Source organism: Ranitomeya imitator, chromosome 2, assembly GCF_032444005.1.
Source record: "Ranitomeya imitator isolate aRanImi1 chromosome 2, aRanImi1.pri, whole genome shotgun sequence".
Classification (NCBI taxonomy): Eukaryota; Metazoa; Chordata; class Amphibia; order Anura; family Dendrobatidae; genus Ranitomeya; species Ranitomeya imitator.
The window spans coordinates 721,924,844-721,996,932 of record NC_091283.1 but is presented as its reverse complement, the minus strand read 5'-3'; the positions used below and the strand labels follow the sequence as shown (position 1 = coordinate 721,996,932).

General features: G+C 43.4%; 1 protein-coding gene across 1 annotated transcript; it reads left to right on the top strand.

Annotated features, from left to right (window-relative positions):
• The first annotated feature begins 40,627 nt into the window (after nt 1-40,627).
• On the top strand, nt 40,628-70,067 carry SNCG (synuclein gamma). Its single transcript, XM_069753180.1, has 5 exons — nt 40,628-41,369; nt 48,435-48,476; nt 50,796-50,923; nt 56,746-56,820; nt 68,470-70,067. Exons 1-5 carry the CDS (start codon nt 41,249-41,251, stop codon nt 68,488-68,490), a joined length of 387 nt encoding a protein of 128 aa, XP_069609281.1. The 5' UTR covers nt 40,628-41,248; the 3' UTR covers nt 68,491-70,067.
• Nucleotides 70,068-72,089: the final 2,022 nt, after the last annotated feature.

Genomic DNA, 72,089 nt, shown 5'->3' with positions numbered 1-72,089 from the left:
ACTTACCTTTTTTAATATACTGTATATATATATATATATATATATATATATATATATATATACTCTATATATATTTTTTAACTTTTCACTTCTTTATTTTGGTCCCCGAATATACACCGCAATATTGAAGGGTTTAAAAATCAGAATTGAATTATGGCAGCAATATGTAGTATGTTGTCTCTAAAAATATACACTGCTCAAAAAACAACACTTAAACAACAAACTATAACTCCAAGTAAATCAAACTTCTGTGAAATCAAACTGTCCACTTAGGAAGCAACACTGTTTGACAATCAATTTCACATGCTGCTTTGCAAATGGAATAGACAACAGATGGAGATTATTGGCAATTATCAAGACACACTCATGAAGAAGTGGTTCTGCAGGTGGGGACCACAGACCACATCTCAGTACCAATGCTTTCTGGCTGATGTTTTAGTCAATTTTGAATATTGGTTGTGCTTTCATTCACGTGGTAGCATGAGATGGACTCTACAACCCACACAAGTGGCTCAGGTAGTGTAGCTCATCCAGGAAGGCACATCAATGTGAGCTGTGGTAAGAAGGTTTGCTGTGTCTGTCAGCGTAGTGTACAGAGGCTGGAGGCGCTACCAGGAGACAGATCAGTAAACCATGAGATGTGGAGGGGGCCATAGGAGGGCAACAACCCAGTAGCAGGACCGCTACCTCAGCCATTGTGCAAAGAGGAACAGGAGGAGCACTGCCAGAGCCCTGCAAAAAGACCTCCAGCAGGCCTCAAATATGCATATGTCTGCACAAACGGTTAGAAACCGACTCCATGAGGATGGTCTGAGTGCCCGATGTCCACAGATGGGGGTTGTTCTCACAGCCCAACACCGTGCAGGGCGCTTGGCATTTGCCACAGAACACCAAGATTGGCAAATTTGCCACTTGCGCCTTGCGCTCTTCACAGATGAAAGCAGGTTCACACTGAGCACATGTGACAGGCATGACAGAATCTGGAGGTGCTGTGGAGAGCAATCTGTTGCCTGCAACATCCTTCAGCATGACCGGCTTGGCAGTGGGTCAGTAATGGTGTTGGGAGGCATTTCTTTGGAGGGCCGCACAGCCCTCCATGGGCTCGCCAGAGGTAGCCTGACTGCCATTAGGTACCGAGATGAGATCCTCAGACCCCTTGTGAGACCATATGCTGGTGCAGCAGGCCCTGAGTTCCTCCTAATGCAGGACAATGCCAGTCCTCATGTGGCTTGCAGTTCCTGCAAGATGAAGGCTTTGAAGCTATGGATTGGCCTGCCAGTTCCCCAGACCTTAATCCGATTGAACACATCAGGGACATCATGTCTCGCACCATTCACCAATGTCACGTTGCACTGCAGACTGTCCAGGAGTTGGCAGATGCTTTAGTCCAGGTCTGGGAGGAGATCCCTCAGGAGACCATCCACCGCCTCATCAGGAGCATGCCCAGGCATTGTAGGGAGAACATGCAGGCATGTGGAGGCCACACTCACTACTGAGCATCATTTCCTTGTCTTGAGGCATTTCCACTGAAGTTGGATCAGCCTGTAACTTCATTTTCCACTTTGATTTTGAGCATCATTCCAACTCCAGACCTCCGTGGGATATTAGTTGTGATTTATGTTGATAATTTTTAGGTTTTATTGTTAATAACACATTCCACTATGTAATGAATACAACTGGAATATTTCATTCAGTGATATCTAGGATGTAGGATTTTAGTGTTCCCTTTATTTTCTTGAGCAGTGTATATAGGCCCCATGTGGCCTTCAGGAGAGTAAAAGAAATTAAAATGTCATGCAAAGCAAACCCTGTGGGTGCTGTAACTATAGTTGTTCAATAGTTTGTTGAAATCAGTATCTGGTTGGGTAATTAATGCGATTATAGAAGTCAAATTTACTTTACAGTTACCATTTGTTGTTTATGTAAATCTAGTAATAATGCTTTTATATTTTCCATGGTGAAGTTTGTATACATTTTTTGGTCAAGCTTGTCGTAAAATTGATAATCTCCTATGATGCCAGCCACAGGCTGGACATGACAGGAGAAATAACATTACATTAGCAGCATAGCAACCCTTTCGGCCAAAGATAGTTTGCAGTTCTAAAAGGGAACCTGTCAGCAGGATTGAGCTCAGTAACCTACAGACACTGTCAGGTTGGTGCCGTTATACTGATTAAAATGAGATTACTGATTAAAATGATACCTGGGCTGATGAAATCCATCTTGTGGTTGTTGTTTAATCTTTATTTTCAGATTTGAGTTAATTATATGCTCGTGCTTCGGTGCAGGCCGGTGGGGAGGGGGTCTTTGTGTGGTGCTCTGATTAGGTATTCATCTGTATGGCTTCTGACAGATCACCGATCCCTCAATGACATGTCTTTTATATTACATGCTGATTATACTGTATGTATTGAAAATAAAAACATTCAGCAGGCAGGCGCCGGCGCCTAAGTTGTAGCATGACCGCATCTATAATGTGCATTAAATTGTTTAATTTAGTCTGGTTTCACATTTGCGTCTGTGGGCGCAACTTTTCATCTGCATAGATCCGCATGCGTCATGTGTACATATATTTAACATAGTGTACACAAGGACATGCGTTTGCATGCGTTCGCATGCCTTTGCGTATTCATGCATCGTTTCGCAGGGTGCGGGGAACGCAACATGTTGCATTTTTGGAGGCGTCAAATATTGCACAATCGTCCGCATGAGGATGATTGCTTAAAAAAAACGCATTACTGTCTATGCGAATGCATTGGTACGCAAGGACATGAGTATGCATGCGTTCGGGACACAATGCGTACTTCACAATAATCATGTCCAGGAAACTATGTTACCACATGCAAAATCACCGATGTATAAAAGGGGGAGACAGGTAGTCCTTTACTCTTAAGACTCTGGATGGAAGCAGAAGACTCTGGACGGAAGCAAAAGACCCTCAACGGAAGCACAAGACTCTGCATGGAAGCACAAGTTGTCTCCTGGTGCTGCCATCTTTCCTGGTGCTGGCGTCTCTCCTGGTGCTGCCATCTGTCCTGTTGATGCTGTCTCTGTTGCTGGCATCTCTCCTGGTGCTGCTCTCTCTGGTGCTGGCATCTGTCCTGGTACTGCTGTCCGGATGAAGACAACACTGGCTACATAAGTATAGAACCTTTGAAAATGTTTGTCTCTGTTAATTTTTCTTTCTGTTCCTTTAGACTGGTTGTGTCCTGGTGCTGCCATCTCTCCTGGTGCTGGAGTCTCTCCTGGTGCTACCATCTGTCCTAGTGCTGGAGTCTCTCCTGATGCTGCCATCTGTCCTGGTGCTGCTGTCTCTGGTGCTGGCGTCTCTCCTGGTGCTGCCATCTCTCCTGGTGCTGCTGTCTCTGGTGCTGGCGTCTGTCCTGGTGCTGCTGCCCTGGTGAGGACAACACTGGCTATGTAAGTATAGAACCTTTAAAAATGTCAGTCTCTCATAATTTTTTTTTCTATTCCTTTAGTCTGGTTGTTTCCTGGTGCTGCCATCTCTCCTGGTGCTGGCGTCTCTCCTGGTGCTGCCATCTGTTCTGGTGCTGCTGTCTCAGGTGCTGCCATCGGTCCTGGTGCTGCCATCTGTGCTGGTGCTGCCGTGTGTCCCTGTCCTGTGCTGACTGCTTTGCTGTTGGACTACTGCCTGTAATGTAAGTATTGGTGTCCATTTTTGGGGGGCTACGTTGTGTTTGGCTCTTAACAAGTTTAAATTGTGTTGTATTTTTTTGTATAGTGTTTCACTTGACTGCTGCCTGCTCTTCAACCATGTCCTCAAGAGAAAAAGTGACTGCCTCCCAGGGTGGACATGACACCGATTATGTAATCACATTTGCTATACTGATTGGTATGTATTGACTGGCAATACTATACCTGTGTTAAAGGGAACCTGTCACCCCCAAAATCGAAGGTGAGCTAAGTACTGGCACCGGGAAAAGTCAAAGAGGCCCGGAGCCTGTGCACTGCAGTACTTTGCTCTGCCCTCAACAGGGCAGACAAAGTGCGCCTGCGCCAGAGCCGCAGCGTGAAGACAAGAAGAGGACATCATCGTAAGAAGATGGGAGGCCTCGGACCGGACCGCAACACCCATCGGATCAGACCGCCCGCCCAGGTGAGTATAATCTAACCTCTTTTTCTCATCTTTCAGGTTAGATCGGGGCTTATCTACAGCATTCCAGAATGCTGTAGCTAAGTCCCTGATGCCGGTGGGCTTAGCTCACCTTCGATTTTGGGGGTGACATGTTCCCTTTAAATCATGTAATTTCTTAACAGGTACCTTCCACTGATGTAGAGCAGGAGCAGTCGAGTGGAAATGAATCTTCCTAGGGTCGTCATGCTCATGTGTCTCAGGTGGAAAGACGTGGTGTAAGTATTCTTTTCATCAGAGTTTTAATCGACTTTTGTTTCATTTTTACTTAAAATTTTGTTTTATTTGATCTATAGGTTCCACAATGGGAAGAAGCCCAACAGGACATTGAAAACGAACAACTAATTCACCTTGTGCAAGAGCGAGTACCATTGTGGGACACCCGTGATCGCCAGCACTTCGACGTTGGTGTCATTCGACGACTCTCGGAAGAAGTGGCAATAACGCTGCTGCATGATTGGGACCTTGCCACGCCACGTACCAGAAAGTATTTTGGTAAGCATTGCAATGTGGTGTGACGCGCCAATGAAAATGTAGGTGCATTGTTTTACAATTATTTTTTTCCTTTTTTTCCCCCTTCACAGTGAAGAGAATAAGAGTACGCTGGCGCTCGATGAAGGATCGCCTCAACAAGGACATGAGACAAGAGAACCAGGTTAAAGTGGTGCAGCTCAAAGGATACTAGAAAATACAAATACCACCGTAACCTTGCTTTTCTGAGGCCTGCACTTGCTTCGCAAACGTGAGTATATTTTGTGCTGTCTTACTATTATTTAACCTTTTTTTGTGTTTTTCTAATATTTTTCTTTTCTTTTAACCACAAAACCTGGTGCAGCACGACACCACCTGGATTGTCCTCTGTTGAAGCGGACCCTCCTCAACCAGCCAACGAACAGACTCAGTCCCAATCATCCACCGACAAAGGTGCCATCTGGCAGACCTCACAGGCTGAGGAACAGGCAACTGCCGGTCCATCAGGTTTTCCCCTCTCCCAGCCCTCTGTCGCTACTTTTGTTGGGTCTTCTCATCAGCAGCAGAGGGCCTTGGAGAGGTCACTGATGACCGAGCTAATGCACTTAAGCTTGGTCTTCCAGGATGGAATTAAGGTGCTTGGTGATAGACTGAAGAGTGGGTTCACCCATGTGAACACACTTCTACAGGATGTCAACAAACACCTTGACCACCTGGAAGCTGACCTTGAGAGTCCAGTGTGAGATTTTTTTCTTCAATAGAGCAGGAAGTGTCGGAATACTTTACGCCTCAATTCCAGATCAACATCCTGCAGGCCTGCCAGGCTGCTTACAGCCACGCATTGCAGCAGCAGCCCAAAAGCTACAATCCACAGCCGGAGGATATTGCTAGCAGCCGAACATCTACTTTCAAGCTCCCACAGCACCGAACTATCCACCACCACCCCCGCCTCCAGTTCACAGATCCACCACGCTGGCAACTTCATCTTCCCTGCAGCCAGCAGCATCCCCGACTCTACCCAGTCCAGCACCATGCCAGAAGACTGCTACAGAGGCAACCACTAGTGATGAGCGAATATACTCATTACTCAAGATTTCTCGAGCATGCTTGGGGGTCCTCCGAGTATTTTTTAGTGCTTGGAGATTTAGTTTTTCTTGCCGCAGCTGAATGATTTACATCTGTTAGCCAGCATAAGTCCATGTGGGGGTTGCCTGGCTGCTAGTTTTACTACAGGTATTTTATTATTTAATTCAGCAAACATTGCAGGTACATTTAACCCCTTCCCGACCTCCGCCCTACTAGTACTGCGCTGCGGGAGGTGCATTATTTCTGACCAGCGCAATACTAGTATGGCCGAACGATCACCGCTGCCTCACGCTGAGCGCTGCGGTGATCGCATGCGGATGTCAGCTGTATGTGATAGCTGACACCCCGCCGCAATGCCCACGATTGGTGCTAGCACCGATCACGGGCATTTAACCCCTCTGATGCTGCTGTCAGTACTGACAGCGGCAGAGAGGACAATCACGCAGGGACGGGGGATCCCTGCGCTCTCCCACCAGAACAAAGCATTGTTCCTGTGGTCTCCATGGAGACCCCCCAGCTCCAAGATGGCCGCGGGGGTCCTGGAGTGAGGTGGCTTGTGAGCGCCTGCTAAGAGCAGGCGCCGGCAAGCCTGCTACACTGCCTGTCAGATCGCTGATCTGACACAGTGCTATGCAAAGTGTCAGATCAGTGATCTGACCTTATATAGTGATGTCCCAACCTCGGACAATGTAATAAAGTTAAAAAAATATATATGATGTGTAAAAATATTTAAAAGAAATCCCCAAATAAATAAATAAATAAATAAAATAAATATTTTACCAATAAATCCATTTATTTATGTAAATAATAATAAAAAAACAATAAAAGTACACATATTTGGTATCACCACGTCTGTAACGACCCGACCTATAAAACTGTCCCACTAGTTAACCACTTTAATGAACACCATTAAAAAAAATAAAGAAAACGGCAAAAAAAATGATTTATCATCATACCACCGAACAAAAGGTGGAATAACACACGATCAAAATGACAAGCATAAATAAACATAGTACTACTGAAATCGTAATCTTGTCCCACAAAAATCGAGCCATCACACAGCATCATCAGCAAAAAAATTAAAAAGTTATAGCTCTCAGAATAAAGCGATACAAAAATAATTATTTTTTCTACAAAATAGTTTTTATTGTATAAAAGCACCAAAACATAATAAAATGATATAAATGAGGTACCGCTGTAATCGTACTGACCCGAACAATAAAACTGCTTTATCAATTTTACCAAATGCGCAATGGTATAAATGTCCCCCCAAAAAGAATTCATGAATTGCTGTGTTTTGTTCATTCTGCCTCACAAAAATTCGGGCACATGATATTTTTTGATCGCTATTATTATTATTATTATTATTATAAAAGCGATCAAAAAATATCATGTGCCCGAAAATGATATCAATAAAAAGATCAACTCGTCCCGCAAAAAACAAGACCTCACATAACTCTGTGGACCAAAACATGGAAAAATTATAGCTCTCAAAATGTGATGATGCAAAAACTATTTTTTGAAATAAAAAGTCTTTTAGTGAGTGACAGCTGCCAAACATAAAAACCCGCTACAAAACCCTGCTATAAATAGTAAATCAAACCCACTTTATCAACCCCCTAGTTAGGGAAAAATAATAAAATTAAAAACAATGTATTTATTTCAATTTTCCCATTAGGGTTAGTACTAGGGTTAGGGTTAGGGCTAGGGTTAGGGTTGGGGCTAGGGTTAGAGTTAGGGCTAAAGTTAGGGCTAGGGTTGGGACTAAAGTAAGGGTTAGGGTTGGGGCTAAAGTTAGGGTTAGGGTTGGGGCTAGAGTTGGGGTTAGGATTTTGATTTCATTTACAGTTGGGATTAGGGTTAGGGTTGGGATTAGGGTTAGGGTTGGGACTAGGTTAGGGGTGTGTCAGGGCTAGGGATGTGGTTAGGGTTATGGTTAGGGTTGGGATTAGGGTTAGGGGTGTGTTGGGGTTAGGGGTGTATTGTGGTTAGGGTTGTGGTTACGGTTGGGATTAGGGTTACGGGAGTGTTCGGGTTAGATGTATGGTTAGGGTTATGGTTAGGGTTGGGACTAGTGTTAGGGGTGTGTTGGGGTTAGGGTTAGAGTTAGAATTGGGGGCTTTCCACTGTTTAGGCACATCAGGGGGTCTCCAAATGCGACATGGTGTCTGATCCCATTTCCAGCCAATTCTGCAAAAAGTACAACGGTACTCCTTCCCTTCCAAGCTTTGCCATGCGCCCAAACGGTGGTTTACCCCCACATATGGGGTATCATCATTCTCAGGACTAATTGGACAACAAGTTTTGCAGTCCAATTTCCCCTGTTACCCTTGAGAAAATAAAAATTTGGGGGCTAAAAATCATTTTTGGGTTTAGGTACATCAGAGGCTCTGCAAATGCAATGTGACGCCCGCAGACCAGTCCATCAAAGTCTGCATTCCAAAACGGTGCTCTTTCCCTTCCGAGCTCTACCATGAGCCCAAACTGTGGTGCCTTCCCCAGATATGGGGTATCAGCGTACTCAGGACAACATGTACAACATCTTTTGGGGTCCAATTTCTCCTGTTACCCTTGTGAAAATAAAATATTGGGGGCAAAAAATCATTTTTGTCAAAAAACAATTAGATTTTTTATTTTTATGGCTCTACATTCTAAACTTCTGTGAAGCACTTAGGGAATCAAACTGCTCACCACACATCTAGCTAAGTTCCTTAGGGGTCTACTTTACAAAATGGTGTCACTTATGGGGGGTTTCCACTGTGTAGGCACACCAGGAGCTCTCCAAACACGACATGATGTCTGATATCAATTCCAGCCAATTTTGCATTGAAAAAGTCAAACGGGGTTCCTTCCCTTCCGAGCTCTGCCGTACACCCAAACAGTGGTTTACCCCCACATGTGGGGTATCAGCGTACCCAGGACAAATTGTGCAACAACTTTTGGGGTCCAATTTCTCCTGTTACCCTTAGTAAAAGTAAAGAAATTGGATCAGAAATAATTTTTTGTGAAAAAAAGTTAAATGTTAATTTTTTTAAAAACATTCCAAAAATTCCTGTGAAGCACCTGAAGGGTTAATAAACCTCTTGAATGTGGTTTTGTGCACCTTGAGGGGTGCAGTTTTTAGAATGTTGTCACTTTTGGGTATTTTCTATCATATAGACCCCTCAAAGTGACTTCAAATGTGATGTGGTCCCTAAAAAAATGGTTTTGTAAAATTTGTTGAAAAAATAAGAAACCGCTGGTCAACTTTTAACCCTTATAACTTCCTAACAAAAAAAATTTGGTTCCAGAATTGTGCTGATGTAAAGTAGACATGTGGCAAATGTTATTTATTAACTATTTTGTGAGATTTAACTCTCTGATTTAAGGGCATAAAAATTAAAAGTTGAAAAATTGTGAAATTTTTCAAAATTTTTGCCAAATTTCCATTTTTTTCACACAAGTCATATAGAGGAAATTTTTACTGCTATCATAAAGTACAATATGTCATGAGAAAACATTCTCAGAATTAGTGGGATCCGTTGAAGCGTTCCAGAGTTATTACCTCATAAAGGGACAGTGGTAAGAATTATAAAAAATTGGCTGGGTCAGAAAGGTGAAAACAGGCTGGGTCTTGAAGGGGTTAAACATTACAGGTACTTTTTAACATTACAGATACATTTTTACATTACAGGTACATTTTATCATTACAGGTACAATTTTACATTACAGGTACATACTTAGCGGCTTAAACCATTTCGTCTTGCCATGCCACAAGTCCATTATCAGAAATAAAGTACGCAGCAACTTATCCCTCATCTGGGCAACTTCCACTGTAATTCTCAGAGGGTGATCTTGGTAATCATGCAATGCAACAGGTTCCTCAGGTTCTAAGTTGGGTCGCTCTTTCGCCAGGATATAATTTTGCATAACAATACATGCTTTCGCAACCTCATCAATTGTCTCAATTTTTAGATTGATTGGTGTTCCCAAAATGCGCCATTTAGATACCAGCAAGCCAAAGGCACACTCCTCAGTTCTTCGTGCCCTTGTCAGTCGGTAGTTGAAAATCCATTTGATGTGATTCAAGTCCCTACATGAGTAAGGTTTTAGAAGGTTGGCAAACATTTGAAAGGCCTCATCCCCCACCACAACAAATGGTATTGGCGAGCCTTCAGTGGAAGAGGTTGTGGCTGTGGAAAATTGAAATTATTATTATGATACAAAAGTTGGCCCTTGTCAGAGTTTTGAAAGTCTGAGAGTCATTTCCTGGTCCAAAGGAGCCAACATCCACGGCGTCCAATCGACATTCAGCATCTGCAATCGCCATGAGAACAATAGAAAAGTATTTTTTGTAATTAAAATACTCAGTTCCACTTCCAGAAGGTTTCATAATCCGAATGTGTTTGCCATCTGCAGCCCCCACACAGTTAGGAAAATTACAAATGTCCTGGAATTTATCAGCATTTTCGAGCCAGAGTTCAGTTGTGGCTTGGGGGAGGAATTCTTGACCCAGAACATCACATAAAGCCTGCAGGTGTCTCCAACAATCCCAGAAAGGGTGGACACTCCAATCTGGAACTGGAAATGGAGACATGATAAGGTCTTTCCGGTAGCCAGGAATCTGTCAAACAGAAAATGGAAATAAAAAAATTAATGCATGGGTTTTTGAACAATAATACTATGAACATGTGTTTGTTTTTCACAATTATGTACCTCAGGGTCACCAACAGACGTTCCTCAGCAGCAATTGCTCTACGGAGTTGCATGTCATGCCTAATGGATCCTCGGACGCGTTGCAGCAAGTCATCGAAACTCCGTTCAGACATCCTCGTGTAGCCAAAAAACTTTTGAGGGTTTGCACGCAGCTCTATGTATAACAAGTGGTTGACTCCACGGCTCTCTCAGAGTTCAAGGATGGGGTGTTGCCAGTAGCGATGACGACGTCTTCTCAGTCTTTGTCTTCTTCTTTCTTCTTGACAAGCAAAAGCAAAGGCAACAGCCAAATTCTGCAGGATGCAGCAGTAAAAGATGAGGATTTCCTCAGTGCCGTGTGTCTCTATATATAGAAATGAGACTTGCCCATTGGGTGTCTGATGTAAAGGAAAAGCTACCTGAAAACATTGAAAATATTGAACGCATGCACAAAAACAAAGCAAATGTATGCAAAAACACATGCAAATGCATGCACATGCAGCATTTTTTACCGTCATGCGTAAGATGATGCGGGTAAAAAACACTGCATAAGCACACGTTTGCATGCGTTTTTCCATGCGTTTGTGGATGATACACTGTGGACTCAAATACTAATGTGAACCTAGCCTTAGTCATATACATGTATTCTGAAAAAAAATCTTTCTCAAAATGGCACCGGCCGAGCCTGCACAGTAGCATATATCGGTGATCCGATAGATGCTACTATGCAGGCGCCGGCAGCGCCATTTTGCTAGAGGAAAAAAAAATTGTCTCCACCAAGATAGTGCCGCTTGGTGCCTGCACGGTAGAATTTATCGGTGATTTGATAGACCACCACATAGTGACCGAATACTACAATACTGATCATTAATGAAAAAGCACAATACTAATATTACCTTAAGTGCCGCTACACACAATAGTTCTGTACATAGTATATAGTGTATAGTGTAAGTATACAGGTAATACAGGGACTCATCAGTGAAATTATAAACAGGAGCTCTGTATATAGTGTACAGGTAATACAGTGATCACCAGTGACATTACACGCAGGAGCTCTGTATATGGTTTATAGTGTACAGGTAATACAATGATCGCCAGTGACAATATAGACAGGAGCTCTGTATGTAGTGTACAGGTAATACAGTGATCACCAGTGACATTATACACAGCAACTCTTTATTTACTATATAGTCTATAATGTATGTGTACAGGTAACACACTGACTCACCAGTGACGTGTGTAGATGAAGTCCTTCATCTTCACCTTTCTTCATTCAGCACAGACTGCCATCACTTCTTCCAGCCAGAACTCGTCTCTTCAGAAAACCCACCACTCTCAATTGATCGTCATTTACTCTCCTCCATTCCACAGCCTCAAGTCATCATCATTTGTTCTCCTGCATCCACCAGTTTCAATTCATCATCATTTGCTGTTCCCCACCCCCAAGTCTCAATTCATCATTAGCTGTACTCCATCACCAAGTCTCAATTCATCATTATTTACCCCACTTTTAATACATAATCTTTTACGCTTTCCCTTTCCTCAATTCATCATCATTTACTCTCCCCACCGCCCACTTTCCCCACATTAAATTCATCATTTGCTGTCCCCAACCCCCAATTCATCATTACTTGTGCTTCCCCATTGTACTCTCAATACAGCATAATTTACTGCACCTCGTACCGAACCCTCAATACAGCATAATTTGCTGTCCCCTGTCCACCATGCTCCATACATCATCATTTACTGTCCCCCATCCCCCGTCCCCCACCCTTAATACAGCATTTAATTTATTTAATAAAAAAAGAAAAAAATGTCTTGCATACTTACCTTTTATAGGATCCCCTTCAGCTCCATTTCCAGTCACCTGACCTCAGCACGTCACAGTAGCGGAAGGAGGTTGGAGCTGCTGTGAAGGCCGTGCAGCTCCAGGAAAGATCTTAGTGCTGGCACGATGTGCACACTTCTGCCCCTAGGGCCCAGTTTGGTCCTTTCTTTTGCTTCTGCTCAGCAGGCCCCATACACCAGAAAGAGCAGTAATGCCCTCATGACGGCACCTGCTGTTACCAACTGTAGCAGAGCAGCTGGAGTAAGGCAGGCTACTTTTGGAGGTTGCAACCATGCAAGGAAAGTCAGCTGGCATAATGTCACCACTGCATCGTGTTGCCTTATGCCCACTGCGAGACAAGTTAAAACAGAAGATGAAGGCAGAGGTAGATGGGGAACTTAAATTAGGTATGTTTGTTTTTTATTATGCAACCCGAGTTGTGATGGGGGTCAGCAAGAATCTAAGTTGTAATCATATTGTGTATTTGGGGCTTTTCGGGCATTATATTGTGTATATGGGACCATAGTACCATCATATCAACTTTAGGTGGCTATGAGGTATTATACTTTTCATAGGGGGCATCATACTTTGTATAGGGAGCTATGAATGCATTATACTATGTATAGGGATGCATTATACTATGTATGAGTGGCTATAGATATCATACTGTATATAGGGGATTTGGGGACATCATACTGTATATGAGGGACTATGTGCACATTATACAGTGTATCTGGGGGCTATAAAGGAATTATACTGTGTGGGGGCTAAGGGACATTGTAATGTGTATAGGAGCGATGGCGCATTATACTGTTTATAGAGGTTACGATAATGTACATAGGGGTTATGGGTTCATGATACTGTGTAAAGAGAAATATAGGGGCACTATATTGAGTATAGGGGAGCTATGAGCATCATAGTGTGCAAAGGGGGTTATTGAGGACTTATACTATGTATGTGCGCTATGGAGGCATTATAATGTGTATGGGGCTATGGAGGAATTACACTGTGTAGGGGGATATAGGGACTTAATACTCTGTATGGGAAGCTGTTTTGGCCCTATATTGTGAATAGTGTATTTGGCGGGCATCATTGTGTATAGGGCAAGTATGAGAGTATCAAAGCTGACATCAACTCCAACATATTACCCCACTTGCCAACGCACCAGGGCCTAGCAAAGTGCCAGAATTGGCAGATCTAATGGATGCACCTTTTCTGGGGAGGCTGTGTTCTGCTATTTTTAGGCTGGGGAGGGCAAAATATCCAAGGGCCTTCCCAGCCTGAGAATACCAGCCCCCAGCTGTCTGATTTAGCTTGGCTGGTTGGTGGGACCTCATTCTGTTTTTAAATTATTTATTTAAATAATAACAAAGGTATGGGGGCCCTCTATTTTTGTTATTCAGACAAGATAAACCAGACAGCTGAGGGCTACAGCCCACAATTGTCTGTTTTAACTGCACTTCTTATCAAAAATAGAGGCCCCAAGTATTTTTTGTTTTTTACATAGTTCACAGGCCAAAGGCCAATCACAGCCATGCCGAAAATTGACATGGCTGTGATGGGGCTAGAAGTGCCCACACAGGAAAAACTGGCTGCAGCCTTTCAAAAAACTTTGTTTGGGCTGCTGAACCTGAACAGTAACATGGACTTCAGAGAGAAGTCCGTGTTTGGGGTCCGGACTTTGAACTCTACCATTCATATTCGCCCATTTCTAGAAATTACAAAACAAAATGCAATTTTTTTTAGATTTTGTTATCTTGCATTCATTGTTTAGTAAAAGTGACCTGGCAACATGATTCTTAAGGTCAAAACAATTATAGTGATACCAAACTTGTCCAGTTTTTTTGTTATTCAAAAATGTATAAATGAAAACAATTTTGCTTCTATCTCCATCTTCTGAGACTTCTTTATTTTGCCATCTACAGGGCAGTATTTTTTTTTATAATTTCTACATTTTTAATTTGAGGAAAGGGTGGTGATTTCTGTATTTTATATTTCCAGATTTTGTTAATTTTTATTTTCCAAAAATGAAAACTTTTTTTTGAGTCACTTGAGGGGATTTCAACCTTTGTTCATTCAATCACGTATTCTACATACTGCAATACCAAAGTGTTGCAGTACATTGGGAAACTGCAGTTCTTTTATGAAGCTCAGCCTGTAGCTCAGCTTTTTTGGAGGCTTAAGGCTAAGTTCACACGTTCCACTTTTGATGCGTTTTTCCGCAGGCAAAACCTGCCCTCTTGGCAGTAAAGAAGCAACGTTAAGTGTACCTGTATTTTTTGCAGTGGTTTTGCAATGGGAGAAAGAAGGCTGTAAAAACGCTGAAAAAAATGCTAAATGAAGTGACTTACTGCATTTTGCAAAAAGGCAGGTCTTTGACAAAACAGGTCAAAAAAACAAGGTGTGTGGATGAGATTTCTGAAATCTCATAGACTTAGCTGGTACTGTAAAATGCAGCGGAAAATTAGCAAAAATGTAACGTGAACATAGCCTAGGGTGAAAGTGATGAGGTCCACATAATTTATGTGGCAGGAAAAGCACCATTAACATTTAGAAAGTGCATTGAAGCACAAAGCACCCTCTCTCATCATATAAGAAGAGCAAATGCGCAAACCCCCATAGAATAGAGATAAAAACATGCTGCATACTATGTAAAGTGCCAGTGCAAAATAATCTGCACAATTACTACTTAGCTTACTGCCTGCCTGTCACATATTAACTCACTTCTATTTTCTCAACTCTTTTTATAGCCTGTCATACAGAAGAGACCTTATTAGTAGCAGGTAGAGATGAGCAAATCGCTTTCTACAACTTCGGTCCATGGTCCTAGACAATGCTTTTTGTTGTGGAGAGGGGCTATACAAATTAACCGATGTGGTGTTTGATTCGGTGGCCTTGCAGATCGTCATCTGTGCGGTGTGTGGTGGACATACCAGCCCAGATAATAGTGATGGGCAAACCCATGGATGCTCAGGATTGGCTGGACGTTTAACCAAAAACAGGAACCGAACTTTACACTGGTCACAGATCGTCAATGGGGAACCAAACTTTAGTGCTGTAAATTGGTCAGCGTAAGGGCTAGTGGGCTACAAAAGGAAGAAAAATGAGGAAAAGAGCAGGACAATTGCCCTGCAAACAAATAGGAAAATGACTTAAAGGTGTTATTTCACCATAGCAATCATGGTAAATTAGGAAGTAAATGAATAACATAAAAATTTTAACTGTATTCCCTTAGAGACTGAGGCTTGCTACCGCCCGTCCAGTAAAAAATTTCACCTACAGAGCATGGGGGGGAGAGACTCCCCACAGAAGCAGCTTACAAACTTTACTCCCAAGACATGAGGCACAGTACCCCCACACAAGCTGATTCAAATTTTCGCTACAGAGCATGGTGTATAATACTCACACAGAAGAAGTTTAAAAATTTCAGCTTCAGAATATGAGGAACAATACCCTCACATAAGATTACACTACATTTCAGCCACAGACCATGAGGCACGATACCCCACATTTTCAAAAATGTATGCTACTGTACTGTGTGTTCTACAAAAGAATCTGAGGAAAAAACAGTAGCTCCCAAATCCCGAAGAGTTTACCTTGAGAAAATTACTGAGGAAATGCAGGAAACCACACCTGAATTAGGGCCTTTAGCATCCGTCTGAATTAGAAGATTATGCAACCTTTTTGTGGGGGCCCTTAAAATTTCAGATACAGAGCATAATACCCACATAGAATAAGATTAAAAATTTCAGCCTCAGAGCATTGGAAACAATACCCCCACATAAGATTGCAGTAAAGTTCACTCATAGAGCATGCTAGCGATGATTTAATGAAGGTTACCGCGGTTCATCGGCAGGCTCACACTGGCTCACACAGATCTGAGCATGGGAACAGCTGCCCGTGGCTGTCAGTAACCTCTGTGACATTATTGATCCTCACTGAAGCTGCGCTCTGACACTCAGCTCAATGTCTCCTGGATTTCAGGTTAAACGGTCGCATCATGCCAGATGAAGCAAAGATTGATAATGGAGTGGGACAAATGGATTATTGTCGAACATTTGAGGAATATGTTTTTTCTATTTTTATTTTAACAGTAATGAATGGGAAAATGAGGCTGTGGTGTGTTTAATTCAGTTAAAGGTCTTTATTTTTGCTTTGTCTTTTTTACAATATGACTATGGATTTAGTAATGGAAGCGTCTTACAGACACCTCTCCATTACTAACCCCTGAACTTGATGTCAGTTACATACAAAGCTGACATCAACCTCAACCCCATTAGCCCACTTGCCAATGCCACAGGGCAAGGGGGAAAAGAAAGGCAAAACACCAGATTTGGTGCATCTTATGAAGGAACTATTTCTGGGGCGGCTGAAGGCTGATGTTGGTAGCCTGGGAGGGGGGGGGGGGAAATATCCATAACCCCTTCCTTGACTAGTAAGATCAATCTACAGCCGTCTGTTTAGCCTTTGCTGGTTAGAATTTATAGGGGAACCCTTGGTCATTATTTTCTGGGGTCACCTATAAACTAAACACTAAAGGCTGGGAGATTAGTAACCTTAGACCCCAGGAGTTGGCTTTCTCTCTGCTGGTTATCAAGATTACACAGGAGCCCAAGGCAATCTTTGAAATTATTTTTTTATTTTACACACAATGTACACAGCGTGTGCTGAATACAACTCCCAGCATTGTCACCTAGTTGTGCTGATCTCCGAGAGACCAGGTGGCAATGATGAGACCTGTCTTCAGCACCTGGCGACTAGGAAGAGCGCAAACTGTACATTATTTCAGGCGCCGGTACATGTCATGCTGATGACACACAGATGTCAACCATGTGTCATTAGTGTGCACGTGTGCGGCACTCATTTTGTCCATGGTTCGCGTAGAGAATGACAAGTCTGTGGTTTTTTAAATGGACACACGTTCCAGGTGAAAAATCTATCATGTGCGCACCACCATTGAATACAATGAGTGTGCTCGTGCACGTATTTGCAGTCCTTAAAAAACAGCATACAGACATAAAAGCTGGACATGTGAAGGGGACTATACAGAGAGGGAAATTAGATTGTGAGCCCCAATGGGGACAGTGCTGATAATGTCAGTAAAGTGCTGTTGAGTTAAAGGTGCTATATTGCTGAGTACAATTAATAAAGTAATGTTTTTTGGCTTTTTTTTTTTTTTTTCTATTTTTCTTCCTTTTTTCTTCGTACCCGAACTCCATTAAATTGAATGGGAGACAAAAGCAAATGTATTCACAACACATTAAAGGGTGACAAAAAGCTTTCCAAACAGCTATAATTAGGGGCAGACACCAGGAAAAGTGGCATCAATTGAATCACAGTAGAAATTTGCTAATGGTACAACAGCAGTCAGCCGTGGTCCATGCATTTAAAGCTTTGAATTGATGTTTCAATTAGGACCTGGTGGTTAAGGGAGCGGTGTAAGACACCTTCGCTGGGAGCTCTGATACCTCATGCAACAGTTCAATTTTTTTTTCCCCAGCCACACTATGGTGGCACAAACATTAGTTTCATAGAGTACAATTGGTATAAAAATGCAAGGAAAGTAACACAGGTAGTTGACTGATCAACTGACAAACAGCAGAACATTTTATAATGGCACAGAAGTAGTCAGCCATGAGTCATGCAGAGGTATCAGGGTCTGGGCCAACATTTAGAGCTTTGAATTGAAGATTCAATTAAGATCTGGTGGGTAAGGGAGTAGTGTAAGCCTTCTTTGCTGGGATCTCTGACACCTCATGCAATAGCTCAAACTTTTTTTCACGAGGTGTCAGGGACTGGGCCAGCATTTACAGCTTTGAATTAAAGTTTCAATTAAGACCTGGTAAGTAAGGAGCAGTGTAAACCTTCTTTGTTGGGTACCTGGTCATTGTTGGGACAGTAACCCACCCTCTGAGCCATGTGAGGACGACAGGTCTAACATTAGGATGGATTGGGTCTGCTCCTCAAACTTCTGTGCCAACGCCTCATCCGTCATTGCCTGAATTGTTTTTTCAGTTATGGTGTCATCAGCGCTGGGCATATTGCTGGAATATTTGAAGTAGCGCAACACAGCACACAGTCCAACATGGAGGTCCATGGTGGTGAAGTGGTGTTCTGCAGAGCTACCCAAGCGTGTTTGTTTGTTGCAGCTGAACCTCCACTATTGCCTGCTGCTTGTACAATCTTTCCAGCTTATGCAAGGTGGATTTCCAACATGTTGGTACATCACATGTCAGCTGGCAAGCTGGAAAGCAGAAGTGATGCTGCAGCGCAAATAGGCGAGCAGCAGCAGCATGAGAATGCCAAAATTGTACAAACACTGCTGGCACTTTCAGCAGCAGTTTTGACGTGTGAGTAATTTTTAAGGAAGTGCAATATTGAATGAAGGTGGGTACCACTAATAATACCTTATATAATTAAATGGTGGTGCAACCAAATGCGCTGAAAGGCATGCAATATGAGAAGAGACAGTAGCGCAATAAACGGTGCACACACCCAAAATAGAAACATGAAAAAAACCTTTATTGAAGTACCAAGTACACAAACAAACTGTAAAAACAATTAAAAACACAGAGTGTACGTGTGCATCTAGAATGAAGGTGCACAAAGAACAGGCTGAAATGAGGTTCAATAAACTACAAATAGATTACACAGTGCCATCCAAAGTGGGGTTCAAATAAATATAAAAAGCCAAATATCATTTATACAGAGTACCAATAAAAGTCCACTGTAGTGATACATCCATAAAATTGCAACAGGGTATGTTGAAAAAATGCAAGGATTTGAAGTATAAAATATATACAGTATATATATATATATATATATGAGGTAGAATATTTATATTAGATTGTGTCCAGTAATCATTGGAGCGCACACTAGGACCGTGGGGTAATCGGGCCGGGTCCGGTGGTCCTTAAAGGGGTGGTCAGAAAAGCGGGGACCCGGGACCCAGTCCGTGGCCCTGGGCGTCCAACAAAAATGAAGAAGGGAAGTGGAAAAAGGGGAATAAATGTAAATGTTCGTGACGCCACCTGTGGTACTAGGCCACCCCGTCAGCGCCTCATTCCAGGACCACGAGACCACATGTAGGAAAACCAGGATACTTTTTCGCCATTCAGAGACAGTGCTTCACTTTCCTCCAGGACCAGTTCAGAGACTTCTCGCATCACCTATGGCGCTATCGTGGGATTTTCCAGCCTCCACCGTCCAGGAACCAGAGACTGATAAGTTAACTCCATCCAGGAACCAGGGACTGATAAGTTAACTCGTTATCTAACCCTTTGTTTTTACTTTATTACCGTTTACACGCTGTGTGCCTATTTACCTTCACCCCCTTACTTCCTGCATGGAGTAACTTCTGCTGTGATAGCTACAGTACAGACCAAAAGTTTTGACACACCGTCTGGACCGCACAGTGAAGGCAAAAGGGCCAACAAGTGCTAAGCATCTCTGGGAACTCCTTCAAGATTGTTGGAAGACCATTTCCGGTGACTACCTCTTGTAGCTCATCAAGAGAATACCAAGAGTGTGCAAAGCAGTCATCAAAGCAAAAGGTGGCTACTTTGAAGAACCTATAATATAAGACATATTTTCAGTTGTTTCACACATTTTTGTTAAGTATATAATTCCACATGTGTTAATTCATAGTTTTGATGCCTTCAGTGTGAATGTACAATTTTCATAGTCATGAAAATACAGAAAAATCTTTAAATGAGAAGGTATGTCCAAACTTTTGATCAGTACTGTATATATAAAAAACCCGTTAACTCTTGCTCTTCCTCCTGCTCGTCACTGCATCCCACATTCCTGCTAGTATCTTACACTTGGTGTAGTCGGCAGGATGCAGTCCGACAGCACGGAGGCGGTAGACCAAGCAGTTGGGGGTGGCCCTAAGTCCATTATCTCGCATTGTTTAACAATTTGCTAAAGTTTACGGGAAGTAACACCATGTTGTGGAGCTGGACTGAGCGCATAAGGGTTATGATGAGAATGCACTCCATGACCCCTGCATAGGAAGCTGAGGTGGCTATCATGGCATTAGATGGAGAAGCCAGAAACTGAGTTATGTTGTGGACCCCCAGGGAGCGAGACACTTTTAATAATGTGCTGCAAATTTTAGAAGAGACCAATAGAGATCCCACAGATTTGGGGGAACTCAGGACATGTGTCTTTAGTTGCATGCAGAGGGATTGGGAGACTGTGAATCAGTACATGAACGCACTGCAGGAATTACATACTGCGATTGTTAGGAAAGATGGCATTGGTATAGGCCCTATGGACATAATCTTGTGAGACCTTTTAGTGACTGGCTTGCGGGACACGCTGATAAAACAGACCCTGCGGGAGCATGTGCAGGTAAACCCTCATGTGACTTTTTCTGAGATAGGAAGTGAAGCGTGCACGTGTGAACAGGAGCAGGGGGTGACATTCCCGGTGAGAAAGGTCCGGAGCAGGGAGGTGTCTGTAAATGCCATCACCGAAACCCAATGGGTGGAAGAATTGAGGAGATAACTTCTGAATATTAAAAGAGAATTTGCTGATGTTAAAAAGAAGTCAGAGGCTGCTGCAAATTCACCAGGGGACAGGAAAGGCCCGGAGTCTCGCCATTAAACTAGAATGCTTTGTCGATTGAGACCCCTCACTTGCTTTAATTGTGGCGAGAATGGACATATAGCGTGGGAGTGTACACATCGTGGAAGAGTTCCACCCAGTCATCCGTTAAACTAACAGGCTCCGAGCCGGGGGAACGCCACCCAGAGCCATAACAGACTCGGAGGAGTAGTGGATGTTCCAGAAGTCTAGGGTCATCGTGCCCTCTAGTTTGGGTCAAATTTGATGGTCGTGCAATGGTGCCAGGTGGACACAGGCGACAACGATGCCAGAAGCTTACTTCCGGCAGCATTTTCCTGAAGCAAGGCGGCCTGAGTGGGGTCCAGTGATAAAGTTGATGGCTGCCAACCAACTGCCCATTCCGCTTGCAGGGGTGGTGTGGATGCAGATCTCCATTTGTGGAAAGGAACTGGGAAGAAAGGGTGTGGTGCTTACCAAGGGAGAAGTGAGTAGCGGACACACAGTCACCATAGGAATGAACGTTTTGAAGGAATTTGGGAGTCTCCTTATCAATGAACCCTCTAACGATACTCTGAAGCAGTGGAGTCCACATACCCCTCAGAGAAGAGTATTCCAACAGTTAGTTTGTGTAGCTCAAGCTCAAGAGTCTTGCCGTGAAGGCAGAGCAGGGCCAGACTGGCCATTGGGCAATTCTGGCAAATGCCAGAAGGGCCTGTCTGGTCATGGGCTGCCTTGTCTGCTATACTATTTGCAGAATCAGTGTTCTCAAGACTCCAGTACTGTTAACAGTTGTGATGGAGCACAAAGTCGCTGACTCCGTCACTTACCCCAGCAGGCCACGGGTATCATTAGAAATATTGGTCTTGTATTAAATCTTGCTTTCCTCCATCCACGATAATGTTAGTAATATATCCCATCTGGTGCTTGGAAACAGGACAACATGGGCCTGTGTGATTGCAAATGCCAGGGCTGAATTTTAGTCCCAGTCCGTACCTGAGGCAGAGTGTTAGGAAAAGTGATTTTTCCCACTTCTTCCACACTCATTCTACCACCCGGACAAACAATACTCAATATGTCCAAGCTCGCATACCTTTGGAAGGAGTTGAGATTCAAATTGAGCCTTCTTTTTCAGTGCAACTTTCCTCGGGATTCTTGGTGACACATACGTTAGCCCTTGTGCGTAATGTAACTGTTCATGTACGCTGCATCAATTTAGAGGATCAGGACATCACAGTTTTTCCCAAAAGTGAAGTAGCCCGGTTTGTGGGTATGCCTGAAGAGATAGTACCACCTCGGGCTGTGCAGCTGAAAGTACAGCAAGGAGACCCCTGGACTGTGATGGTGAACTCCTCTTCAAAGCCAGAGCTCCAACATATTCAAGATGGATGACTTATCCTGGAGCAAATGCTGGCCGAGTTGGCCGAACTCACTCAGACACAGGTGCAGCAGCTGGAAGTTCTGATAGGGTGACATAGGGACGTGTTCACTCGTTATGAAGACGATTTAGGCTGTACCATGGCCATCACACACGAGATACATGCTGAAAATACCGCTCTCATTAGAGAGCGCTATCGGCAAATCCCACTACAGCTGTACCAAGAGGTAAAGAATATGTTAGGTCAGATGTTGCAGAAAGGTATCATCAGAGAGAGTCAGAGTTCATGGGCTGCTCCTATATTGCTGGTGCTTAAGATAGATGGGACTCGGCATTTTTGTGTGCATTATCGGAAACTCAATGCCTGTACCGTGAGAGTGATATCTATTACCCAGGGTTGAGGAAAAGCCAATTTTTATCAACGTTGGACCTCACCAGCGGCTATTGGCAAGTGCCGATGTCTGAACAGGATTGAGCAAAGACTGCCTTTATTCTACCCATGGGCCTGTTTGAATTCACCCGAATGCCGTATGGCTTGGCCAACGCTCCTGGAACTTTTCAACATCTCATGGAAAGGTGTCTGGGTGAAGATCACTGTGATATAGGATTGGCCCACTTCAGAGACGGTGAAAGATGTTCGAGCATTCCCGGGACTGACTGGGTATTACCACCGCTTTGTGAAGAATTTTACCCACTGACCAAGACTGTTGCTGGAGCTGCTGAAAGGTGTGCTCTTGGGCGCAAAGAACAGGAACATTTGTTGAAACGAACAACAGGAGGAAGCTTTTCAATATCTGAAGAAGACATTGAAGGACGCTCCTGTGTTGGCCTATGCGGACTTTTCTCAACTGTTTTTTCTCCACACCAACAGGAGTTTGCATGGACTAGGGGCTGTGTTGTCACAGATACAGGATGGAAGAGAGAAGGTGATCGCTTACGCAAGTCGGTCTCATCACGATTCCGAACGTAATCCGGACAATTACAGTTCCTTTAAGTTGGAGCTGCTGGCATTGGTGTGCGCTATCACAGAGAGGTTCGCGGAGTATTTGGCCAGTTCTGAAGTGCTGCTACGCACTGATAACAACCAATTTGGCTCATCTGGAAAATGTGAGGCTGGGAGCTCCGGAACAACGATAAGTTTCAGTACAAAATTGCTTACAAAAGAGGAGCAGAGAACACTCTGATGCCCTATTAAGGGTGAAACATGCTAAACCTGAGTGAAATAGAGATGAAGAACTGGAAAGTAAGGATGTCCCCAGGTTCCTAGGTCCCGCCAGGACAGTGGTGGCATTGCAGGACCAGGTACAGACCCTGACTCAGGGGGGCATCTTGGGCCAATCCTGGGGATGAGTGGGTTCGGGTACAGTAAGAAGATAGTGAGCTTGCCCTGCTTAGATGATATGTGACTTTAACCCCTTCATGACCCAGCCTATTTTGACTTTAATGACCTGACCATTTTTTGCAATTCTGACCAGAGTCCCTTTATGAGGTAATAACTCTGACACGCTTCAATGGATCTTAGCGATTCTGAGATTGTTTTTATTCACATATTGGGCTTCATGTTAGTTGTAAATTTAAGTTGATAATTGTTGCGTTTATTTGTGAAAAAAATTGGAAATTTGGCAAAATTTTTGAAAATTTTGCAATTTTCAAATTTTGAATTATTATTCTGTTAAACCAGAACGTTATGTGACACAAAACAGTTAATAAATAACATTTCTCACATGTCTACTTTACACCAGCATTATTTTGTGAAAAAAAATTTTGTTAGGAAGTTATAAGGGTTCAAAGTTTATCAGCAATTTCTCATCTTTCCAGCAAAATTTACAAAACCATTTTTTTCAGTGACCACATCACATTTGAAGTCCATTTGAGGGGCCTATGTGACAAAAAAGACCCAAAAGTGACACCATTCCAAAAACTGCACCCATCAGGCTACTCAAACCTACATTCAAGAAGATGATTAACCCGTCCGAAGCTTCACAGAAACTAAAGCAACGTGGAAGGAAAAAATGGACATTTTAATTTTTCCAACAAAAATGTTCTTTTAGCCTCAATTTTTTCATTTTCACATGGGCAACAGAATAAAATTGATACTAAAATTTGTTGGGCAATTTCTCCTGAGTATACCAATAACTCATATGTGGTCATAAACCACTGTTTGGGCACACGACAGGGCTTGGAAGGGAAGGAGCGCCATTTGACTTTTTGAATTAAAAATTAGCTCCAATCATTAGTGGACACCATGTCGCATATGAAGAGCCCCTGTGTGCCTAAACATTGGAGCTCCCCCACAAGTGATCCCACTTTGGAAGCTAGACCCCCCAAGGAACTTATCTAGATGTATGGTGAGAATTTTGAACCCCCAGGTGTTTCACTAAATATTATAGCACCCGGGCATGAAAATAAAAAAAATCATATTTTTTCCACAAACATGATTTTAGTCTCCGATTTTTTATTTTCCCAAAGGTAACAGGAGAGTTTTGACCCCAAAAGTTGTTGTGCAATTTGTCCTGAGTTCGCTGATACCCCATATGTGGGAGAAAACTACTGTTTGGGCACACATCGAGGATCGGAAGTGAAGTAGTGATGTTTTGGAACTCAGATTTTGATTCAATGGTCCGCTGGCGTCATGTCGCGTTTGGAGAGCCCCTGATGTGCTTAAACAGTTGAAACCCCCAAGTGACCCCATTTTGGAAACTACACCCCCCCCAAGGAACTTATCTATATGTGTTGTGAGAACTTTGAAACCCCAGGTGTTTCACTAAACTTTATAGCGCCCGGTGTGAAATAAAAAAAATCATATTTTTTCCACAAACATGAACTTTTAGTCCCCAATTTTTTTTCCAAGGGTAACAGGAGAAATTGGACCCCAAAAGTTGTTGTACAATTTGTACTGAGTACATACAGTGGGGCAAAAAAGTATTTAGTCAGTCAGCAATAGTGCAAGTTTCACCACTTAAAAAGATGAGAGGCGTCTGTAATTTACATCATAGGTAGACCTCAACTATGGGAGACAAACTGAGAAAAAAAATCCAGAAAATCACATTGTCTGTTTTTTTTAACATTTTATTTGCATATTATGGTGGAAAATAAGTATTTGGTCAGAAACAAAATTTCATCTCAATACTTTGTAATATATCCTTTGTTGGCAATGACAGAGGTCAAACGTTTTCTGTAAGTCTTCACAAGGTTGCCACACACTGTTGTTGGTATGTTGGCCCATTCCTCCATGCAGATCTCCTCTAGAGCAGTGATGTTTTTGGCTTTTCGCTTGGCAACACGGACTTTCAACTCCCTCCAAAGGTTTTCTATAGGGTTGAGATCTGGAGACTGGCTAGGCCACTCCAGGACCTTGAAATGCTTCTTACGAAGCCACTCCTTCGTTGCCCTGGTGGTGTGCTTTGGATCATTGTCATGTTGAAAGACCCAGCCACGTTTCATCTTCAGTGCCCTTGCTGATGGAAGGAGGTTTGCACTCAAAATCCCACGATACATGGCCCCATTCATTCTTTCATGTACCCGGATCAGTCGTCCTGACCCCTTTGCAGAGAAACAGCCCCAAAGCATGATGTTTCCACCACCATGCTTTACAGTAGGTATGGTGTTTGATGGATGCAACTCAGTATTCTTTTTCCTCCAAACACGACAAGTTGTGTTTCTACCAAACAGTTCCAGTTTGGTTTCATCAGACCATAGGACATTCTCCCAAAACTCCTCTGGATCATCCAAATGCTCTCTAGCAAACTTCAGACGGGCCCGGACATGTACTGGCATAAGCAGTGGGACACGTCTGGCACTGCAGGATCTGAGTCCATGGTGGCGTAGTGTGTTACTTATGGTAGGCCTTGTTACATTGGTCCCAGCTCTCTGCAGTTCATTCACTAGTTCCCCCCGCGTGGTTCTGGGATTTTTGCTCACCGTTCTTGTGATCATTCTGACCCCACGGGGTGGGATTTTGCGTGGAGCCCCAGATCGAGGGAGATTATCAGTGGTCTTGTATGTCTTCCATTTTCTAATTATTGCTCCCACTGTTGATTTCTTCACTCCAAGCTGGTTGGCTATTGCAGATTCAGTCTTCCCAGCCTGGTGCAGGGCTACAATTTTGTTTCTGGTGTCCTTTGACAGCTCTTTGGTCTTCACCATAGTGGAGTTTGGAGTCAGACTGTTTGAGGGTGTGCACAGGTGTCTTTTTATACTGATAACAAGTTTAAACAGGTGCCATTACTACAGGTAATGAGTGGAGGAAAGAGGAGACTCTTAAAGAAGAAGTTACAGGTCTGTGAGAGCCAGAAATCTTGATTGTTTGTTTCTGACCAAATACTTATTTTCCACCATAATATGCAAAAAAAATGATAAAAAAACAGACAATGTGATTTTCTGGATTTTTTTTTCTCAGTTTGTCTCCCACAGTTGAGGTCTACCTATGATGTAAATTACAGACACCTCTCATCTTTTTAAGTGGTGGAACTTGCACTATTGCTGACTGACTAAATACTTTTTTGCCCCACTGTATGTGGGTAAACAACTGTATGGGCACACGTCGAGGATCAGAAGGGAGGTAGTGACGTTTTGGAATGCAGACTTTGATGGAATGGTCTGCGGGCGTCATGCCGCATTTGGAGAGCCCCTGATGTGCCTAGACAGTGGAAACCCCCACAAGTGACCCCAATTTGGAAACTACACCCCCAAGGAACTTATCTAGCCACGTGGTGAGAACTTTAAAACCCCAGGTGTTTCACTAAACTTTAAAGCACCCTGGCGTGAAAATAAAAAAAAAATATTTTTTCCACAAACATGAACTTTTAGTCCCAAATTTTTTTTCCCCAAGGGTAACAGGAAAAATTTTATCCCAAAAGTTGTCCAATTTGTCCTGAGTGCGCTGATACCCAATATATGGGAGAAAACTACTGTATGGGAAAACGTCGGGGCTTGGAAGGGAAGTAGTGATGTTTTGAAATGCAGACTTTGATGGAATGGCCTGTGGCGTCATGTCGCATTTGGAGAGCCGCTGATGTGCCTAAACAGTGGAAACCCCCAATTCTAACTCCAACCCTAGCCCCAACACAGCCCCAACCCTAAAGGTGGCCATCGGTGGGGCAGGGGGCGATCATGGGGAAGGGGGTGATCAGGGGGGCAAGGGGGCCATCAGCGGGGCAGGGGGCGATCGCCGGGGCAGGGAGGCAATCAGCAGGGCAGGAGGTGATATGGGGGGGCAGGAGGTGATCAGGGGGCAGGGGGGTGATTGCCAGGGCAGAGGGGCCATCAGTGGGGCAGGGGGTTATCGCCGGGGCAGGGATCGATCGCTAGGGAGGGGGTGAACACCAGGCCAGGGGGTGATCGCTAGGGCACGGGGTGATCAGGGGGGCCATCAGTGGGGCAGGGGGTGATCAGTAAGATAGGGGAACGATCGCCAGGGCAGGGGAGCAATCGCTGGGGCAGGGTAGCAATCGCCAGAGCAGGGGGTGATTGGGGGGCAAGGGGTGATCAGGAGGCAGGGGGGCCATCAGCGGGGGAAGGGGGCGATCACCGAGGCAGGGGAGCGATCGCCGGGGCAGGGTAGCAATCACCAGAGCAGGGGTGCAATTGCCAGGGCAGGGGGGCGATCGCTGGGGCAGGGGGTGATCGCCGGGGCAGGGGGGCCATCAGCGGGGCAGTGGGGGCCATCAGGGGGAAGGCGGGCCATCAGACAGGCAGAGGGTGATCACTGGTGCGGGAGGGTGATCACTGGGGGCAGGAGAGGGCTATCAGGCACAGGGGGGCGGGAGCGGGCTGAGGTGATGCAGGAGATGGAGGCAGAGCTGACAGCAGCAGGGGGCAGGGGGGAGGTAGCGGACGTCGGGGGGGTGGAATCGGATGGTGGGGGAGCGGAGGTCAGCAGAGGTGGTGGCAGGGCAGCATGCATTGACGTCGCTTTTCAGCTTTAGTCTGCCACTCTACATCAGATTGGAGAGCTAGCGTCACATGTACGATAGCTCCAATCAGATCTGGGGGGTGACAAAAAGGGTCACCAGAAGAGATCGTAGCCAGGGGGGGGCAAAGCCACCCCCGGGCTCAAGTGCAAGTCCCCCTGTTCCTGCGAGTCAGGTGAAATTTTAGGTAACCCTTTCACCCGACCCGCAAGAACACGATCCCACCATGATGCATACGCTGCATCACAGGTCGTGAAAGAGACTTCCCAGTTTGGCAGAGAGAAATACTCTATCCCAGGAAACTCTCTTGATTCTTCGACAGTTGGAACGCCTTCAGATGAAGAATGGATTGCTGTATCGTAAAGTGTAACTTCAGACAGAGCTAGGTGCCACCAGACAAGTCATAATTCCAGAAGCGCTGTTGGTCCGAGATAGCCACCGAAGCACATGAAAAAGGAGCGCACTTTGGTTAGGAGAAGACTTTTCAGTGGTTACAATGGTTCATTTATCATCCTTGGCTAAAGATGGTCGTGGAAAAGACTTTCAGGTATGTGAATTGGCTAAGCCACCGGAGCAGAGAGCCCCCATGAAGTCCATTGTGACATCCGCGCCCTGGAGCTGTTAATGATAGACTACCTGACCATCGGGCCGGCCCACCAGGGATATGAACATTGTCTAGTGATGGTATATCACTTCACGAAATTTGCTGTTGCGACTCCAACCAGAGATCAAACTGCGCAATCAGCTGCACATGCAATCTGTAAAAATGTCATTAAATTTTACGGCTGTCCGACACGGATCCATTTTGACTGTTTCTTGGGTAAAGTGATGGAAGGATTACATTGTATGTACCAGATTGACAAATTCCGCACCACACCATATCACCCCTCAGGGAAACAGCACCTGTGAAAGGTTCAACCGGACATTAATTCAAATGTTGAGAACTCTGGAAAATGATCAGAAAGCCCGGTGGCCTGAGTATGTATCAGAGTTGGTGTGGGTATACAACAATTGAGTACACTGAACCACGGGTTATACCCCCTATTCTCTCCTATACGGCCAGGCTGGAAAGGGAATCACTGAGTTAGAATTGGATCCAGAAGAGGACTGCCCGCAGACGGGGGTGTCCTCCTGGGTTCAAGAACATCATCATCGCTTGCTGACTTTTCGGTTGCTACAGATCAGGGTTCGGGAGTTGGATCATGCTGAGAGAACTCCACCGTTGGCAACAGATCTTCAGGTAGGAAACCGTGTCTTGGTGCGAGAAAGACGTCCTCGAGACAAATTGGAAAATCAGTGGGAAAAGGACCCATACTGGGTAAAGCGATGAGTCAGCTCAGAGGAGCCTGAAGGAGAAAGGAATTCTCCCTCTCAGATAATTCACCAGAATATGCTTCGGCCTTGCCTATCGAAAGATCTGGTTCAAGTAGGAGAGGCATCAGAGACTCGAGCCAGTTTCCATGGTAGTAGAGGAAGAAGAGGATGAGGAGAGTGATGAACGAAGACCTGGGGTCCCCGAAGAATCTGATCCAGAGAATACAGACACACAATTGCTCCCTCCTGTACAATGTGATTCTGCCACTCAAGGGGACTCCACTATTCCTTCCAACTTACGACGCTCCGAATGAACAACAGCAGGCAAATACCCCAATTGTTTTGATAAAAAACACTTCATCTGGCAGCAAAATGTACGAAGGAGAGGAAGATGGCCATGTGTTTCACAAAAATCCTCGCCTGTGGAACGGCGAGCAAAAGGAGTGGTGGAATGTAGGAAGATGGATCAGAATAGTGGTCTCTCTTGCGTGCCCGGGCCGGAACTCTCTTGCGTGCCTGGGCCGGAATTGTTGCCTGGGGAAGCACTTTCTGACCGGAGGAGACCTTTACACCTGACTGTTGGGGGCGGGTGTGATATAAAAGAAACTGAGCGTGTGGGAACGGGGCTTTTTGGCAGGTACCCAGCGTGTGCAACAAGAGAAGATTGACTCCCTCTCCATTGAAAGACACCAACTGACGGGCCCGCGTAGCATCCTTCCATCTCCCGTGCATACAGACTGTGCATCTCCAGAGACCATCTCCGCGTTACTCTCTGACCTCTACAGTACTAACCGGATGGTGCCACTGACATCTGCCGACACTCTTTGCAGCGCTGATCCTGCGGTGCACGCAGTTTGTAGTGGTGAGCCTGCGGCCTTCACTCCGGGACTTTATACACCATTAGCGGTGCATCAGACATCCCCTCGGTCAATGCCTCATTCCAGGACCACGAGACCACATGTAGTAAGACCAAGATACTTCGTCGCCGTTCAGAGACAGTGCTTCGCCATCGTGGGATTTTCCAGCCTCCATCCTCCAGGAACCAGAGACTGATAAGTTAACTCGTTATTTGACCTTTTGTTATTATTTATTACCGTTTACACGTTGTGTGCCTATTTACCTTTACCCCTTACTCCCTGTGTGGAATATCTACTGCTGTGATAACTATATATAAAAAACCCATTAACTCTTGCTCTGCCTCCTGCTCATCACTGTATCCCACATACCAGCTAGTACCTTACACGGATGTATATGCTTTCCCCCGGACAACAAAGGAGACAGCCCCAACAATTTCGGACCCGGTGCAAGACAGGTTCCCCCAGCCTGGTCCTTCTGCTTACGTGAGCACACAGCCACATTGGTATGGGGAGTTTACTCATCTTTCACGCATGTGACCATTGGTAAAGCGTCCCTGCAGATCGGGTGAAAGGGTTAACTCCCATTTCACCCGATCTGCAGGGACAGGGGGAGTGGTAGTTTAGCCCAGGGGGGGTGGCTTCACCCCCCCGTGGCTACGATCGCTCTGATTGGCTGTTGAAAGTGAAACTGCCAATCAGAGCGATTTGTAATATTTCACCTATTAAAACTGGTGAAATATTACAATCCAGCCATGGCCGATGCTGCAATATCATCTGCCATGACTGGAAACACTAATGTGCCCCCACCTCACCGATCGCTCCCCCAAGCCACCGATCTGTCCGGTACACTGCTCCGGCTCCCCTCCGTACTGTGCTCCGCTCCCCCCGTGCTCTTGTCCGCTCCCCCCGTGCTCCGATCACCCCCCGTGCTCCGATCCAACCCCCCTGCACTCCCATCCACCCCCCGTGCATCATCCACCCCGTGCTCCGATCCACCCCCCGTGCTCCGTTCCACCCCCCCGTGCTCCGTTCCACCCCCCGCGCTCCGATCACCCCCCATGCTCCGATCCCCCCCCCGTGCCCCCCCCACCCCATCATACTTACCGATCCTGCCGGGGTCTGTCCGTCTTCTCCCTGGGCGCCGCCATCTTCCAAAATGGCGGGCGCATGCGCAGTGCGCCCGCCAAATCTGCCGGCCGGCAGATTCGTTCCAAAGTGCATTTTGATCACTGAGATATAATCTATCACAGTGATCAAAATAAAAAAAATAGTAAATGACCCCCCCCCCTTTGTCACCCCCATAGGTAGGGACAATAAAAAAATAAAGAATTTTTTTTTTTCCACTAAGGTTAGAATAGGGTTAGGGTTAGGGTTAGGGCTAGGGCTAGGGTTAGGGTTAGGGCTAGGGCTAGGGCTAGGGTTAGGGTTAGGGCTAGGGCTAATGTTAGGGTTAGGGTTTCGGTATGTGCACACGTATTCTGTTCCTCTGCGGATTTTTCCGTTGCCGATTTGATAAATCCGCAGTGCTAAACCGCTGCAGATTTATGGCGGATTTACCGCGGTTTTTCTGCGCATTTCACTGCGGTTTTACAACTGCGATTTTCTATTGAAGCAGTTGTAAAACCGCTGCGGAATCCACAGAAAGAAGTGACATGCTGCAGAATGTAAACCCCTGCGTTTCCGTGCAGTTTTTCTGCAGCATGTGTACAGCGATTTTTGTTTCCCATAGGTTTACATTGAACTGTAAACTCATGGGAAACTGCTGCGGATCCGCAGCGTTTTCCGCAGCGTGTGCACATACCTTTAGAATTAGGCTATGTGCACACGGTGCGGATTTGGCTGCGGATCCGCAGCGGATTGGCCGCTGCGGATTCGCAGCAGTGTTCCATCAGGTTTACAGTACCATGTAAACCTATGAAAACTAAATCCGCTGTGCCCATGGTGCGGAAAATACCGCGCGGAAACGCTGCGTTGTATTTTCCGCAGCATGTCAATTCTTTGTGCGGATTCCGCAGCGTTTTACACCTGTTCCTCAATAGGAATCCACAGGTGAAATCCGCACAAAAAACGCTGGAAATCCGCGATAAATCCGCAGGTAAAAGGCAGTGCCTTTGACCCGCGGATTTTTCAAAAATGATGCTGAAAAATCTTACACGAATCCGCAACGTGGGCACATAGCCTTAGGGTTAGGGTTGGAGTTAGGGTTGTGGTTAGGGTTGTGATTAGGGTTATGGCTACAGTTGGGATTAGGGTTAGGGGTGTGTTGGGGTTAGTGTTGGAGTTAGAATTGAGGGGTTTCCACTGTTTAGGCACATCAGGGGTCTCCAAACGCAACATGGCGCCACCATTGATTCCAGCCAATCTTGTATTCAAAAAGTCAAATGGTGCTCCCTCACTTCCGAGCCCCGACGTGCGCCCAAACAGTGGTTTACCCCCTCATATGGGGTATCAGTGTACTCAGGACAAACTGCGCAACAATTACTGGGGTCCAATTTCTCCTGTTACCCTTGTGAAAATAAAAAAATGCTTGCTAAAATAAAATAAAATAAAAATAAAATAAAAAAATGCTATATTTTCACGGCTCTGCATTATAAACTTCTGTGAAGCACTTGGGGGTACAAAGTGCTCACCACACATCTAGATAAGTTCCTTTCGGGGTCTAGTTTCCAAAATGGGGTCACTTTTGGGGGGTTTCTACTGTTTAGCCACATCAGGGGCTCTGCAAACGCAACGTAACGCCCGCAGAGCATTCCATCAAAGTCTGCATTTCAAAACGTCACTACTTCACTTCCGAGCCCCGGCATGTGCCCAAACAGTGGTTTACCCCCACATATGGGGTATCAACGTACTCAGGAGAAACTGGACAACAACTTCTGGGGTCAAATTTCTCCTGTTACCCTTGGGAAAATAAAAAATTGCAGGCTAAAAGATAATTTTTGAGAAAATAATTTTTATTTTTATTTTCATGGCTCTGCGTTATAAACTTCTGTGAAGCACTTGGGGGTTCAAAGTCCTCACCACACTTCTAGATTAGTTCCTTTGGGGGTCTAGTTTCCAAAATGGGGTCACTTGTGGGGGGTTTCTACTGTTTAGCCACATCAGGGGCTCTGCAAACGCAACGTGACACCCGCAGAGCATTCCATCAAAGGCTGCATTTCAAAACGTCACTACTTCACTTCCGAGCCCCGGCATGTGCCCAAACAGTGGTTTACCCCCACATATGGGGTATCAGCATACTCAGGAGAAACTGGACAACAACTTTTGGGGTCAAATTTCTCCTGTTACCCTTGGGAAAATAAAAAATTGCAGGCTAAAAGATCATTTTTGAGAAAATAAATTTTGTTTTTATTTTCATGGCTCTGCGTTATAAACTTCTGTGAAGCACTTGGGGGTTCAAAGTCCTCACCACACATCTAGATTAGTTCCTTTGGGGGTCTAGTTTCCAAAATTGGGTCGTTTGTGGGGGATCTCCAATGTTTAGGCACACAGGGGCTCTCCAAACGTGACATGGTGTCCGCTAATGATTGGAGCTAATTTTCCATTTAGAAAGCCAAATGGCGTGCCTTCCCTTCCGAGCCCTGCTGTGCACCCAAACAGTGGTTTACCCCCACATATGGGGTATCAGCGTACTCAGGATAAACTGGACAACAACATTTGTGGTCCAATTTCTCCTATTACCCTTGGCAAAATAGGAAATTCCAGGCTAAAAAATCATTTTTGAGGAAAGAAAAATTATTTTTTATTTTCATGGCTCTGCGTTATAAACTTCTGTGAAGCACTTGGGGGTTTAAAGTGCTCAATATGCATCTAGATAAGTTCCTTGGGGGTCTAGTTTCCAAAATGGGGTCACTTGTGGGGGAGCTCCAATGTTTAGGCACACAGGGGCTCTCCAAACGCGACATGGTGTCCGCTAACAATTGGAGCTAATTTTCCATTCAAAAAGTCAAATGGCGCGCCTTCCCTTTGGAGCCCTGCCGTGTGCCCAAACAGTGGTTTACCCCCACATGTGAGGTATCAGCGTACTCAGGACAAATTGCCCAACAAATTTTAGGATCCATTTTATCCTGTTGCCCATGTGAAAATGAAAAAAATGAGGTTAAAAATTTTTTTTGTGAAAAAAAAGTACTTTTTCATTTTTACGGATCAATTTGTGAAGCACCTGGGGGTTCAAAGTGCTCACTATGCATCTAGATAAGTTCCTTGGGGCGTCTAGTTTCCAAAATGGGGTCACTTGTGGGGGAGCTCCAATTTTTAGGCACACGGGGGCTCTCCAAACGTGACATGGTGTCCGCTAAAGAGTGGAGCCAATTTTTCATTCAAAAAGTGAAATGGCGCTCCTTCCCTTCCAAGCCCTGCCGTGCGCTTAAACAGTGGTTTACCCCCACATATGAGGTATCAACGTACTCAGGACAAATTGGACAACAACGTTCGTGGTTCAGTTTCTCCTTTTACCATTGGGAAAATAAAAAAATTGTTGCTAAAAGATAATTTTTGTGACTAAAAAGTTAAATGTTCATTTTTTCCTTCCATGTTGCTTCTGCTGCTGTGAAGTACCTGAAGGGTTAATACACTTCTTGAATGTGGTTTTGAGTACCTTGAGGGGTGCATTTTTTAGAATGGTGTCACTTTTGGGTATTTTCAGCCATATAGACCCCTCAAACTGACTTCAAATGTGAGGTGGTCCCTAAAAAAATGGTTTTGTAAATTTCGTTGTAAAAATGAGAAATCGCTGGTCAAATTTTAACCCTTATAACTTCTAGCAAAAAAAAATGTTGTTTCCAAAATTGTGCTGATGTAAAGTATACATGTGGGAAATGTTATTTATTAACTATTTTGTGTCACATAACTCTCTGGTTTAACAGAATAAAAATTCAAAATGTGAAAATTGCGAAATTTTCAAAATTTTCGCCAAATTTCCGTATTTATCACAAATAAATGCAGAATTTATTGACCTAAATTTACCACTAACATGAAGCCCAATATGTCCCGAAAAAAAACAATCTCAGAACCGCTAGGATCCGTTGAAGCGTTCCCGAGTTATTACCTCATAAAGGGACACTGGTCAGAATTGCAAAAAACTGCAAGGTCTTTAAGGTCAAAATAGGCTGGGTCATGAAGGGGTTAAGAGAAATAAGTAATAACCTATTTGACCAAAAAATGCAATACTCAAAAATAATTTGATATTCCAGGGAGCATAACCGGACTTTGGTACCTAAATTATGCTCATGATTGCTTCATTAATAAATCACATCAAAAGATGTAACGCAGCACATGATCTGGAATATTTTCCATTATAACGGTGAATGGAAATTTTAAACCCTCTCTTGATGCAGTTGTCCAGTCAATGATGCAATCTTCAAAGCTTTATGTAAGATAAAAGCACTAAAATTGTACCGTATGGTCTGTTTCTGCTAAATGAGAAAGTAATCAATACTGCAGGAACGTATGGAGAAGTGAAAGCTGAGAAGATTTGACCTTGAGAAAGTCAATAGTTTCCTACTGATGCTGCAAATTGATGACTTGATGTAATTAACTCCATTTCTGTTCATATATTCAAAAAGAAATACAGAACAACAGAATTCCTTTCATTCCAACCTAGTCTGAAACCTCAACTTCTGAATGGGCTACTAAGCAAAGATATGACTGCTCAAAGATATAAGTCTCTGAAGAGGAAGGTTCTGGAACTCAATATATGAATCTTGCATTTTTTTAAAAATGTATGGCCTACATTTAACTCCCAATGATCATTGCACTAAATGGACCCATAGGAGATCAACCACTCAGAAATCAAATCCATGCACTAGTAAAGCATCGGAACAGTCAGCCAGCAGGGAGAATGTATGAAGAAGACAAGGACAATTGAGGAATGAGTATTACATCTCAACCAAGGTAAGTATACAGGCATCCCAGCAACAGAGGTATACAGGCGTCACAGCAACAGTGGTTTACTGACTTAACAACAACAGTGGTATACAGACTTCAAAGCAATAGCGGCATACAGGCTTTAGAACAACAATATTATACAATATTATACAAGCTTTACAAACAAAGTGGTATACAGTCTTTACAACAACAGTGATATACAGGCTTCACAGTAACAAAGGAATATAGACTTCACAGCAACATTGGTATAAAAGCTTTACAGTAAGACAACAGTGGTATACTCACTTTACAACAACAGTGGTATGCAGAGTTTACAACAACAGTGTTATACATGCAGCGCCCCAGGGTCCTGGTCATTGCAGTAATGTCATTCTTCCACCAGGGGAAGTGATGTTACATCTGAAGGCAATAAAGGAGATCACTTTACCAGGTATCACAAACCATTCAACACACTTCACACTCCAGTCCACCAGGGGGAGCCATGCTCCTATTTATTAGGGCACTCTTCACAATTAGGTAAAACTGGTGGACTGGATAGGAAGTTTGGCAGAAGCTGGCTGGACTTCACTCAGGCAGCACCTGTCATGCAGACAGAGGAAAGGAGGAACATCTAGCAGTTGCCGACAGAGGGTCCCTGACAGGGGTGGGATCCTGTCAGAGGCCTAGATAGAAGGCCACGGAGCTGCGACTGCCTACCAGTGCGGCAGCATCCTAAGGAAGGACACGAAAGAGAATTGTATTGTAGAGCGTGACAAACAAAGTCATAGCAAAAGGAGAGGAAAACCAGAAGGAGTTCTGCCCTACACAGGCTGCCTCCTTCTGAGGTACAGGATCCGGTAGCCGGAACACCGAGGGAGCAATCATCTCCATGCCTTGCTCCAGAGACCGGCAGGACAGATAATTCCACGTTACCTGCCCAACCTATACCTAGGAGGCACGGTGGCAACTTGTGGGGGCTGGGGCGTGCTAGAATCCCTGTAAAAAGCCTCAGGCCATCAGTCATATGGGTTGTTCTTATCCATCTGGGGGACAGAGACAGACATAACATCTAGAACATTAACAGTTGTGAGGACCTTACGAGAGTCTCAGCAGTAAGGTACTACAACATCCAGGCACTAGAAGAAGGCTACTGATTTCCACCTGGATAAAGGACTCTAGATTTGCCTTCAGACCGGCCAGACTCTGCCTACCCTGTGATCCAGTGCTCTGGACTGTGGACACTGAAGCCTTCAGTAAAAGTAAAGAGACTGCAACCTTGTGTCCTCGTTCTTCACTGCGCCTCACACTATCCACCATCTACACACTGGGAAGCCCTGGGGACATACTTCACCTGTGGGAAGGTATACCATCTAGCTGCCATAACATCACCCCAGCGGACCCCTGAGCAGCGTCGGTCACCCTGACCGAATACCACAGGTGGTGTCACGAACACTATCCCTTTAAAGACCTTACCCCCCTTTTTCAACAGACCTCCCGAGGGCCACGGACCAGGTCAGCCACCGTGACATCCCCCTTGAGAACTAAAGGACCCGGAACTGAGTACCCCTAGCCCTTGGTGGCGATCCAAACATTCTTTACAACACAGGTATACAGGTATCACAACAACAATGGTATATAGGCTTCACAGTAACAGTGATATACAGGCTTCACAGCAACAGTGGTATAAAGGCCTATACAACAACAGTGGTAAACAGGCTTTACAATAACACTGTTATGCTTATACCTATTCATTACGACAATAGTATTATACAGGCTTTACAATAACAGTGGTATACAGGCTTCTCTGCAGCAAAGGTATACATGCTTTATAACAACAGTGGAAAACAGGTTTTACAACAGTGGTATACAGGCTTCACAACAACAGTAGTATACAGGCTTCACAGCAACAGTGGTATACGGGCTTCATGACAACAGTGGTATACAGGTTTCACGACAACAGTAGTATACAGCTGTGGCACCCCAGGGGTTCAGGTACCACAGTGGTATTGCCTTCCTCTCGGGGAGGGTGATGCCATGCCTCAAAACGATGAGAATCCCTTTGGCAGGTAAGCTGTACATTCAACACATTCTGACTCCAGGCCAGAAGAGGGGGAGCTCTAAACCCGGTTTTCAGGGGAGCTTCCCTAGATAATATACATTCTGGTCTGGAGGAGGAGTTAGTCTGGTGCAGACAAGGAACAGTGAAGGAGCACAGGAGAACTAAAGAGCTGGAAGGGAGCCGTAACTGGGCTCCTTCCAGGCTGAAGCGCAGAAACCGGGCACCAGGAGCCCAAGGCTGTGTGAAACTACATGTCCCTTGGCAGAACCGGAGGGCAGGAAACTGAAATGGACTTGCCCACATTACACCTGAGGTACAGCAACAACCAGAGCCTGGAGTCACCATGTATAGAGACCCCAAAGAGATGGCTCAAGTTGCCTACCATGCAGGTACTGTCCCAGGACAGAGAGTAAAAGAGGACCTTGTCAGGAAAAAACAGGCAGCAAGGGACCATTAATCAGCGCATAGTGGAAGGCTCCCAATCTAGCCTGGCAAAGGGAATCCCACTCGTTTTCAGACTGCCTGGACTCCATTGACACCTGTTGTGGGCACCCTGGACTGAGGCTGTCCACATCAGTAATCCAGGTAAAGAAACTGCATCCCCGTGTCCTCCGTTTATTTGCCGGCATTCACCATCCTTGCCCACTACACCGGGAGTCCTGGGGACCCAGCTTCATCTGTGGGAAGTTACACCAACAAAAAAAATTGCAGGTTAGCACATATATAGATTTTAAAAAGGAGCAAATGGAAAAAATGAACACAGTGCAAATGGAAAACTGGTGCAAAACACTAAAAAGTCGCAAAACAAGCTGGCGCACGAGCAATAATGAATCGGTGCCATTAGTTTTTGCTCAGTTTGTAAGAAAAGGTCAAAAAATGCATTCTGAATATACTTCTAAATTAGACTGCTAATATTTTAATTTTATTGCTATATGGCATGTGAGAGTTAGTTTAGGCCAAGATTACGGCAGTTATTGGTGGAGCCAGGTCTTATGGTCACTTTTGTGGTTTTATTATTATAGGATATTCTCCAGAGGGTCACATTGAATCATTTTGTCTTTACGCTGTGATAGAAAAATCCACTATAAAGCTAAATTCTCACAAGCGTACCCAAAAGTGTACATTTTTCACTAAGAAACTGAGAATTTTTCATCTGTATTGTTTTCCTTATGTCCAGTTTTAGCATCTGTACGACGTCCATATGACATCCATCTTTATACAACACCAGCTACAAAAATGTATAAGACCAAATACAGCTTCCTAAGCTTCTGTAAATCAGATGCAACAATGAAGATCCGATTTTTTGGCGCTCCTACAGACTTGAATATGCGAGTCTCATCCAAATACAGAAGAGACTGGCGCATGCTACAAGTGAATAAATGATAATCTGAACAGCTCTATTGAATATCGTTAGACCTAACCCTGTCAGTGCCATGTCAGATTTTTACATGGACAGCACTTAAACGGAAAATACAGTCGTGGGAACAGACCCTTACAATGAAAGGTGCTCTATGTTGGCCCAGTTACACCCAATATCGGCATCTGTCACCAACATTTAGGTGATCGTTCACTTGGCTGAACAGTCAGTTGATCACTAGGACCTTTTGAGGTCACATTAATCTCTATATATGTAACATTCACTTTCGCAATCTCTTCTGTATACGAAATACTGAACAGAAAAGGAAACTCCCCGTTGAATGTGATCTGATTTTCAATTTTTTGGGAGAAATGGAAAAAAAATATCTTTATCTTCTCCATTCTGTCATTACGTGGAAATCCGACTGCACTCAGATGTCATCCGAGTGCAGTCCGTTGCTTTTTACTCACTGACTTGCATGGCGTGGTGCGATCTGATAATTGGATACAACTTGCGCATGCTGCAAGTTTTCCTTTGGTTTTGCTGATTGCAAGAAAAAAAATCGGACATGTACTTGACCCAATAGAATAACTTTGGTCCGAGGGTGATCCAATGTTTTGTCGGATCGCACTTAAACTGAAAATATGGGCATGTGTACGAGCTCTAATAACGGTGGGTGTGACCGTATGACCCAGCCTAAATATTCAAACACCATAGAAAGCATTTACAAGTATTAAGCAAATGTTCCCCATATTTTTCGAATAAACGTGGACTATATCCCATAGTTCCATATAATGGCATCACTGCATAGCGGAGGAGCAGGGCAGATATGTAATCAGGCCTATGTAGCATCCTATAGACAAAGCAATCATGCTCTGCGGTAGTGGGTGTGTGGCGCAGCTGCTCGGGAGGGGCGATAACTCACATTAGGCTTTTAGTGTCCATTATATTAGACATTGCTTTATTGGCCGCAGGGAAGATCTGCTCTCCAAGCATGCAAATGTGACATCACTCTGCAGCAAAATGCACCTGATGTGATGTGTGTACCTCCTATGCTGATACTGCCATACATTGCTGCTTATACAGTGCGGTGGGCGGATATATCTTTGGCTTACATGTGTAGCATCCGCCTGTAACCCATATACGTTCCTGATGTTTCCTATCATTATCATCTGTATGATATATTTTACTTTATCAGTCGTTTCATCCCATCTTTTGCTTTCCCCCCACTCTTTTCAGCCTATCTATACCATTTTAAAGATTTGAATATTGAAATGCACTTCTAATTCCTTTTGGAAAGGGTTAAAAAGCCCTTTAGTCTCCCTGTACACACAGATTCCATCTAGAAAGTGCAGATCTTGCTTGTACAGCATCTCCCCTGCAACTGCAGCTTGTCCTTGAAGGAGTGCAGCATACTGCAGCCCAGCAATTCTCCAGCCTGGAAAGGATCCAGTGGTCCATGTGCCTCTCCCTCCTCCCCATCCTTCTCCATCCTCCAGCTCCTCCTCCTCCCTAGCCCCCTGTCCCACCTAACTCTGGCATTATTAATATTTTACAGCCGGCTAGTCCTGGTCATTGGTCAGACTGCAGTGCAGCACTTTGATAAGAAGCTGGAGAAAAATCTTAAAACTATCCCACTGCCACCGCCGTACTGAACACCGACACATCTCCAGCAGGACTCAGGTCAGGCTAAGGGTCTCTCCGACTTTGCTAGATTTATAAAGGCAGCATGGATGTCTTCAAGAAAGGCTTTTCCATGGCTAAGGAAGGTGTGGTGGCTGCTGCAGAGAAGACCAAGCAGGGTGTGACAGAGGCTGCAGAGAAGACCAAAGAGGGGGTCATGTATGTAGGTGAGTGACTACCAGTGAGGATATGCTGTGCTCCTGCAATTCTCACACTAATGACCTTGACTTTAACAGTCACACAGCCCTGCCCTGCCCAACCCATTAGTTACTAAAGTATTGGCACATTACAGCAAAATGATCGCTGTAGCACTGGCTCTACTGAGCATTTATTAAATGAGTGGTTCCTGGGATTTTTTTTTCAATATTTTAATTAATCAAATTTAATAAATGACAACAGACTAACAGGACAACATCATAAAACTATCTCTATACAATAAGATGCATGGGATAGTGATGTAGCAGCATTGAGTCTGTCCTTTTCATATGATAATGCAGTAATATATATATGTATATATATGTATATACCATATATATATATGTGTGTATATACATATTCATATATATATATATATATATATATATAGATATTTATACATATATATGCATGCTTCTATATTCATATATATATATTTATATATACATATATACACCTATATATACATATCTACATAGATATATATATATATATATACTGTATATATAGTTATGCACACATACATATCTATCTATATCTATATACATACATATGTCAATATTGTCTCTCTATATATATACACACACACACACATATATATATATATATATATATATATATATATTGAGATGGAAAGACATATTTAGTGGTTAACGTACATAACAATGACAAAGCTAAACAGCAGGAGTGTGGCCAGAAGAGGTTTGGTTGGACATGTGCCCTGGTGGCTGTTGGGGGTCTTTCTTGCCAGGATACCCTGAATACAGGGCTAGGGCGGTAAATATAATAGAACTAGTGAAAAAAAGCCTAGTTGTGAATGAATATGAAATATGATGTATTTCCTGAGATTTACCATAGATGTGCCCTCTGATCCTACCGTCCCATCATGAAATGACTGCAGGCTCCCAGGGAACATTATTAGGTTTCTTCTCATTATGGGGTACGCTTCATGGCTCCTATCAGATAAGCAAAAAGGGGCCAATTATCCATCCACGTGTGAACTGTCCAAAGTGCTGATCTCTGGCTACAAATTCGCTGCCCAGTTTCTCCCTCCAATTGCAAAACCCCCTCACAAGTGTGAACGATGTTAAAAGTTTGCAATGCAAAACTGTAATGTCAGCTCTTTCATCTAATTCTGTTTTAGCCCGAGTCGTGAAGTTTGTGGATAATTGGCATTATGCTGGCACTATATGAGCAGGGGGATTTGCAGTAGCTAGGTAGAAGAATGGTAGATGTGAAAAAACCTGAGAAAGTCACTTTATAGGAATATTCTGCATTGTGCTGACTGTGTTTTGACAACATCTGACAGATCTCAGGACTTTGCAGGGTTACTAGGTGCGGCAGATGAATCAATGAGGAGGGTTGAGCTGGGTGCGGCAAATATATTGCAGAGATGTCATTATTATTTGACATGTGCTTTTTTCTGTATATTAATATGTTTATTAGCAATGCAAAGTATGCTTCAGAATAGTCTAAGAATGCAGAGCATGTCCTATATCTATATCTATCCATCTACCTATGTATGATCTATGTCATACTATCCCTGTTAATATTTTTATAAATTATGTTTTTTTTAGAAAATCATAATTCATATGTAAATAAAGCTGAAAAATGACCTTCTCATTGGAGTATTGTGGATAGAGGCTTAATGCTAAACTCCTGGAGCGGGGACCGAAATAGCTGCATCATCATCATCAATGTCATCACAGTGCCCCTTGTGGCTCACTATGGTAGTACAAGAAGAGCTGACTCATTGGGCCTTTAGCGTCATACTCAAACTTCGGCACATTGGATTTACCAATGGGGATGATATCAGCTCTTTATAGTAAAGAAATGCTGTAGAAATAATTATGATAGAAAGTTCATCAATATATTTAATATTGTGAATTACAGAATAATTAATAATTAATATATTTGACATAACATCAGTGTATCCCCGACTCGCCACCCATTTGTTCATCCATCTCTTGAGTAGACTTAAAGGTCCTCATGCACATTAGATTAAAGTCACACCTAACCCTTTGATTTCTGGGCTACTGGGCCGACCATCTCAGGTGTATAGGCTTCTTCTGACTCACTTGGAAAGATGATATTGGAGGAGAGAAGGATTGGCTGCATTGTGTTACAACATCAGATCCTTTTTGTTGGTGTATTTGGAGCATTAGAAGCCTACAAATAGTAGTATATGTAGCCCATGCCTAAAGGATAAATCTCCGAGCAAGTCAATATTGTCAGAGCCCAATACAGAAATACACATAAACATCAAAACGAACATTTCAGTGATAAAAGGGAATCTGGTTCTGTAACCTCATTTTGCTAATGTAGTTTCGTCATAGAAGCCAGAATCAATCTATCTGAAAGCTCCTGACACATTGCTGCAAGATGAAACACGTCAGCCCTGGCGTCTCAGTGTCCATTCACCAGTGAATCTGCAGAGATTTGGGTGCGGCTACCATGCCCTGTTCAAGCCAATTATCTCCACACCTACAGGAAACCTCATTACTCTGGGAAAGTAAGGTAGTACGAAACGAGGGCACGTACGTTCCACCTGTGCCATGAGCTGATGCTGCAATTAGGCAGTCATGGGGGGATTTATAATATATTGGCGATATTACAGTACTGAGCGTACCGAAGGGAGAGACAAAACATCGATCTAGGGAAATCATTCCAGCTACTCAAACAACATGAATAAAACATTCATCACTGAAAAAGTCCTTCATCTGATAGTCTGGCATCCAATAGTCCAGAAATTATGTAATAGTTGTCTGTACAAAGCTTCAAGATAATCTCTATTCTCACAAGATCAGAACAAGAAAAACAACAGAAATATACTCCGAACGATAAGATGGCCAATACAACTTATAAAATTCAGAAGTAAAATAAATATCAAGACAAGATGGTTACTGTAATATTTACTTCTTCCTCTTCATCATCATCATCTTCTTCTTCTGTTCCTGTGACATTTAACCTTATAAAAGGTAACGTTGTTGGAACTGAGTGCTGGAGTGACCGACAGGCTGTCAAATGAACAGACAGATTTAAAAGGAATTCTACGTTATTCAAGTGTTTTTGTTCGGATCCTCCATGGATAACCTGAATAGAGGGCGCTCCACTGCTGGGACCCTCAGAGATCAGCTCTGATCTATGTGATATCTGGTGACAAGGGTTTGATTTCCCTACAAAGTCACTAGAGGGAAAGAGGAGAATTACACAAATCCTATTGAAATTATTGATCTGTCCATTTAATATCTGATCAAGCTGAGTCCTTCAGTTTGAGTGAAAATGTTTGGAGCCAATCCATGCTTTGGCCAATAGACACAATTCTTACTTGTGAACCTTTTCTTTTCATTGTCCATGGTACAAGTCTAGTATTGCAATTCAGTGGCATATTCATCACGTGGCTCCTTGTTTGTAAAAAAATACCCTTTTTCAATATTGTTCAATACTTTGAAAGGGTTACTCTACACTTGTGTATTGATGGACACAGGGTCCACAAGGTAGGCCATCAATGTAAGATTGGTGGGTTCTGAGACCCGACACTCCCATCGATAAGCTTTCTTGGTGCTGTCAGAGGCCGGATATTAGCAGTAAGACATTAACACAGCTCCATCATCAGTGTAGTGGCCATGACCAAGTACTGCAGATCCATTCATTTGAATAGGAACAGATGTGCAGTGCCCAACTGCAGCCGCTACACAGTTGATGGAGCTGTGCTGTTTAATTTGTCAACTGCTAACATCCAGCCACTGATAACAGCTGATCAGTGGGGCAGTCAAGTGTTGGTGCTCCCTCTATCTGATATTGATGAGTATCCTGTGCACAGGTTACCCATATAAAATAGGGGGAGCAACCCTTTAGATTAGAATTTCCCTTATAGGATATTTAAAAAAATTACACCAGACAATCCCTTTAATTATCAACTAGGTGACACCACTACATGAAATAACTATATAACATGACCACTATATTACTTTAATGGCATAGTTTTGAGATATCCCTGCAATATTTACAACTAGAGGACATGATAATTATGTAATACTAGATGGTGGCCCGATTCTAACGCATCGGGTATTCTAGAATATGTATGTATATAGCAGCCACATAGTATATAGCACAGGCCACGTAGTATATAGGAGTACTACGAGGCCTGTGGTATATATCATGTGGCTGCTATATACATACATACATATTGTAGAATACCTGATGCGTTAATATAGGCCATGCAGTAAATAACACAGCCCACGTAGTATATAACACAGCCCACACAGTATATAGCAGCCACGCAGTATATAGCAGCCACGCAGTATATAGCAGCCATGCAGTATATAACACAGCCCACATAGTATGTAACATTGGCCCCACGCAATATATAGCACAGCCCACATGGTATCTAACAGTGGCCAGTAGTATATAACACGCAGTATAGAACACAGCCACATGGTATATAGCAGCCATGTAGTATATAACGCAGTTCACGCTGTTTAAAACACAGCCCACATAGTGTCTAACACTGGCCAGGTAGTATAAAGCAGCCACGCGGTATCTAACACAGCCCACGTAGTATTTAGCAGTGTGGGCACCATATCCCTGTTAAAAAAATAATTAAAATAAAAAATAGTTATATACCCGCCCGCTGGGATCCAGCGTAGATCCAGCGAACCTCTGGCGATGCGCGCGTGGCTACCGCCATCTTTCGCTCCCAGGATGCATTGCGAAATTACCCAGATCACTTAGAGGTCTTGCAAGACCGCTAAGTCTTCTGGGTAGTTTCGCAATGTATCTCTGGGAACGGAAGATGGCGGCAGGCGCGAGCGCATCGTCGGACTACGGAAGGTGAGAAGAGCAGGTTTTTTTTTTTTTAAATTATTTTTAACATTAGATCTTTTTACTATTGATGCTGCTTAGGCAGCATCAATAGTAAAAACTTGGTCACACAGGGTTAATAGCGGCCGTAACGGAGTGAGTTACCCGCGGCATAACGTGGTCCATTACCGCTGGCATTAACCCTGTGTGAGCGGTGATTGGGGGGGAGTATGGAGCGGGCGCCGGGCACTGACTGCAGGGGAGTAGGGAGGGACTAATCGGACTGTGGCCATCGCTGATTGGCACAGGATTTAAATCCCACTTTGCTGATTGATCGCTCTGGCTGGGCGCGACCAATCAACGACAATGGCGCAGGATTTAAATCCCGCTTCGCTGATTGGGCGCTACCAAATCCCGCGCCAAAGTCACTGATTGATCGGGCGCGCCGGCTGGGCGCGACCAATCAGCAAAGCGGGATTCAAATCCCGTGCCAAGGTCACTGATTGGTAGCGCGTGCCGCCTGGGCACGACCAGTCAGCGAAGCGGGATTCAAATCCCATGCCAATGTCGCTGATTCGTCGCGCCGGCTGGGTGCGAGCAATCAGCGAAGCGGGATTTAAATCCTGCGCCAATGTCGCTGATTCGTCGCGCTGACTGGGCGCGACCAGTCAGCGAAGCGGGATTCAAATCCCACACCAATGTCGCTGATACATCGCGCCTGCTGGGTGCGAGCAATCAGCGAAGTGGGATTTAAATCCTGCACCAATGTCGCTGATTGGTCGCGTGTGCCGGCTGGGCGCGACCAATCAGTGAAGTGAGATTCAAATCCTGCACCAATGTTGCTGATTCGTCGTGCTGGCTGGGCACGAGCAATCAGTGAAGCGGGATTTAAATCCCGTGCCAATGTCACTGATTGGTCGCGCGCGCCGGCTGGGCCTGACCAATCAGCGAAGCGGAATTTAAATCCCGCGCCAATGTGGTTGATTGTGTGTGACCAATCAGCAAAGCAGGATTTAAATCCCGTGGCAATGTCGCTGATTGGTCGCGCAGCGCATTGCGTTCTCGCGAGATGATGACGTAGTGGTCTCTTGAGACCGCAATGCATGGACCGGTCACCGGAGCGTCACGAGGAGTGGGAAAGGCCTGGGCTGGATCCAGAAGGTGAGTATATAATGATTTTTTTTTTTATTATTTTTAACATTAGATCTTTTTACTATTGATGCTCATAGGCACCATCAATAGTAAAAAGTTGGTCACACAGGGTTAATAGCAGCTTTAACGGAGAGCGCTACACCGCGGCATAACGCAGTCCATTAGCGCTGCCATTAACCCTGTGTGAGCGCTGACTGCACGGGAGTATGGAGCGGGCACTGACTGCAGGGAGGAAGGAGTGGCCATGTTGCCACCGGACTGTGCCCGTCGCTGATTGGTCGTGGCAATGGTCGTGGGCGTTTTGCCACGACCAATCAGCGACTTGGATTTCCATGACAGACAGAGGCCGCGACCAATGAAAATCTGTGACAAAAAGGTAGACAGACAGACAGACGGAAGTGACCCTTAGACAATTATATAGTAGATATGGAGGATCACTATATACCTGCAATTCATTAAAGTTCTGCCCACCCCTGAAAATTTCAGAGACTGTCCCGTGTGCTATAAAATGCATAAAAGTAATAACAACCATTACTGATCACTCACTCTTTGTCTTCAAACGCTGTCAGACGGTTATGTGACTGCAGCAGCCAATCACTTGCAGCAGCGGTGTCCAAAGCATGAACAAAGCGATCAGTGATTAGGTGCAGCAGTCCCAAGTCCAGAATATGACATACACCCTATTTCCATTCTACGTGACATACAGGCTGCATGGTATCTTAAGATGGTGAAGTACAGTACAGGAGTCCTTATTCAGATCTTCATTATAGCAATGGACAACAGGTAAGTGAAGAAACAACGACCCAAACCCTCAAAATCAGACTACTCGGTGAGAAAGCATGAGAAGCATGTGCTCCATTTGGTGAAATTAATTTTAAACATTTACATTCATTTAGTGAAAAAATATGTATATTCCATAGGAGAAGAGTAAAAGAGCCAAATATAGATAAAGAACCCCAATTACATACAGTGACGGTATGTCCCATGTCCTTGGGAAATTGTGCTCTTGTCTTCAATTAAAAAACTATTTTCCAAATGCCTTGCGTAACTGCGTGATACATTATCTCAATTTTGTTTCATAGGAGCCAAAACTAAGGAGGGTGTGGTGCAGAGTGTGAATACAGGTAGGTCACATTATCACTCATATGGATCTAGTGTTTGTTACAAGTCTCTTCTACTGTATATCAGGCTTTCAATGTGGTCAAAAAGGATATTTCCACCTTTGCAACCATACAGTATGTACCACGCTAATTCATCTTCAATAAAAAAATAAAAATTCTCTGCCCATTTTGTGACTGCAGCTCCTATGCAGACTAATGAGTTGCCGTGATCACAGAAAACACATACAGTACAGACCAAAAGTTTGGACACACCTTCTCATTTAATGATTTTTCTTTATTTTCATAACTATGAAAATTGTAAATTCACACTGAAGGCATCAAAACAATGAATTAACACATGTGGAATTATATACTTAACAAAAAAGTGTGAAACAACTGAAAATATGTCTTATATTCTAGGTTCTTCAAAGTAGCCACCTTTTGCTTTGATGACTGCTTTGCACACTCTTTGCCTTCAATTTTGAATAAATCCCCAACAGTGTCACCAGCAAAGCACCCCCACACCATCACACCTCCTCCTCCATGCGTCACGGTGGGAACCAGGCATGTAGAGTCCATCCGTTCACCTTTTCTGCGTCGCACAAAGACACGGTGGTTGGAACCAAAGATCTCAAATTTGGACTCATCAGACCAAACCACATATTTCCACTGGTCTAATGTCCATTCCTTGTGTTCTTTAGCCCAAACAAGTCTCTTCTTGTTACCTGTCCTTAGCAGTGGTTTCCTAGCAGCTCTTTTACCATGAAGGCCTGCTGCACAAAGTCTCCTCTTAACAGTTGTTGTAGAGATGTGTCTGCTGCTAGAACTCTGTGTGGCATTGACCTGGTCTCTAATCTGAACTGCTGTTAACCTGCGATTTCTGAGGCTGGTGACTCGGAAAAACGTATCCTCAGAAGCAGACGTGACTCTTGGTCTTTCTTTCCTGGGTGGTCCTCATGTGAGCCAGTTTCTTTGTAGCGTTTGATGGTTTTTGCCACTGCACTTGTGGAGACTTTCAAAGTTTTCCCAATTTTTCGGACTGACTGACCTTCATTTCTTAAAGTAATGATGGCCACTCGTTTTTCTTTACTTAGCTGCTTTTTTCTTGCCATAATACAAATTCTAACAGTCTATTCAGTAGGGCTATCAGCTGTGTATCCACCAGACTTCTGCACAACACAACTGATGGTCCCAACCCCATTTATAAGGCAAGAAATCCCACTTATTAAACCTGACAGGGCACACCTGTGAAGTGAAAACCATTCCAGGTGACTACCTCTTGAAGCTCATCAAGAGAATGCCAAGAGTGTGCAAAGCAGTCATCAAAGCAAAAGGTGGCTACTTTGAAGAACCTAGAATATAAGACATAATTTCAGTTGTTTCACATTTTTTTGCTAAGTATATAATTCCACATGTGTAAATTCATAGTTTTAATGCCTTCGGTGTGAATTTACAGTTTTCATAGTCATGAAAATATAGAAAAATCTTTAAATGAGAAGGTGTGTCCAAACTTTTGGTCTGTACTGTATACTATTATGCAGCGTGATCCATCAATCATGCATTATTCCATTCACTTCTTTGCTCAGCTACTAAATATATGTAGTTATTTACCAAGGAGACATAAGTCTTCATGGATGCTGCAAACACAAAACCATACTGTATTTTAACACAAAACTGTTTTACTAATGTGAGCATAAATTAGGAAGGGTGGGAGTTTTCCTGGGGGAGAATGTGGTATGGTCAGGGGCGATTGGAAAGACGTGAACCCGATTTCAAGGGGACGTACAGTATATCAATATAATGCAAGGGTGCAAGGTTTCCCAGAAATGGGCCATCTAATTTAAGCAAATGGCGCGTATTTTTTCAAGCGTCATCAGAGATAAGGAGACTTCCGTTGACAATTGGCATGAATGGGTGCATTCTTTTTTTACTTTGATGTATTGGGGTAATATTTCTGCTAATCCAGGCAAAAAGCACTGACATAAATAAGTGCATGTGATATAGACTGTAGAGCAAAGACATAAGCCATAGCAAATGCTACATAAGCAGACCAGATGGCCTAATTTGTGGGGGGCACAGTGACCCTGCAGCTTCCCCCTCGGTTACTTGTCCTGCATAGTAGAGTTAACACAATATACTATTGGACATTTCACACCTAAGTAAATGTCAGGTCTGATATCTCTTGTAAACTATTTATAGATAATGTTTTTTGTGACTTCATTAGCAATAAAGTAAGGGAAATTATTGATAGCCAAAACACTGTACTCAGGGAAAGGTCCTGCTGTGGTGAAGGAAGCGACTATGCAAATATTTACTCCTCATTTCTTTTGTTGTCATTTTTAGTTGCTGAGAAGACCAAAGAACAAGCCAGCGTGGTGGGAGGAACAGTAGTCACCGGGGCAAACCAAGTGGCAGCAAAGACTGTAGAAGGAGCAGAAAACATTGTAACTTCAGCCGGCGTTGTAAAAAAGGTGATGTGTTCTGTAGAGCTGAGCAATGGTGATTACTCATAAACGTAAATGATAAAGCAGAGGATCTATACGGAATGATGAAGAAGGGATCAATATAGATCTTTACACAGGGGAATAGCTGCAGAAGGAGCAAAGGTTGTTGTCACACCAAGGTCGGATTTCTACAGGGTCCTAAAGGGTCCCCAACCCCACACAAAAATACCAATGTTGTATTAAGTCTACGTTCACACTAGCGTTATGCTAGTTTGTGTCGGGCGACGCAGCGGCAACGCATGCGTCATGCGCCCCTATATTTAACATGGGGGACGCATGCGTTTTTTTTTGTTGCGTTGTGCGACGCATGCGTCTTTTTTGCCGCTAGCGTCGGACCAAGAAAACGCAACAAGTTGCATTTTTCTTGCGTCCAAATTTCAGCAAAAACCGACGCATGCGTCGCAAAACGCAGCGTTTTTGCGTGCGTTTTGCTGCGTTTTTGCGTGCGATGTGCGTTGCGTCGCCGACGCAGCGGCGCACAACGCTAGTGTGAACGTAGCCTAACTCATTCCTGACATTAAAAAATAAAGATATTCAATATTCCTGAATGCATAAAAGCACTAGCTATCAAAATTCCAATTTCATTAATTCATATCAGAAAATTTGTAAAAAAAAAAAAATATCGAAATGCTGCAATTGTAAATTTTTGAATCACTGCAACTCAACCAAGAAATGCAATAAAACGTGATCCAAGCATTGTGTGTCCCACAATGTAGCGTCAACAGAAAATTCTGTTCGCTAGGCAAATAAGCAGCTGTACACAGCTCTGTCTACGTAAAAATAAAAACCTTTTAGGCTGGGTTCACATTGCGTTAGTGGGAATCCGTTACATGGCGCAATTAACTCTATGTAACGGATCCGTTAGCGCATCCATTGACCGCAATGTATGTAACGCAACCTAACGCATGCCATTTTTGGCATGCGTTAGCAATGTTCCGTTATTCTCTGACGGACCTTGAACGCTGCTTGCAGCATTTTTGGGTCCGTTCTCTCTAGCGCAGATCGGGCATCTGCGCTAGCGCAATGGCTAAACGCGATCCCTTTTTGGACATTGCATTAACGCAGTCCATTAGCGTATGCGCTAAACAGACTGCACTAACGCAATGTGAACCTAGCCAGGTTTTTGAAAAAAGGCAAAAACATAAAATTCAAAAAACAATGGTAGCATTGCGTTTTTTTTCTTGTTTTGATTTCACATCCCTTTTTTAATGTTTTTTCCGTACATTGTAGATCGTTCTCCCCAACAACAAAGAAAGCCCTTGTGTAGCTTTAGTCTTCTGAAAAATGAAATATTTTGGCATTTGGATGAAGAAAAGGTGAACAAAAGTGCACAAACATAAAATCATTATGAAGGGGCTAGACATAGTACGTGGTGTGCTTTTAGGCACCTTGGCTCTGAAATCTACATCTTGGTAGCTTGGTCAGGGAACTAGGGAAATGTATCCATGTAGCCGTATACGTAATTATTGTAGATGGCTCATTTATTGTTAGGTGAATTGGTAAGACAACAGTAAGATTTGGTAAAATAAAATTACTATTTTACCAATACATATTAAATATAAATGATGGATGCTATTGACAATTAATCACTTACTAAAGATGAAAAACCCTATTACAAAGGGAGAAAAACCATAATGCTGCCGAGACCTTGTTTGACCGCTAGAGGGCAGTGTTGTAGCACTAGTCAGAGAATCAGTACCATGTAGTAATAATAATTATAGTTCTATAGCGCCAACATATTATGCAGCACTTTTAGAGGGGACTTGTACAGACAAGTCATGTAGTAGTAGTAAATGGATGTGAAATATACCGTTCTGTCTCAGGACTGAGAGATGGTCCTCATTTCTAATGAAGCGGGATAAATTAATCCAAGATCAAATGAAAACTTACATAAACATAATAGGCATAATTCTGATATCAATTATGGGAACCATTATGAAGATTAGTTTTAACCCCCAAAAATACAGAGCAAAGATTAGTGGAGCAGTCAGCATTTCTTTGAAAATATGGATTCAGTAACAATTTACAGGTAATGGGAGGATTGTGCACAGCAAATACAACATTCAGACGCTTACTAACCGCGAGGGTTTTCTTCATGGCTGAAATGGAGGCCAGGCAGAGCACAAAGTGACACCATCTGCCTCATTACTGTGAATGGGCCTGTCGGGGGTGCCAGACAAATCCCGTTTTCAGGGCTTTAGATGGAAGCCCCAATGTGTGGCCCAAATGTATTGTCGACAGTTCCTGTAGATTAAAATACACCTCAGCCATTACCATGTAGAGGTTTGTGTTAGGTTTAAGGAAATATGTCACTAGAGAACCCCCTTTAAATGAGGGCTTCTATAGACTTGTTAGCAGGAATAAGCCTGATGGGTCTCATGAGGGGATTCTGATTAGTTGTGAGGACCTACTGAGAAGGGATCTATCTGCAGGATGCAATCACTTTCAGTCCTTACTGCACCCATGAGATTAGTTTGGAGCATATGTACATTTTCTTAAAGGTGTCATCCATAGTTTTACAGCAGATGGTTTATGCTTAGGAATGGCCATCAATATTAGATCAAGTGAATGCAACAAAGCTGTACAGCACAAATCCCAGCACCTCCTAAATGTACGCCTATGCCATTGTGTAGCGCATACCAATGGAAACAATGAAGAGGTTCCCCTCAAAGATCGGCAAGGTTGCTGTGAGTCAGAACCCCATACTTCTAATATTTCAGGCTTAGCCTAAGGATAGGCCATCAATTTTAAGAACCTGGATAACCATTTTAATAACATTTTATAAATCTGTCCTGTTCCTTGAAACCAAAACTGCAGACATTCAGGTTGATAAACTGTGTTACTATCTGCTAAGCTCCTACAATCCATTGCTCTCTAATATTAGGAACCAACAACATCACTACCTATGGTGGTACAACCCAAAGCTCTTAGGCCCTATGCTAAGTCTGTGGCAGTGCCCCCGATGATGCAAGATTATTTATAGTACTAGCTTCATTCATGCGAACATAGACTTTTCATGCTACCTCTGGTTCCAAGGTCAGGCAGCTACAGTCTGCTCCAACTATGGTTACACCTCTCACTGCTTCACCCAGACCAGGATCAGTAACCCATAGCATGTTTGCCACAGCCAGTGCTTGGCTTAGGTTTGCCGGGCACACTGAGTGGTGACCACATAATACCGTAATACCATGTCTGCAGTGACAGAGGAATTGTGTGGCCTTAAAAACCACACAGTCTGACTGTTGAAGTGGCTGAAACTCAGCTGTAGGTGACCATTGGAATCACAATTTTCGAGTTTTAACCTACAGCCTTTGGCCAGCTGAAGGTGGCAGTAATGGCTAGAATGGCATCCTTTGTAAATATAATGCCAAGCTGGCACATAGGGTGCATATTGACCAAATACCTTTAGTAAGAGAATGCCAACGTATACATTGAGCAAGTGGGCTGGTAAAGAGTATAAGGTCAGTGCCTGGCACCATGAGTGGCACTGAGTCCAACCTTTCCTACATTTAGGAGCTAAATTATAATGGTCTACCATGACACAAGTAGACAGCCGTCCCCATATCACAACACGTATTTGCCCCTATAGTTTGTGTTATATGACTTTCTATGCATGGCACGACTGTATTTTTCTTAATCAGCACTCTAAGCAAAAAAATCATCGCCAACCCTTGACCTAGGCCATTGATTTCTTCCAGAAAGACCATACTATTGTGCATAAGGCACGTTTACACCAAACTGCTTCTATGAGATGCAAGTGATCATCTGAAGTAATTAGCAATAAAACTTTATCAGGTTTGGGACTTTATACCAATATAAGGCTACGTTCACATTAGCGTTGCGCGCCGCTGCGTCGGTGACGCAACGCACGACGCACAAAAAATGCGCGCAAACGCACGCAAAAACGCTGCGTTTTGCGACGCGTGCATCGTTTTTTGACGAAAATCGGACGCACGAAAAATGCAACTTGTTGCCTTTTCTTGCGTCCGACGCTAGCGTCGGAAACGACGCACACGTGTCGGAAAACGCAACAAAAAAAACACACGCGTCCCCCATGTTAAACATAGGGGCGCGTCGCCGCTGCGTCGCCGAGGCAACAGCGACGCACATTAGCGGAACGCTAATGTGAACGTAGCCTAACCTGGTTGGGGTATCCACTAAATACCTATTTTTTGTAGCATATGGAGAGAAACAGGTCCATATTATGGCCATAGAGATTTAAGGAGTCGAGAAATATACTGTAGATCTGAAAATGTAGATCTTCATTATTCTCATGGAAGTCAGTGCTGTATGAAATACTAATTTCATTTAGATTCCAGTGAAACACGGATCAGTATTTTCCTCTGTGACATCAATAATATGGATTTTCTGCACAGAGAATATAAGTTTTACATGTTCTCACCATGGAGCGCAGTTCTTTATGGCTACTTTTTTATGTGTTTAGCTGGTGGTTTAGTTTCCATTACCTGGATCAGAGGCTTAGACCGTGACCTGGTTAGGGAAATTTCCACATCAGTCTGTTCAGATCCATTGCACACATAAAGCTCAAGATACACATCAGATATATGGAATAAGCTTTATGACACATTGAATAGATTCTACGAAAATTCACAAGAAACTTTGGAAAAAAATTGTTTGCGCTCTTTTCAAACATGTAATTTTGATATATTTTAAGGTGGAATAAAGTGAAATTTGTCATGCTGACACAAGATCGTATGATAGGTAGTGATGAAATCCTGTGGGATAACTCCCTGTTCCATCCCTATTATCTGTTCATGGGAACGTCAAGTTTCAACTAAACTAGTCTGTTCTGGAAAAACAGGTACGGGAGGGAGGCTTTGCCCAATAATGTGAAGGTGCAGCTTTATGATGAAATGGGTGTAGAGAATGAAAGAGCTATATGATGAATAGGTAAAGCATAAAGACAACCTGTAATCAGCGGCATGCCACACATAATAGAGGAGCTATGGTAATTATGACTCTGCTCATCACACAATAGTAATTCTATAGCGACATGTCACATTATCTGCCCTATATTGTGTTTTACCTACATATTTCCAACCCTTATTAAATTTATATCTATGCAACTACCACCTACAATGTACTAGCCAAAAATAGTGACAGCCGTGACATTCTCCGTTCCTCAAATCCTTTCTTCAGGTCAGAATAGTCTTCAGCCATCTCATTACTCTGATCACACAGTATTTCATTTAATTTAGGCAGGGGCTATGGGGCATGTGTCATTGTCGCTGGGCGTCCATCCTGCTTGTCTTAGCCAGGGTAATTAGGATACAAGTCTGGGGCAGTTTGCTCCAGGTGAAAAAAAAAAGCTTTGCAATGGCTTCGATTTAGGAACCTATAGGTCATTGCAATGTGATTGTTGGCCACATGAGTGTAGATGAGTGCCCTTATTTCCTGGACCCATATGTCAGTTATATGTTGATAAACTGAAATATTTGAGGAATTGGTGGAATCAAACTGTGATTCCTGTATTAATGGTCATTCATCATTTTCCTGAATGATGTCCTTGAAGGGCAGAAGTTATACCACAAAGATAGAAAACAAGGTACAACAAATCACATGTGGACGTTGGATCATGACAATGAATGTGATTATTTGGGCATATAGATGTCATGTGGTGTTGGTCCCCTCATTTAGACCTTACCTTAGGGGTCGTAATTGATTACATCTGCATCCCCTATATATATATATTTCTAGCCCAATCTATAAGGGTTATAGAGTTTTAATATATAAGGATTATGTGTGATTGAGTATTTTTCACTTTTCAGGAGGACTTTATACACCCAGAAGAAGCGGTTGGTGCAGACGAGTCAGCACTGGAGGCCACAGAAGCAATCGAGCAGGTAAGTAACAATAAGTACCCAAGAGACCCCTTTTTTGACAAGCCACTAAACATAATCAACATTTGTAGCAATTTGTGGCGCTCAATTATGTATGTGCTCATGCCAGGCTTTGTAAGCGGTACAATACAGCATGGAGCACCACACAGTGATATAGAGAGTGCCTATGTCTCCTTTATCCTGAGCCACAGGGGACTTCATGTGCCACCATACAACTGTGATACATATATTAGTTCTTTCAATAACTCTGCCTATTAACCCTGCTGTTGTCTTCGGTCAAAAACGCCAGACCTTGAACTTCAATATTCTTTAAAATATTCAAGATGCGGCTCTGAAACCCGTGGCCGACCGACCCATCCTCATTTAAGTCAATCAACCACAAGTTTCAGAACCGCATCTTGAACACCCCAAAAAATACCAAAGCTCAAAATCGGTCTCCCCAGACCAAAGACAACAGCAGGGGTTGGTGCCATCTTCATAAATGGATATTATAAGATAGTGCAAGCAAGTTTGCTATGTACAGCTTGTTAAAAAATTTTGAGCCGTTCATGCGATATTAACACTTGTTTACAGATCATTGCCTTGGAAACCGACCACTGCTGCTATACAGCACAACTCGCTTAAAAGCTCTTTTTTATTAAGCTTGTAAGAACTGATTTGAAGCTGGCAAGGATTGCTGAAGCATGATTTTTGCCTCCTAATCCCTGGAAAGCTTAAACGTAGTGCTTACAAACTATACATCAGCAGTGGTCGGACTCCTAGGCAATGAGCTATAAACAAAAGAAAACCGTTAATATCTCAAGAATGGCTGCAAATTTTAAAAGCTGTTAATTGCAAAAGTGTTTTTTTTATATACAGTAAGCAGCATCTAACAAAATCTAGCCATAACGATGGGAATAAACCTTTAATTTGTAAAACCTCAATAAGTTCTTGGAAAAGTAAATCAAATGAGTGAGCTTATAAGCTTGAAAAGTGAATTGATGTCAGCGTAAAGACAGAAATGTCTTAAAGGGAATGTGTCAGAAGAATTTCATACCCCAATCTATTAATTTGTGCATCAAATACAAAATCTCAGATACAGATACCATTGTCATGAATAGTCCTAGGAAAAACATCCCGGACTATTAAGGGTTAAGGATTATACCCTGTGGAGCTCCCCAATAGCATTAAAGTACAAAAAACTGGAGCAAATAAACCACCAAACGTTACATAATGATTAACAAATGTAGTTTTAATGGCAAGAAAATACACTGCTCAAAAAAATAAAGGGAACACTTAAAGGGACTCTGTCACCTGAATTTGGCGGGCTCTCTGTTCGGTCCGATGAGCGATGTTTTCTCTCCTTTCATGCACCCCTTCCTTTCCCACTGGCCGCGATATTATCTTGAATATGAGTCTGTTTCCTCCGTAGTTCATGCGTGCGCAATGCAATCTTGCCTTGCGTACGCGCAGTATGCTTTGCCCAACTGTGGACAAAACCGAAAAGCATTAGTGCGCATGCGCAGCCGCACTATGTCCCGGAACACAGCAAAATACTTCTGGGTCATAGTGCGGCTGCGCATGCGCACTAATGCTTTTCGGCTTTGCCTGCAGTTGGGCAAAGCATACTGCGCGTGCGCAAGGCAAGATTGCATTGCGCATGCGTGAACTACGGAGGAAACAGACTCATATTCAAGATAATATTGTGGCCAGTGGGAAAGGAAGGGGTAAATGAAAGGAGAGAAAACACCGCCCATCGGACCGAGGAGAGAGCCCGCCATATTCAGGTGACAGAGTCCCTTTAATCAACACAATCAATTTTGCATGCTGTTGTGCAAATGGAATAGACAACATATGGAAATTATTGGCAATTGTCAAGACACACTCGATAAAGGAGCGATTCTGCAGGTGGGGACCACAGACCGCAGCTCAGTATCAATGCTTTCTGGCTGATGTTTTGGTCACTTTTGAATGCTGGTTGTGCTTTCACACTTGTGGTAGCATGAGACGGACTTTACAACCCACACAAGTGGCTAAGGTAGTGTAGCTCATCCAGGATGGTACATCAATGCAAGCTGTAGCAAGAAGGTTTGCTGTGTCTGTCAGCGTAGTGTCCAGAGGCTGGAGGTGCTACCAAGAGACAGGCCAGTACACCAGGAGATGTGGAGGGGGCCGAAGGAGGGCAACAACCCAACAGCAGGACCACTACCTCAGCCTTTGTGTAAGGAGGAACAGGAGGAGCACTGCCAGAGCCCTGCAAAATGACCTCCAGCAGGCAACAAATGTGCATGTGTCTGCACAAATGGTTAGAAACTGACTCCATGAGGATGGTCTGAGTGCCCGACTTCCACAGATGGGGGTTGTGCTCACAGCCCAACACCATGAAGGATGCTTGGCATTTGCCACAGAACACCAGAATTGGCAAATTTCGCCACTGTCACCCAGTGCTCTTCACAGATGAAAGCAGGTTCACACTGAGTACATGTGACAAATGTGACAGTGTCTGGAGATGCCATGGAGAGCGATTTGCTTCCTACAACATCCTTCACTGGTTTGGCAGTGGGTCAATAATGGTGTGGGGTAGCATTTGTTTGTATGGCCGCACAGCCCTCCATGTGCTCACCAGAGGTAGCCTGACTGCCATTAGGTATTGAAATGAGATCCTCAGACCCCTTGTGAGACCATATGATTATGTGGTGGGCCCTGGGTTCCTCCTAATGCGGGACAATGCCAGACCTCATGTGGCTGGAGTGTGCCAGCAGTTCCTGCAAGATGTAGGCATTGAAGCTATGCACTGGCCTGACCGTTCCCCAGACCTGAATCCGATTGAACACATCTGGGACATCATGTTTCGCAGCATCCACCAACATCACGTTGCACCACAGACTGTCCAGGAGTTAACGGATGCTTTAGTCCAGGTCTGGGAGGTTTTATTGTTCTCAACACATTCCACTATGTAATGAATAAAGATTTACAACTGGAATATTTCATTCAGTGATATCTAGAATGTGGGATTTTAGCTTTCCCTTTATAAGGTCAGTGCTAGTATTCCCATCATTAGCTCTTACCCATATCCATGTCCATGGAGGTAAACAGGTGCCCCTATGCGCATTTCGTGTCAGCACCCTCAGAGGGCCAAGACCCCCCTGAGGAAGCCGACGAGAAATGTGCTTAGGGGCATGTGTTTACATCCATGGACATGGATATGGGTAAGAGCTAAAGATGGGAATACTAGCTCCTCTAGTGCATGGGGTTTTCTATTGAGTGGTCACTGACCTTATAAATAAACTTGGGTATATCCAAATGACTATACTCATGCAATAGCAGCGAGCTCATCACCCTTTAAAACATGAATTGTTGCACTGTCATCACTTTATATGTATTTATAGTTTCCTAAAAAAGTTTTCTTTGACTCTGTGGTTACCTTTCTCCAATTCCTATGTTGGAGATGTAACACCTTTTTCTGGTGTACCTGTAACCAGGGCCGGCTCCAGGTTTTTGAGGGCCCCGGGCGAAAGAGTCTCAGTGGGCCCCCCTTTAACACATACCACGATTCATGATGCACAGATACAGCAGAGAAATATAGCACAGCCACGTAGCATATATAACACAGCCCACATAGTATATAACGTAGCCCACGTAGCATATAGCACAGCCACGTAGCATATAACACAGCCCGCATAGTATATAACACAGCCCACGTAGCATATAGCACAGCTACATAGCATATAACACAGCCATGTAACATATAACACAGCCATGTAGTATATTGCACAGCCCACGTAGCATATAACACAGCCCACAAAGCATATAGCACAGCCGCGTAGTATGTAACACAGCCACGTAGTATATAGCACAGCCACATAGTTTATAACACAGCCCACATAGTATATAACACAGCCCCGCGTAGTATATAGGACAGCCCACGAAGTACATAGCAAAGCCCACGTAGTATTTAGCACAGCCACGTAGTATATAACACAACCAAGTAGTATATAGCACAGCCACGTAGTATACAGCACAGCCACGTAGTATATAACACAGTCACATAGTATATAGCACTGCCACGTAGTATATAGCACAGCCATGTAGTATATAGCACAGCCCATGCAGTATATAACACAGCCACCCACGTAGTATATAACACAGCCACCCACGTAGTATATATAACACAGACAGCCCACTTAGTATATAGCACAGGCCCGGGCCGTGACATAGTATATAACACAGCTCACATACGTAGTATATAACTCAGACAGTCATTTAGTATATACAGACAGTCTAGGACTACAAGTCCCAGCATCACTAACATACCATATTCTTGCACAAGTCTCAGACAGAGACAGTACTGTCTGTCTTGCAAATTGCTCAGAGCAGAGACCAGGCATGATGATCCACTCGCCGCCACCGCCTGCCTTGTATGGTCGTACCTTGTCCTCGGAGTCGGCTCCCAGGCTCACAGCAGGCTATATCCCCCTGCCCCCGCAATGTGTTGCGACCAGGAACTTGGAAGGAAGACTCACTCTTCACTCACTGCTTCACTTTGCCATTGCTTCCGTTGTGGACACAGGGACAGGGTGCACTGTCCGTACACCTGACTTCTTCTCCTGCCTCCTGCTCGTCTTTCTGCTTGGCTCTGCGCCTGCGCCGCCGTTGGACACATGGACCTGGACGGTGGATGTGAATGACAGGATCTCTTCTCTGAGGTCTTAGGATGATGAGCTCTCACCCGACCGGAATTGACAGGACAGACGACTGCCGGCCCGGAAGTGACTCATATCCATGGTGATGGCGGTGAGTATTGCAGCTGCGCAGCGTCAGTAAAACTCAGTCCCAGGCCCGGCCTGGAAGTGACTCTTCGTATCCATGGTGGCAGTCCCAGAGGTGAGTATTCCTGCAGCTGCGCAGCGGGGCGGGGATGATGGATGTGCTCTGCCTCCGAGTCCTGGCTGGGAGACGAGTTGACTGTCACACTGTGTCACACAACAGCACAGCAGAGATGTAGTCCAGTTGCGGGGCCCCCCAGGAGTGCATAATTGTGTCTGATAATTGTGTCTGTGTGTGTACAGTACTTGTGTACCATACTACCATTGCTACCGTAAATGGGCCCCCCATCTCGCCAGGGCCCCGGCACTTGCCTGGGTACGCCGAGTGCTGACGCCGGCCCTGCCTGTAACCGTATTCAGATAGCTGTGTCTTGACAACTGTTCTATGATATTTGTGATTGATCGTTTTTCATTATATATTTTCTTGTCATTAAAACTACATTTTTTAATCATTACATAACTTTTGGTGGTTTATATGCTCCAGTTTTTTTGTACTTTATTACCATGTGCATGTAGCTCTTTCACAGTCAAGTCCATATCAAGTCCATTACCTTTATATAGCCAGTCCATTCCACTATTAAAAAAAAAATCAGCATTCGATTGAATATGCAAATTAGGCTTAATAACTATTTGTAGATCTAAAGCCTCTGTCACTCCAGCTCTGTTCCCCACCTAGCGTCACATCCTCCTGCTTGACTGACAGCTCGTCTGCCTAAAGTCAGAGAGCATAAAGACACAATCAACCAGGAAGAGGCAGTGCTAGATGGAGAATAGAACTGGAGTGGCAGAGGTTGCAGATCTAGAATAGCTCTTCAGCCTCAATTGCATATTAGTTCAAACTCAGATTTTTCAGTAATAGAGGAACGGACTGGCCATGTAAAGATCTTTTTGGACTTGTCTTTGAAAGAGTTACATGCACATATAAATAGTTTGGGGAATGACATCCTGCTGACAGATTCCCTATAAAGTAAAACTATACACAACTGCACTTTGAATCCATGGTGAGAAAAGAACAATATAAATGTTTGATGTTGTCATTGTTGGTGATCTTTTTTTATATCCTCAAAAATTTTAACTATACGGTGCAGTTCATAAAACCTTCCACCTGGAGTGCTCATCTACAAGTTTTGAGTCATATTGAAGCTCAGGGCATGTGTCATCAACTCGTAAAATAGAATGCACTTTTGACTGCTGAGAGGTGACATTTATTAGACACGTGACAGATGAAATAGCAAGTGCTATTCTGTTTTATGGTTTAAATATGACAACTCTTTGCATAACAAATAAACAATGTAAAACATTTCACAATAAATGATCTACTAGTTAAAAATTGAAGAGAATACTGTTAATAATTATTACTAAATTCATCTAATAGCACAAGCAGGATTTATGAGATTCAGAAACAAAGTGCTATGTACAGCTCAATATGATGTGATTTAATAATCATTAAAGGGATTCTGCCCCCCCCAATACTCAAATCAAATCACGTATACATTCATATAAGCAGAGACAAATCTGAGTTATCCTGCACCTAGGGTAAAAAGTTAGTTTGGCGTAGTTTCCTATAAAAAATTTAAGAGGTTTGAGTAATTGTCATGTGACCACTCATATGTAATATGCATACTTACAGTCACGTGCCGACTAGCTGGTCTTCCTAATTCTCTTAATGTTCAGTGAAAGACTAATGCGGCTTGCTGTATTGAGAGAAGCAGGAAGGCAACCTAGTTGGAACATACCGTATGTATTATTTTGTATATGAGTGGTCATGTGTTGACTCCTGGAACTAGCAAGCATGTATATTACATGCTCTTAGGATTTAACATGCTACAATGCTGAAGTTTATAATTATTGATCCTAACATAAATAGGGATGTAGTAATCCTTAACTTGTCCTATGGACATAGCCATGTATCACGTTATCTGACAAGTTATGGATTGCTACATGTCTACAGGGGCAATAACTATAACTGTACAGGAATAGGGAACTAGAACCACCATCAGTGCAGAAATTCAATATCAGAAATATCATCATTATATGAATTCAGCACCAGAACCACCATCAGTACATGAATACTGCTCCAGAACCATGAATACATCACCAAGCTTAGTAAAGCAATCAATTGTAATGTCAGGATAGCCCCATATAAATTCTATTACATGAACCTAAAAGTATGTCCTTAACAATAGTAAGGTGATACTTGGAACGGTTGTTAAGAGCCATCATAAGACTGTAGACCATTCAGGAGCCACATTACTGATTAGCCAGTAACACAAATAAACATTTACATCCAGATACTTTATAGGCATCATAAATAAACATTTGCATGCAAGTACATTACAAGTGATTTCTTATCTGATTGGAGTCATACTGATATCGTCTCCATCTTGTCCAGATGCAACACAAACTTTGGATATCCGCAGCTCATTTCTGCAGATTTCCATCTTCTCTAGTCTTTTTACTGCTCCTGATTAAATAATTGGGTCTCACTGTACTCCATGCACAAAATATGACTCTCACACTGTCCCTCTTATGAACTTTAACTACCACTGTCTGCCGTTATTAGATTTAACCTCCACACTGTCCACCTTTATAACAGCTTTACTGTCCCTATTTTTAGTGTACCCCACAATGCTGCCCCCTTTTGATGCTGGGCCCTCTCTTCAATCTGTCCTCTAACACTGTCACCCCCAATACTGCCCAGTCTCTAGTCCTTACACACTCTTCCCCTGTATACTGTCTCCTCCTTGTTGTGTTTTTACACTGTCCTTCAATGCTGCCCCCTCTCTATACTGCACCCCACACTACCCGATCTCTATAGTGTTACCTTCCACATTTCCCCTAATTCTGTCCCCTCACACTTTCAATCCACACTGTTCTCAAGCATGTCCTCCTCATATGTAGTAGTATTACACAAACAGGGAATAATGTTTTAAATCCTATATATTCTGAACTATTATAGTAGCTAACAAGCAATCATTGCTTCAAATCTCCTAGACCAAGGGTTGAAAATAAACTTCCCCTAGTTGCCACATGAGAGACCGTGACTGTTGTGGAAGGCCCAACTACTGCGTTGAACTTAATTCTGTTCCTATTAACATATTACTATTACTTTATATTAATATCAATTTTAGTATTTATTATTGAGCAGATTAACCATATAATTTATGGATGTTTATATAGTTTATAGAAAATAGTAAATTACGGTATACTGGTCTTGTTATTTTGCCCTTGTACAATGAATAACAGCTCCCTCAACACACAGTATGATGTCTCCACAGCTACCCTCAAAGTATACTAAACCTTTCAGCGTCCTACATGGTGCGATGCCCCTAAAGCCCCCCAACATAGTATGATGGCAAACTTATGAGCCCCTATAATCCCCAAAAAGTATGATACCAGACACAATATGATGCCCCCCTCAAAGTATGATTGTCCACACAGTGTGACCGTCTTCCCTAGGGTATAAACTTCAACAGCCCCCAACACGGTATGATGAGCCCCACAACTGCCTACCCAGTGTGATGGCCTGCACAGGCCAACAAAAAGTATGATTCAACACACAGACTTTTTACACCCAAGCAGCTCCCTATATACAGATTGATGACTCTCACAGTATGATCCCCCATAGTCTTGAGCACATTATTATGTCTACCACAGCCCACACGAACAGACTGATGACCACTATAATATTAACTCCCACTGCCTCCAAACACATTATCATGGCTAATACCCATTATGATCCCCCAGATTCCCAAAACACAAAATGATTGTCCCATACACTCCCCCACAAGTGAATGAAAAACAAAACACTACTCACCTCACCCCTGTTCCCCCAGCGGACTACTCTAGTCTTTGCACTGCACACCAAGGCTCCAAAGCAGGCTCAAAATAATGACATTGTCATGCCTGTTACATTGAGATGTTCAGACGCACCTACTTAATGGTGTAAGATGGAGCCAATTGCTCCCTTCTTCATCATTGTTTTCACTGAAATGCAGATACCGAGGGAATAAAGATGGTGGACAGAAGTGGAGAGAGCAGCCTGTGGGCCACAACTTTCAGCGCCTTTAGCACCACTCATGCTGTCCCAATCCACGGACTGTATAGGAACAGCCCGAGGTCTGCATTTGGCCTGTGGGCCCCAGTTTGCCCAGGTCTACCCTAGAGGGAAAAAAATTTACTATTAAATGAATAAAGTTTAAATAAACAAAGTAAATACACAAGAGTATAACATTATGCAGTGAAAGTTTACATTGCTGTAATGTATCCATTTTAGACAGACCGGACAAGAAGCAACTTGGAAACTCAGAACTTAAAGGGTTTGACCACTTTATCTCTTTATCTCAATTTTAATAAATGTTCTCAGGAGATTATTCGTTTCTTCAGTCTTCAACTGCTTGTAAGTGACACAAAATCATGTCCACAACACATTTGTGAAAATAACGCGGGCAACCCCTATAAGGCCTCAGCATTATCGCACACAGGTTGTATGATGGCAAATGGATTTCCATGCTGCTTCATAGAATGCATCTGGTATAGCATGCAATATTTGGTGTCATATGATGCTCTATTGGGTTTACTACAATACCGTTATACTATGACATATACCGGTAATAAAGCATGATACACATTTTCCATCCAATTTATTTAGAGTAGAGCAGACGCAACCTTTTCTGCCTTCTTGGGAGATTAGCATGAACACTTCTATGGGATTCCTTATTATGGCTTACCTTTCAGAGCCTTATAATAGACCGGAATTCCCCCATTAAATTTATTCAGTGGCATCCTTTAATTATTTTGTCAGTAACTAATTGAAAGTGGACAGTGTAGTGCAACGGTAGCACACTTTTGCAGTGAGGAGGCAGCGACCCACAAAAGTTCAAACACAAAACTCCTTTAATGTGTTTCTTCACAGCATTAAATGTCCCAGTTCACACAAGTGCATATAATGTCAGTGCATAGTATTAGTGTCTATTTCACCGCACTACATATTGCAAGGCATCCTTCCATTTACAGTCACTAAACTGGCCTTCTGTTATGGACCTGGTGGTTAGGAGCACCCGGCACGACCTGATATTTAAACTCACACAGGACAAGCTCTGGGATGTGGGATCTCTGCTGACCGCAGGCCCTAATCCTATCACAACAACTAGAAATAGCCGTGGAGCGTTCCTGACTCTCCCTAGACGCCTCTTCACAGCCTAAGAGCTAGCTAGCCCTAGAGATAGAAAATAAAGCCTACCTTGCCTCAGAGAAATTCCCCAAAGGAAAAGGCAGCCCCCCACATATATTGACTGTGAGTAAAGATGAAAGTCACAAACACAGAAATGAAACAGGATTCAGCAAAGGGAGGCCAGACTTACTAAACAGACAGAGGATAGGAAAGATATCTTTGCGGTCAGCACAAAAAACTACAAAAGACCACGCAGAGTGTGCAAAAGACCTCCACACCGACTAACGGTGCGGAGATGCCACTCTGCATCCCAGAGCTTCCAGCTAGCAAGACAAAATCATGATAACCAGCTGGACAAGGAAACAATGAACAAATAATAACTATCAGGAACTTAGCTTCTGCTGGAGAAGACAGGTCACCAGAAAGATCCAAGAGCGAACTGAACCAATGCAGGAACATTGACAGCTGGCATGGAGTAACGATCTGAGTGGAGTTAAATAGAGCAGCCAACCAAAGGATAAACCACGTCACCTGTGTAAGGAACCTCAGAAGCAGGAGCTTCACTCACAGCCACCAGAGGGAGTCCATGGACAGAGCTCGCCGAAGTACCATTCATGACCACAGGAGGGAGTTCGACAACAGAATTCACAACATCCCGCAGTCTGTTTCACAACACAACATCCCAGAGCAGGTTTCCCCTACATCTGCCTTGGACATTTCTAGTCTGCATTGCAGCCACTGCTATGCCCATGACTGACATGCACTCCTATAGCCTTCATATGCCTCCGTGCGCAACCTGGGGAGAACACACAGTGACCCCTACCTGTGACATTGGTCACTGCTTCACCATTGCAATCACAGCTACACCTGCAACTGCAATGCCCCCTCACGGCCTTACTATGCCTCTGTGCGCATCCTGGGGAGAACAAACAATGACACCTACCTGTGACACTGGTGACTGCCTCACAACAGCTAATATGTCAACTACCAATGATCAAATCAATTTGCAGTACCTGGTCAGTATTCCTGGGCCACTGGATGGGAGGGCTGTGAAATTTCTCCTTTCTGATGGCATCCCGACTCCTCTTCTGCTTAGACTGGCTGGTTTGATGTCATCTTTCAAGCAAGACTCATACAGGAGTCCCATCCAGTGGCCATAGAAAACTGGATCTGGTGAAAACATTGTTGTCACTGTGAGTAAATAAAACTTAATTGCCAAACTTGGTACTGATCTAAGTACTACTTTAATATTAAATATCCAATATTATAATGTTAGTGATATAGTCAACAATATCACCATCATTGGCACATCTTGCTCTATTGTTCAATATACAAGTAGCGAGCACTCCTTTTAGTACCAAACCACTAAATAGATAGAATTGCTATCCACTTTTTCCCCGACCCTTGCACAATGTTCCACCTCTGTGAGCCAGTAGTGTATTATATTTCTGCCCTAGGGTAGACAAACATGAATACAGTCTTCATTCCTTGTCCCACAGACCTTTTTTAAGAGGTACATTCAACAAGCATGATTAATTAGGGAATTTTAACAAGGTGAAGGAGCATCAAAAACAGACGATGGAAAATTAAGTAGCATTGTGTGAAATAATAAAAATAAATTGAGAAAGTGATCTTAAACATTATGATAAATGTATTTTTATCTCTTTCTTTCAGGCTGGGGATGCACTGTATTAGTGATTTCGTCTTAAGTGCTGCCAAAATCCTTAAAGATCTATAGCTAATACAAGAGCAGGAAAGCCATTAACTCCACAGCTGAAGATATCCAACCATCATCCATTGCTGTTTATCATGAAGATTTAAAAATTCACCTTCTTCTGATATATATGTTCACCCAAAGTAATATCATAGCAGTTGTGAGAAAAAGTTCGCAAACCTTTGGGAACATCTGGATTTCATGATTAAATCTAAAATGTCGACTAAGCCATAAAGTCTTAATTGACAGGATTTAACAGTGCCATATTTTTATTGAGCAATTAGCTTTAACAATAAAGTTCATTGTTGGTAAAGCAGGGATGTGAATAATTTAGCAAACAATAGAACATCAGTATTGAACTTCATGAACGACACCCTTGGTCCATTTCCATATGGGAAATTCATTGCAGCCAAAGCCATGAATTGCTGCAGATTGTTAGTTAGCTAATTACTCTTTAAGGATTCTAGAGCGCTATTAGATCTATGTAGGACTCCGGCTCCTAGTGAGCAACAGTGAGATATTTCTCCCATTAAATCATAATTTTCTTTATTTTATATAAGAGTTAAAGGGGTTGTCCACTAGTTGACAGTACCTGCTTAAACACTAAAGTAAGCCAAATAAAGTAATAAAAAAATGTATTTTCACTTCTTGGACTGGTATTATTTTCAGAGCAATCAAGCTTATCAACAGCTGCTGATAAGCTGCAGGGCTCACCTGACATGACAATGTCAGGTGAGCACTGGCAGAATAAGCACTGATGTTGCTGGAATGGCGCCGGTCTAAGAAGTGATCATAATTTTTTTATTTTATTTTACATTAGGCACTGTTGCATTTAAGAAGGTGTTGTCCAGTTGTGGACTACCCTTTATTATGCCTTTTTAGTGCCACCTTTCCTTTAAATGTTTTAGTCCGACCCCAAAACATTGCTCAGTTTGCTAGGCAATGATAATTTCTCAATCAGTCATCACTGTTTCAGAGTTGATGTTCTTCATCTGATTCTAACAGTGATCCAGAAAGTAGGGTGTTTTCTGGGCAATATTCTCTGTCCAAAGCGCAATATACACAAGAAGGAGAAATATCTTCCAAAGGAATGTTCCTTTTGGCCATTTAACCCTTACCTTAAAAGAATTAATAATAACTTTTCTCCATTTTGCACGTGATAAGAATGTTGTAATGAAGAAAATGTGATAAAAATATGCATTTTTATAGAACAGTGGTCATATTAACAATTGCAATTTTTTTTTAACTACAAACTCTACTTGATTGTCATTACCATAAAGTATTAAATATATGTAATTAACTTAATAATTTGTTCAGTAAAAATATGGCAATGTATAAAAGGATTTTCTATATTATAAGTTGTAAAAAATTAGAGCACATTTTAAAAGAGAATTCATAAAGGAATCAAGAAACGACCCATAGGTTCACTTTTTTTCACAACTGTAGCACAGGTGTATTGAATCCCTTTGTACATTACTTGTTTATTTTTACTTTAGTTCTGTACTATATATATAAGTTCTGTACTATATATATAAAAAAAATTAAACATTTCACTTAATTTCTCAGCCTAGTCTTCTTTGGACAGGGAATAAAAATGTTAACACTCTGTTGCCCTATTTGTCATATCTGTCTTAAAGGGACTCTGTCACCTGAATTTCGAGGGAACAATTTTCAGCCATAGAGACGGTGTTTTCGGGTGTTTGATTCACAATTTCCTTACCCGCTGGCTGCATGCTGGCTGCAATATTGGATTGAAGTTCATTCTCTGTCCTCCATAGTACACGCCTGCGCAAGGCAAGAGTTTTGTTGCAGTCTCCCCCCCAAAAAAGGGAGATTTAAATTGGCACTAAGTCAATCTACGTCACAGTTCTGTTAGTTTGTTGTACATCTTCCAGCCATTTTCTGCCATTTACATTGTGTTGTATAATACACTGCGTCTGAGTTTTGTTGCAGTCTCACCCCCAATAAAGGGAGATTTAAATTGGCACTAAGTGGATCTGCATCACAGTTCTGCTAGTTTGTCGTACATCTTCCAGCCACATTCTGACACTTACATTGTGTAGTGTAATACACTACGCCTGAGTTTTGTTGCAGTCTCCGCCCCCAAAAAAGGGAGATTTAAATTCTCCACAAGTTTATATACACCTTCTACCTTGTTTCACAGTACGATATAACGGTTGCTATTTTGGTTAGATTTTTCCAAAAATGAGGAAGCCTGGTGGAAGAGGCCGTGGGCGGTCGTTGCCAGCTGGTACTGGTGGTGGTGGTGGTGGTGGTGGTGAAGCATCTGGTGGAAGTGGGAAAAGCAGAATAGCACCAAAGGCTCGAGGTGTTGAGCCAGCGTCATCATCTGACTACACAAGGCCTCGAAGGCTCCCTTATCTGGGAGTAGGAAAACAGGTTTTAAAGCCAGAGCAGTAGGAAAAAGTTTTGGCTTTCCTTGCTGACTCAGTCTCTAGCTCTTTCACCTCCTCTTCAGAAGGTTCGAAATCTAAAAGCAGCGAGTCGTCAGTGGATGCTCCCGGTCAGGAACAAGTCAATTCCTTGTGTCCTTCACCCAAACCAAAAGTGAAGGCTGCAGCAGTTTACTCCATGGAGCTCTTTACACATGCCGTGCTTGGGTTAGAGAGGGAAATTGTTAAAAACCCATTACAAGATGAATCGGGCATGGAGTGCACAGATGCACAGCCACAGCTAGATTATTATGCTGTTCCCTTGACTCAGATTCCTACATTGCCCTCGCAGTGTACTGAGCCAGAATCTGACCCTGATAAGACTATGGTGCCCCGTCACGAACGCTATAGCACCTTACACGGTGACACAGAGGAAGGTGCACATGACATTGAAGAGGAGGTGATCGATGACCCGGTTGTTGACCCAGATTGGCAGCCATAGGGGGAAGAGGGTGCCGCTGCCAGTAGCTCAGAAGCGGAGGAGGATGATCCGCAGCAGCCATCTACATCGCAACAGCTTTCATCTGGCAGGCCCGTATCTGGCCAAAAATGTTTTCAAAACCAAAAACAGTTTTAGGACAGCGTGGCCATCCGGTGAAAGTAGCACAGCGTGCAATGCCTGAAAAGGTAATCCATAGTAGGAAGAGTGCAATGTGGGAATTTTTTAACCAAGATCCGAATGATCAGTGCAAAGTTATTTGTAAGAAGTGCTCAAAGACCTTTAGCAGAGGAAAGAATCTCCTAAATTTAAATACAACGTGCATGTGTAGACATTTAACCAGCAGGCACTTGCAAGCCTGGACTAACTACCAAACGTCCAGTACCGTTGGTGCACCTGCTCAGAATGAAGGTAGTCAACAACGCTACATTGGTTCCCTCACAGTAAGCCCACCGGTTAAGACACCACCAGCAGCAAATGTGGAGGTATCGTCGCAAGGCCAAAGCAGTCAGGGAATCACAAGGTTCTTGGTAGGAAACACTGTAGGTAGGCCAACATCAAGAATACCATCACCAACCCTCTCTCAATCTGCCATGTCCACCACCACCCCCGCTAGTTCCACCATATGCAGCTCTCCAGTCCAGCTCACCCTACAAGAGACTCTCGTTAGGAAAATTAAGTACTCATC

Coding starts and splice junctions, on each gene's coding strand:
- SNCG (XM_069753180.1), top strand. CDS start 41,249: ATGGATGTCTTCAAGAAAGGCTTTTCCATGGCTAAGGAAGGTGTGGTG. Junction 41,370..48,434: donor AGAGGGGGTCATGTATGTAG/GTGAGTGACTAC, acceptor TTTGTTTCATAG/GAGCCAAAACTAAGGAGGGT. Junction 50,924..56,745: donor CAGCCGGCGTTGTAAAAAAG/GTGATGTGTTCT, acceptor TTCACTTTTCAG/GAGGACTTTATACACCCAGA.